This window comes from Eulemur rufifrons, chromosome 9, assembly GCF_041146395.1.
Source record: "Eulemur rufifrons isolate Redbay chromosome 9, OSU_ERuf_1, whole genome shotgun sequence".
Taxonomy (NCBI): domain Eukaryota; kingdom Metazoa; phylum Chordata; class Mammalia; order Primates; family Lemuridae; genus Eulemur; species Eulemur rufifrons.
Window position 1 is genome coordinate 55,876,398 of NC_090991.1, and position 69,140 is coordinate 55,945,537.

Here is a 69,140-nt window from a genome sequence, read left to right on the forward strand (position 1 = left end):
CTCCTGAGCTCAAGCGATCCTCCTGCCTCAGCCTCCTGAGTAGCTGGGATTACAGGCATGTGCCACCATGCCCGGCTAATTTTTTTTTTCTATATATATTTTTAGTTGCCCAGATAATTTCTTTCTATTTTTAGTAGAGATGGGGTCTTGCTCTTGCTCAGGCTGGTCTCGAACTCCTGACCTCGAGCGATCCACCAGCCTTGGCCTCCCAGAGTGCTGGGATTATAGGCGTGAGCCACCGCGCCCGGCCAGGGGAGGCTCCTTGTGCAGTCGCCACCCGCAGGCCTGTTCCCTGGGCCTCCCGGCCAGCCTCGGGGTGCTGACGGCCACCAGTCCTGCTGGGATGCCTTGAGCCTGCCCGTGTTCACCTCAACTGTGTCGATGGGGACAGAGGTAAAGGGAGGGCAGGTGACAGCCAACAGCCCACCGCCCCCCGCCCCCGAGCCTGGGGGGCTGAGGAAGGACAGGCCTGCGGGCAGCAGAGAAGAGAGGATGGCAGCAGGGACCCCGGGGCCTGGAGGGTGCCACCCAGGAGGTCAGGGGGTGGGTGGGGCAGGGGTACAGGGGGTATGAAGGAAGCAAGGCCCCCCCAGGACGAACCCAGGGCCTAGACGGGCTCCAAGGAGGGCAGAGGAAGCTCAGGATGGGGCGGGGGCAGGACACAGGGTGGGTGGATTAGAGCAAGGAGAAAAATAGCAGCCGAGACCCTGGAGCCTCAGGGCAGGGGCCGTCCTTCACAGCAGGTGGGGGCAGGGGAACCCAAACTCTCAGGCTACTCCCTGTCCAGCCTCCAGGCCCAAAGGCTGAGCCCCAAGGACAGGGCAGCATCCCCACCCACCAGCCCACCTGCCCAACCTGCTACCAAGCTGGCTGGTGTCTCTATGGGCTGTGCTGGGCCCTGTGCCCCTCCCTCTCCCCGTGCCCAGGCGAGGCTGCTGCCTGCTCCCTGCCCCTGGGCCCCAAGCTTGAGTGTGGGGTACAAGGGCTAGGGTAGGGCTCCACTCCCCCCAGGGGTAGGAAGGGGGTCCCAGGGCAACTTCTGGCCCCACAGGGAGGCCCCTGTCCCGTGAGGCCCACGCTGGTGTAACTGTGATTTCCACAGATGGTGCAGACACGTCTGGACAGCCACGTGCGAAAGAATGAAGTCAGGCTCCCGTCTCACACCACGAAAAAAAACAACTCTACACGCAATAGGCCAGTGTGGTGGCGCGAGCCTATAGGCCCAGCTGCTCGGGAGGCTGAGGCGGGAGGATGGCTTGAGCCCAGGAGTTCAAGTCCAGCCTGGACAACATAGCGAGACCCCATTTCTGAAAAACAAACAAAACTCCCCCCCTCCAAAAAAAAACCAACAGAAAATAACAAGTGTTGGTGAGGATGTGGAAAACCTGGAGCCCTCACACGTTGCTGGGGGGAACGGAGAACTGTGCAGCTGCTTTGGGAAGCAGTTTGGCGGTTCCTCAAAAGTTTAACAGAATTTCCAGATGACCCGGAAGTTCCACGCCTGGGCATGTACCTAAGAGAAACGAAAGCAGTTGTTCACACAAACACTTGTGCGTGAATGTTCATGGCAGGCGAAGGGTGGGAGCGATCAAGCGTCCACCAACAGATGAGTGGTGTCCACGGTGCCAGCCACGGGGAGGGAGAGGCTGATGCCCCCTGTGGCGAGGATGATGCTGGTGATGCTCTCCTCTTTGAAAGGGGCCAGGCACAAAGGCCCCGCGCCGCATGGTTCTGTCTGTTAAAATGTCCCGACTGGGCAGGGCCACAGAGACGGGGAGCAGAGGGTCGACGGGGGCGGGGCGGGGAGGGAGTGATTACTTCATTGGGGCAGGATGTTTTTATGGGGTGATGAAAATGTTTTGAAACGAGAGAGCCCGGGTTGCACAACACCGCGAGGGCCAGAGTCGCTCCCTCTATGGTAGTCGTGTGTCCTGTGACTCTCACTCCATGAAAAAGAGGCGTGAACAAGTAATCCGTGTCCCTGCAGGAAAAGCGTGAGATTTAGGAGCTTGTCAAGGAGAAATGTCCTGTAGCCTCATCTGGTCCGTGTGGGCCATGTCCTCCTGCTCCATCTGTGCACGTGTTTTCTGTGGACAAGAATGTGGTCCTACTGCACATCCGAGCCCGCACCCAGCTTCGCACCTGAGGCTCAGACACGACTGGCCGTGCAGAACATGGGCGACCACGGCATCCTTCTGCCCCAGGCTCCTCCCTGAGGCCTCGCGGAGCAGAGCTGCCGTGGCTGAGCCTCTGGCTCTGCGCCTCGTGCTGCCCCTCAGCTCCCAGGAGTGGACTGGGGGAGCTGGGCAGGGGGCCCCCGTGGCTGCGTCCCGCGTGCCGAGCAGGTGCGCAGGCTGCAGCTGGTGCCCGGGCGGGGCAGCCCCAGGTCGCTGGGCTTTGCTCACCCTCCAGCTCTGCCCAGAGGCTCCCGGGCTGGGAAGGAGTGGCAGCCGCCCCCTGGGACCCAGAGGTTACCGGTGTGGCCCTGATAGCAGCTCTGTCTGGTTCCACAGCTTCTACCCTTCCCTTCCCTCCCAGGGTCAAGGGTGGGGGCTGGGGCCTCCGGAGCCTCCAAACTTTGAATCTTCTCCCTTCAGAAGGTGGAGCCTCGATCTGCAGCTTTTGAGGACGGGCTGGACTTGGGGACTAACCAATTGGAAGGGGTGGACGCGATGGTCCCGACTTCTGGGCTTGGCTCTCTGGGGTCACTCGCGCCAGGAAGCCAGCGGCCGTGTCAGTGAGGACACTCGAGCAGCCGTCCCAGCAGCAGGTGTGGTGGGAACGAGGTGCGCAGCGGAGGCAGCTCCTGCAGCCCCAGCTGGACCTTCAGATGATGTCGCCTGGCCGGCACCTGACCGCAGCCCTCCAAGCCTAACTGCCCAGCTCAGCCACTCCTGACCTCAGACACTGTGCGATGATACAGCAATAAAGGCTTGTTTCAAGTTGGGATGGCTTCTCATGTAGCAGCAGAAAACGAATACAGTTTCCAAGTCTCTGTGGGCGAAGAAGCACCTGGACACCAGGCACCTGTCTCCCCAGGTGAGGTGGGGGCCTCTCAGCCCAGCTCCTCCCCCAGAGCCAAGCCTGGGGACACCACTGCTTTGACAGTTCTGTGCAGAAGGGACAGCCACGCGCAGTGCCTGCCTGGGACCCTCGTAGTGCACCTGGCCCCTGAGCTGCCAGTGCCCAGTCCCACCTGGTCATCCTCACTGGGGCAATAAAAGGTGCTGGAGCCACGGCAGCCTCACCAGCCCCCGCGGTGGCCCAGAGCTGACAGCTCAAGCCCTCTGTGCCCCCGGTGCCCAGGAAGAGGGCAGCACACATGCAAAGGCACGAGGCTGCAGGGAGGCCGACAGGACCTGGAGGCTGCGCGCTGGACGGCCCTGGGCTTTCTCCTCCCACAGCTGTGCAGGCCACACCAGCTGGGCTGGAGCCCCCTCCCTGCCCCCAGGGGAAGGCCACAGCCACGTGGGGTCTGCGGTTGAGTCCTGCCTCTCTCCCAGCCAAGTACTAACCGGGCCCGACCGGCGTAGCTCCCGAGGCGAGACGAGGCCGAGCGCGTTCAGGGTGCTGTGGCTGCACACGCTGCCCCCCGAGGCTCCGTCTCCTCCTTTCCCAACGGCAAATGAGAGCCCCACGCACAGTCCCAGGTTGTGAAGGGACCTGCGCCCAGGTGTCCAAGCCCTCCCAGGTGGAGAAGTGACCCTTGGGCAGAGGCTGTGACCCTAAGAAGTTCCCAGGGGCAGATGGGGGACTCACTTGCGGGCACCCACACATGCCTGTCCACACGGAGCTCAGCCGCGGGCACCAGGGCAGGTGTGGGAGAGGCCCGGCCAGGTGGCCAGGCCATCAGGGCCAGGACATGGCCCAACCCGACCCGAGGACAGAGCCAGGGTACGGGGCAGGAGGAGGCGCAGGGACGGGCTGAGGAACTCGGAATCCAACGTGGAGCCCCTGCCTGGGCCCAGCCGTCATCCCCCCGGGCAGGACGATGGGGCTGGAGGGATGGAAGACAATGGAGCTTCTTGATGGGGTGCGGCAGGGACTGTGAAGTTTCTCGGGGTGGCTGGGAGGGGAGGCCCCACCCACAGCTGAGGACCAGAGTTTTAAAATCTCCCAAGAGCCGTCAGGCGGGATTTGCCACACTGACTCCACAGAGCAGGAGACTGGGGTCCAGAGAGGTCCCCATGCTTCTTGCCCCAATTGCCAGACCTTGGAATGACGCTCGACCACCCTGCTGGCCTCGAGTTCCGAATGTCCTAGCAGCACCAGCCCTGTCTCAGTTCTGTCTCCTGGTGACAAGGCCCAGAGGCCACTGAGAAGAGGACCGGGCTGGCCCAGGAAAGCTGCTACCCTCAGACCACACATCAGAACACCTATCAGCCCCCACACACCCAAAGACCCCGCACACCCACGCCCCTGCACACCCAAAGACCCCACACACCCACTCCCCTGCACACCCACGCCCCCGCACACCCAAAGACCCCACACACCCACTCCCCCGCACACCCACGCCCCCACACACCCAAACACCCCTGCACACCCACGCCCCCACACACCCACGCCCCTGCACACCCAAACACCCCTGCACACCCACGTCCCTGCACACCCAAACACCCCTGCACACCCAAACACCCTTGCACACCCACACCCCTGCACACCCACACCCTTGCACACCCAAACACCCCCGCACAGCCAAACACCCCTGCACACCCACACCCTCGCACACCCAAACACCCCCGCACAGCCAAACACCCCTGCACACCCACACCCCCGCACACCCAAACACCCCTGCACACCCACACCCCCGCACACCCACACCCACACCCATGACCAACATGTGCCGTGGGCAGCAGTGCATGTTGGTCATGCTTGGCTGGGCCAAGGTCTGGCCTTTTCCAGCCCTTTTTTGCCTCTGCCCACTGACTGTGCTGCTGCTCACTTGGAAGGCTGGGCAGCTGCCACGTTAAAATGTTTATTTTTCTGGGAGCCTGGACAGATTCCTGGGGTCCTTGGCCCAGGCTCTGCTCCAGCAGGGGGCATCTGCCAGCCTCTGTTATAGCTGCGTCTCCCCTCCAGTCTGGGGGTCCTTCCACACATCCTTCGGGGCCTGGGGAGGGGGGAGGGTGTGGCCACAGGTGTGGAGTGATAGGCTGTGACAGTTGTGTCACCAGCTCCCCTAGACAGGGAGTCCTAAGGCAGCTGGTGATCCCAGGGCGGCAGGGCCATGGCTTGGCCGGAATGTACCTTCCCGTGACCTGGCCTGGCCTGGCCCGATCCTGCCCACGGGGTGGCAGCTGGTGCTGGGTGGTACAGCCAGGCTTGGGCAGAACAGGATGACCCAGCTGGGATCTGGAAAGTGGGGGGTTACTGAGGGCCCAGGATGTGGGGGATCCCTGGGGCCTGAAATCTAGCCCCGATGGAAGTGGAGGCCTGTCCTGCCACCCTCCCGGGGGCGGCGGCTGCAGCAGCCCTCAGAAAAGCCTCTCCACATTCCCAAGATCGGTTTTGGAGACAGAGGTAGAGCCCGGCCCCTCCTATCTGGAGTTGGGACACTCGGGGCAGGGGATGGGGCGGGCAGAGTACAGCCTCTTCTCCTGCCCAGCCCCCCACAGAAAACGCTCTTGGAAAAGGGGGAGGCACATCCTGAGGGGCTTCAGCCTAGGGGGAGGGGATGGGGAAGGACCCCGGCACATTCCAGGGCCTGGAGGGACCCGTAGCCGTAACCTGGAACAAAAGGAGAGTGGGCGGTGGGCAGAAGTGGCTGCACGCCAGGCACGGCCACACCTGCCCACGTCCCCCACATTGCCCTCAGCAAAGGGCCGCCTGCCCACTGTGGGGGGCCAGTCACTGGACCTGCCACCACCACCCTGAGTGAGCTGCAGCCTCGCCCGAGCCCTCTCCCACCCCACGGAATTGCCCCTGTCCTGCTCCACCAGCACCCTGCCTCTTACGCACCCAGGGGGCACTCAGGGAAGGGCGTGGAGCCCCCCTGAAAGCACCTTAACTGAAACCTGAAGCCCAGCACCCACATGCCCCAGGGGCCGTGTCAGATGCAGCCTGGGCGCCTGAGACCTGGGTCCCAGGGCAGGGCCTGGAGTTTCCACCAGTGCGGGCCCCAGGGGGCCTTTCTAAAAGCCAAGCCCTCGGAGGTGAGGGCCCCTCACGCTACAGGCTGCCAGAGCTCTCGGAGACGGCTCCCTGCCCCCACCAGAGCCTGATTGAGGATGAGGCCCTGGCATAAGCTGTCCCAGGCGGGCCTGCCCGCCAGCCCCTCCCTGGCCTTTTCTCTTATTAACAGGTTGTTTGCCCAGGCAGCGCCGACCCCCCAGCCACCACTCTGCCCCTGCTTTGGTCTTCCAGCCCCACCCTCAGGCAAAACCCACAGCCTGACCCCTCTGCTGGGCGGGTGGGTGCGGGGAAGCCTGAGCTGATGGGCCTATCCCCACCATGCCCCTAGGAGGGCAGGGAGAGACCCCACGCCAGCTCCGGGTGGACAGCCAGGGTGGTCGTTGGGCCCACACTCAGGGAGGACCATGCCTGAGGGGCATGCCGGGTCCGGGCCAAACCCCAGATGCTCTTGGTTCCTGTAAAGGGTGCGTGGGGTCCTCCTAGGTCTCAGAGCTGGGGAAGACCTGGCCCCGGCAGGGGCGCCCTGCTTGGCCTCCAGGAGAGCGTAGGGGCAGCGCGACCCTGGCCCCCGGCTCCACCTTCCTCGCCTCGATGGAGCTCTGAGCTCTCTGGTCAGGGATGGGCTGAGGGGGGGTCCCGCCTGCCAGGAACCTGCAGGCCCCAGGGAGGGCTGTGGGTCGGCTCCCAAGCCCCAGGCGACGTGCAGGACTTGCTGGTGGCTTCAGCTGCTAACCGCCCCCCAGCGGCGCTGCCAGGCCCAGTGGCTGAATAATCTGAGTTGAAGAGGGTGATGCCCCTGCCTCCCAGAGACAGGAGATACTTCGTGGGGCAGATTCCTTTCCGCAGCTCCTGAAGGTGTCACCCACCCTGTTACCCTCCCCATCGAGTGTAGCCCTAGCCTGTGGGGAAGACAAGGGCACCGCTTGAAGCTGGGCGGGGCTGCCAGGATCCCAGGAGACCCTACATCCCGGGGGTTCAGCCGCCTGTCCTGGGTGGGCACAGGCCAACTGAGTGGCGTCTTCACCCACCAGGTTGAAGGCCCCCACGACACTTGCTGGAGGCCAGGGGACCTTGCCCAAGTGCATGCTTCCATCTTGATTTCTTTAGCATTTGAGGGCGGGTGAGCACCAAGGTCCTTTTGGGGGGCGGGGGCTGGTGGGAGGGTGGGCTTACCACACCCAGCAGAAAGAGCAGAAGGTCTTGCTGAACTTGGCATCTTGGAAGGTTGTGGCTCCAGATGGTCCCTGGGGCCCAGGCCCGCACCACATGGTGCCTTTACCGAAGCCAAGGGCATGGGCACATCTCCCAGCCCTCTGGAGGGGCGTCCTCTGCTGATTTTCACTCTGCTCCCCCAATCCTGGGCATGTTGGGATCTCCGTGCTGAAGTCCAGAGTTACCAATACCTCGGCCTCTTTAGCCCCAGGAGACGTGGGTGTCACTTAGAAGCCAGCTAGTTGGAAAGTGCTCCCGCGGCCCTGTCTGGAGGGTGCTGACAAGTGCTGTGCTTGGTCCAGGCCGCAGGCGCCAGAGCCTCCTCACAACTTAGCGCCCAGAGTGCCCCGGATTTCCATGCTGTGGATGAGAAAAATGGGGCACCACGAAGCACCTTGCCAAGGACCAGAGGGCCTGCACTCTCCTCTGGCTCCGAGGCACCCTAACTCTCCCGGGGGGCTGGCGGTGCGGTGGGGGGCTGCCCCGGCTCTGGGCCACAAGAGAGGAGGGGCAGAGAGGAGGGGCGGCCGGGCAGGCTAAGGTCAGAGCGCAGAGACACCTGGGGAAACGGAAGTTCAGAGAGGACGAGGCCTTGGCGCAAATCGGGGCGCCAGGCTGCCGCTCCCCGACCCAGGAGAAGCCACCGGCACTGCGGAGGAAGGAAGCGGAGGTCTGGCTGGGGGGCCGGAGCTGAACCGGGCGGCGGGAACCCCACGGGTCCGCGGATGCGCGCCGGTGGGTGCGCGCGCCCCTCTGTCAAGGGCGCAGCCCAGGCGTTGTGGGGCGAGGGGTCACCGCCCCGGAGGACACGAGGACCAGCCGCGCTCCAACCGGAGCCTGGGAAGATGGGAGCGGAGACCCCAGCAGGGGAAACGGAGTGGCCGGGGGCGCGGCCGGCCCGGACTCTCAGCCCAGCGTCTGGGGGAGGCGAGGCCCCCCAGGACGCGGAGGGCCGGGACTGGCCGGTGGGGGAACGCGTCTCTTGGCCGGGGAGTCCCCGGGCCTGGCGGGGGTGCAGGCCGCGGGCCGCGCCGTCGGGGAGTAGGGGCCAGGCTGGCAGCCGCGCGCAGGGGCGGCGCCGGGCGGCAGTGACGTGCGCGAGGGACGTGCCGCGCGAGCGACCAGAGCACTTAAAGTCGCCCCCGGCGCGGCGCCCGGCAGCCGAGGCGGGCGCGGCGGCGGAGCGGAGGCAGGTAGGCGCGGCCCGGATGCGCAGAACGGGGCCAGCGTGGGGGCGGCCGCGGGGTCCTCGCTCTCGCTCCCCCTACCCCTTCCCTTCTTGGCCCATCAGGGCCGGGGGCGCCCCGGGCACGCACGAGCCTCTCGCCCCCTGCAGCTCCCACCGAAGGGCTGCAGGGAGCCAGCCGCGCCTCCGGCGCCCTCGAACCCTGGGAGCCCAGCCTCGCCTTCCCGGGCCGGCCTGGGCGCCCATCCGTCGGGCGGCCTTTAGGGGCTGGGCTTGGGCCCGGAGGTGGCCGCGCCAGGCGCCGGTCTTGGGTACGTCCTGGGTATAAATAGCTCAGTCCGCAGCGAGGGCGGCCCGGGCGCCCGGGCTATATTTGGTGGGGCTGCGGGCCCCCATCCCGCCCTGCGCCGTCCAGCTCACCTCCCCGAGGGAGTGGGGAGCACGTGCGTCCCGGCGTGGCGCTGGCGAGCGGGTGCCCTCCGGCAGTCCTCTGCCACCTCTTCTCCCTTCTCGCCGCCGCCCTGAACACTCACCAACCCACACCCTCCGGCGCCAGCCAACAGCCCAGATCCGGTGCACAGAGGTGGGGAAGCCCCTCCGGGACAGGCTGGACTCCCCGAGTACTCTCTAGCTGCCACCCCAGGCAGAAACTCAGATGGGCTCCCACTTCCGGACCCAGGCCTCAGTTTTCTTATCTGGAAAGTGGGTTGATGAGGCGCCTACCTGGATGCTCGGCCAAACCAGAGGGAAGGGAAGCCCTGGCTCAGGCGTGGCCACTGGGGGTGCCTGGAGTCTGGGCGTGGGACAGAGGGGCAGCTCAGGGGCCAGTGTCCTCCTCTGTGTCCCAGAGGCACTCAGCTGCCTCTTCAGGGCACCTGGCTCACAGGATCACTGTCCTAGTGATGACCCGTCAGCCTGCTGGGTGGGCGTGGACAGCAAGGGGCAGGAGGGCCTCCTCCACGCCTCCCGCCAAAGCTGAGAGTAGGGGTGGGTGTTGCGTGTGTTGGGAGTGTCCTGGGTCCCTAGCTTCACTGCACAGGCCCAAAGGTGCCTGGAGTCTGGCTGGTGCTGGGAGGACAGGGCAATCCCTAAGGCAGCAGGGAGGCTGGGCTCACGGTGGGCAAGGACTGAGGGGTGCTAGGAGGGCACCGGGGGTCTGACCCCAGAGGGGCTCTGAGGACACTGCCTGGCAGGGGTAAGTCTCAGAGCTCCGTGGTGTGGATAGAGACTAGGGTGGGCTGGAGGCCTGGTCCCAAGGCAGGCTGGGCAACAACCCCGTGTGACCTTGGGCAGGGCCTGCCACCCAGAGGGCTGTCTGGCCTCACTGACTGGAGCACGGACACCTCAGTTTGGAGGGGCAGCAACAAGCAGGCAGTGGTCAAGGAGTGTGTGTATGCGGAGGGGCCTGTGGGGTCCCACCCTCTGGCCTGCAGTGACCCTGGCTCCACAGTGGCTCTTGCAGTGACCTGGCCATGTGGGAGGGAGGGGCCAGTGCCACCCTCTTGGGGCAAGGAACCAAGTGTGAGCAACACCAGGGTCCAGGGGGCCCCTTCTGGGTGGTAGCTCGGATCCGTCAGAGGTGCCTCCGGCACCGGGCACTGGCCCTGGTGCAGGGGTGGGGCGGGAGCAGGCAGGGCTGGGGCGACCTCACAGCCTCCCCTCAGGTGCCCGCTGGAGCGCAGACCTTCCAGCCTCAGTCCCATCTGTGAAATGAGCTGCCCGGGGGCCCCAGAGCACGGACCCCCCTGGCCTTCCGGGTTCCCAAGCCCTGAACTGCGCCCACAGGCCCCACCTCTGCGGCCAATGAAGCGGGCCCTGCCCTGGGGAGCCCCAGGCCAGGATGAGGGGTCCCGTGCCACCATGTGTGGGGCGGCTGCGGAGCCCAGCTCACCAGGCGGCCTCTTGCTCACTGGCAAATACGGTAACGGGTGGCGCCTATTGTAGGCAATACGGCGGCGGCTCCTCCCTTGGTGTGGTCACGTCCCCCACGTCCCACAGCCGGCCAGGAGGGGCATCCTCTTCTCCCCAAGCCCACAGCCCGTCCCACCACCACCCTCCCCACACCCCCGTCCCAGGGCTGGGAAGCAGGAACCAGTGGGAACCAGTGCCCATCCCCCCTCCCTGCCCAGGGGTCCCCCCTCCCTGCCCTGGGGTCCCCCCCTTCCCTGGCGCAGCTTTTCTGCCCTCTCCCTCTCCACCCTCCCACCTACCCCAGTGAGCCTGAGTGGCGGTGGCAGAGGGAGGGGTGTTGTGTGACCCCAGAGCCTGCCGCAGCCCAGGGGGGCTGTGTGGGAGTCGAGTGGGCTGAGGTGTCCTCCACTGCCTCTTGGCCCCAGGGCACTGACTGCACCCTTGCAGAGAAGGGGTACCAACAGCAGACCCCAAAACATCCCCAGGGCCACCTGTGGGGTGGCAGCTAAGGGTTGAAGCCTGCCTGGGACACAGACAGCCTTCCTCTTGTTACAGACCCTGCCATCCTTGGGGGGGGGGCATGCCTGGGAGTCCCAGCCATGGCTGTGGCTCTGGGTGGGAGGCTGGCTCTGGGCCCAAGTGTCATTTGGTCCCTGTGGGTGACCTGAGCTCACAGGGTCGCTGCAGCGAGTGCTGGGGCTGCCAGGCAGTGAAGAGGGTCCAAGCATAGCCAGCCAGCATCAGGCCTGGGGCAGACCCCTGCCCAGGGTCCCCCTCCGCCAGTCTGCAACCCCTCCCGGAACCCCCCCCCCCCCCGCACTGCCCCGCCCTCTGCATGCAGGTGGGTGGGGCTGAGGTGAGCTGGCCTCTGGCAGGCTGGGCGACTGTTTGCACAACAGGGGCGGAGGGGAGGGGAAGGGGTGAGCGGAACTCAGAGGGAGGCCTCTCCCAGCATGCGGCACTCTGGGCCGCTGCCACTGTTGCTGGTCGGGCAGTAGCCAGCACAGGGCCGTTGCCGTGGTCCCGATGTGCTGAGTCCTGCCCTGCCTCCTGCCTGGGCCACAAAGGCTGGGCCAAGGCCTGTCCCTCCAAGGACAGGAAGTCAGTTAGGTAACAGGCCATGGGCTGGAGGGCTCAGGCCCCTGCATAGAACCCAGGCACAAGGCCCGTCTTCCAAGGCGCACAGCCCAGCAGGGAGGCCTCAGGTGGTGCTCCTGCCCAGACCACGGAGCAGCAGGCTGTCCAGAGCGCAGGCAGAGGGAGACAAGTGGTGCCGGAGAGTGCAGGGACCTGACCGGGTGGGAGCCCAGGCCTGGGGGCCGGGACCTCAGCAGGCCCCTGTGCCCCAGACCCTGAGGGAGCTGCTTGGCAGGAGCCCTGGTTTGGGACGGACACTGGGCCCTCAGGTGCGAGGCCTCCCGGAAGGGCCATTCCAAGGACTCGGTGCACCCCGCCGTGGACCTCCCTGCTCAGCTGCCGGCAGCCTGGGGTCCTGGGGGCCCTTAAGGACTTTGGGGGACCAGCTCTCCCAAGCACCCCGACCTGGGATATCAGCTATCTGTGGGCCAAGAGTCCAGGTTATTTTGGGGCTGGTTCACATGCCAACCCCCCAAGCCCACACATGGAGGACCACGGTGGGAGCCTCTTCCGTGCTGGGTCTGAACAGGGCAGCCACAGGGCTTTCCTTGGAACACCGGCCACTCTGCAGCTTGGCCTGTCTGGATGCCAGGGTTGCACCGGGAGGTGGGAACGGTGGCCTGACATTTCACACACCTTACCTGCCCGCCACAGCCCTAAGCCATCGGGCAGACGGCTGGCTGAGGTCAGCCCCTGGTCTACAGGCTGGGGGCTGGGGGGGTGCGCCATTGAAGTGTGGTTCGCACGCCAGGCCAGGTGGGGACACGTGGCCATGCTGGGCCTTAGTCTGGGGGTTTCTTGTCCAAATGCTACTCACCTCCTTGACACAGAAGACTACCCTCCCACAAGAGTCCTATGTGGCAGCACCAAGGCCACCCAGGACCCAGAACAGGCCACACCCTCCCGGCCCGAGTCCTGGCACCACCCTAACCCTCTGCCGTCCTCTCAGGCCTGGATTCAGGGGGCACGGCGTCTCCTGCCTCCCCAGATACCCTCGCCTGCCCGCAGGGTGGGCACAGCCTGGGTGGGCAGAGCAGAGGGATGAGGACTTAGGAAAGTTGGGGTGCCTGCTCCCCGCCACCCCTGCCAACAAGCACCAGGCACTGCCGGTGCAGCCAGGAGAGCCTCAGAGGTCTTCTCTTCCCACTTCGAGAGAAACCAAGTGGTTTCCTTGGCCTCACACGGCCCACTTGATTTATTTTAAAAAGTGCAATGAACATCTGTAAACCCAGCACCTAAAACCAGCCGGGAGCCCTGGACGACCCCCTGCTTCCTCGGCGTGGCTGCATCATGGCGCATTCCTGAAGCGCACACGCTTTTCAGTGTTTGTTACCCACTGCACAGTCTCGGGGACTCTGAACTCTGATGTGGACGAGACCTGAGCAGATGCTCCGTGCCCGCCTGGCGCGTCGGCTGCGGGAGGACGGTCCTTCCACCCCATCCCGGGCTCCACTAGGGTGGCGGAGGGGGTGGGCTCTGGGCAGGCTAAGCAAGGGCTTCTCCGGGTCTCTTAGAAGTGGCCTCCCAGGCCTGGCCCAGGCTCTGAAGATGGGCCTCTGCCTGCGGGGGCCTGGAGGGAGGGCTGTTCTGCTCCAGTGGGCTGTGTCTGTCCTGTCATCACCCTGACAGCAAAGGTCGGTCCCTGGGGGTCTGGTCATCAAGCAGCACTAGCAGCAGCTGCTTGGAACACCCAGGAAGCCCCCGGAAAACAGCCCCCAGACCACTGTGTCCATCAGGGCTCCCGGAGGGGCAGCACCTGTGGTGGGTGGGGGTGGACGGGCAGGGGCTGAGGCGGCGTTGTCAGGAGCCTCCCACACTGAACTGTGCTCAGACTCTCCTGGCAGGGCCCTGTCCTCGGGGTTACGCTACACCTTGGACGCAGACAGCCACCCACAGGGCTCTGCTAGGTCGGGGTCTCTGCTCACGTTTGCAGGAGGGATCCCGGGAAAGGGGGCAGGGGTGGAGCCAAGACAGGTTATGAAACCGAGGGCCAGCGCTCCTGGCTGCAAGCCGGAGGCGGCCGGGTGGGGAGGGAGTGCTGGGAGTTCTCAGGCATTGGCTGTAGCGTGGTGTTCACGCCACAGAATCCACGGACGTTACACACCAGAGCTTTTCTCTCCCCGAAGAGCTGGTTCACAGCCCACCACCGGTGGGGAGGCTGCACAGGCTGCACTGAGCCACCCCAGGTCTTGGGACGCTGGCCCGGCACTGTCCTTGGTGAGGCAGCACACAAGGCTACAGACTGACCTCTGGCGGGGGGCGGGGGGGGGGGGTCCCAGGTGGGGGCGGGGAAGATGGGAGTCTGGCCCCAGCGTTCCAGCCTATGCTGGCTCAGGTGAGCAGAGCGCCTGGATGAAGCGCCCGGTGCAAGAAACGGACTTGCACCCTGGGCTGACGTGGGGCTTGGGGAGCCCCCTCCTCGCACCCCGGGAGCTGGAACAGTTTGCTCTAGGGGACCAGGTGGGACCCTCCCCATGGCCTGTGGGTGATTCGGGGTGGAGGTGGGGCTGCAAGGCTCTACCAGGAAGAGTCAGTGAGGGAGCAGGCAGGTGAGGGGGCCCCCGAGGGCCAGAGGGGACAAGTGGCCGACCCTTGGCCCCACCCTCCCCACTCATGGACACCTCAGCCTCTGTCCTCCAACGGCCCCACCTCATCTCATGAGCTTTCCTTCCTGGGCTTCAGGTTCTTGGCTGGGGAGCCCGGGTCCCCTTGGGGGCAGGAGGGCAAGGCTTGGTGGGCTCCACCTGGGTTGAGACGGGAAGCGTCTGCAGACACCAGCCCAGGTGCTGGGGGGACGGGAGTGCGGGCTGCTGCCAGAATCATAGGACGGGTCATGGCGGCAAGTGCATCCAGACGACGTCCCTGCCGGGGGCTGCCTTCCTCGGAGGTAACCTGAATCCAGGCTGAGCCCAAAAAAGCCACTGCCCTTTAGAGCCAGCTGTGTGGGCACAGGATGCAGGGCGGGGGCTGGACAGGGTCCCAGTTGCCGCCCCCCAACCCTCCGGCCCTGCATGGAGCACGAGGGAAAGGGGCCAGAGGTGGAGGCTCCAAGCCAACCCCCAGGTGTGGGCTGCGGCCAAGGTGAGCAGCTGGACAGCTGAGTCAGCTCCTTCCTCTCTCTCAGGTGAGGTGAGCCAGCCCTCCTGGCCATGGGAGGAGCCGTGGTCGATGAGGGTCCCACGGGCGTCAAGGCCCCCGACGGGGGCTGGGGCTGGGCCGTGCTCTTCGGCTGTTTCGTCATCACCGGCTTCTCCTACGCCTTCCCCAAGGCCGTCAGTGTCTTCTTCAAGGAGCTTATGCACGAGTTTGGGATCGGCTACAGTGACACGGCCTGGATCTCCTCCATCCTGCTTGCCATGCTCTACGGGACAGGTGAGGGCTGGCCCCTTCCTGGCATGCTCAGCGCAAGGCCAGCCAGGCCACGGGAGCCCCGGCATGGTTGGGCCTGTCGCCCAGGTCCACGGGGATCCCAGAGGGAGGCCCTCAAGAGAGGGCCTGCCGTGAAGCCTGGATGTCCTGTGAGACGGGAACAGGCAGAGCCAGCAGGCCGGTCCTATTTATAGACAGTCCAGGGGGCGAGGCCGCACGCGCTGGTCCACAAGGACAGCCAACTCTCCAGGGCCTGCTCAGCCAGCCAGGGTCTCCTGTGGGGGTTTCGCTCCGCTCGGGACATGTCTGCGCAGTCTGCACACTGGGGGCTCTGGAGCACCTGGCCCAGCCTGGGGCAGGAGGCGACCAGCTCCAGGCCTGGGGCCCAGGGGCGTGGAGGGGGCAGAGCCTGGCTGTGGGCCTGGGCTGGCCCTGACCCTCAGGCACCCCCCCCTCCCCGCCAGGCCCGCTGTGCAGCGTGTGTGTGAACCGCTTTGGCTGCCGCCCTGTCATGCTGGTGGGTGGCCTCTTTGCATCCCTGGGCATGGTGGCCGCGTCCTTCTGCACGAGCATCATCCAGGTCTACCTCACCACAGGGGTCATCACTGGTGAGTGGAGTCCGGCGGGGCCCCGGGTGCTGGGAGGGGCGTCCCCCGAGTGCCTCAGCAGCAGGTGCTCTGCACCCTGGTCCCGGGCCTGGCACAAGCTGGGGACACACACGGTGGCCTCGAGCAGGGTGGGGTCTCACCTGCGGCCCCCTCTCCTCCAGGCTTGGGTTTGGCGCTCAACTTCCAGCCCTCGCTGATCATGCTCAACCGTTACTTTAACAAGCGGCGCCCCATAGCCAACGGGCTGGCGGCAGCGGGCAGCCCTGTGTTCCTGTGTGCCCTGTCCCCGCTGGGGCAGCTGCTGCAGGACCACTACGGCTGGCGGGGCGGCTTCCTCATCCTGGGCGGCCTGCTGCTCAACTGCTGCGTGTGCGCCGCGCTCATGAGGCCACTGGTGGCGTCTCAGCCGGGCGGGGGGCCGGGACCCCAGCGGCCCTCGCGGCGCCTGCTGGACCTGAGCGTCTTCCGGGACCGCGGCTTCGTGATCTACGCAGCGGCCACCTCCATCATGGTGCTGGGGCTCTTTGTGCCACCTGTGTTTGTGGTGAGCTACGCCAAAGACATGAAAGTCCCCGACACGCAGGCCGCCTTCCTGCTCACCATCCTGGGCTTCATCGACATCTTCGCGCGGCCCGCAGCCGGCTTCCTCACGGGGCTCAAGAAGGTGCGGCCCTACTCCGTCTACCTCTTCAGCTTCGCCATGTTCTTCAACGGCTTCACCGACCTCACGGGCTCCACAGCCAGCGACTACGGCGGCCTGGTGGTCTTCTGCATCTTCTTCGGCATCTCCTACGGCATGGTGGGGGCCCTGCAGTTTGAGGTGCTCATGGCCATCGTGGGCACCTCCAAGTTCTCCAGCGCCATTGGCCTCGTGCTGCTGCTGGAGGCGGTGGCTGTGCTCATTGGGCCGCCGTCAGGAGGTGAGTGCAGACCGGGGCCCTTCGCGCCACCCTCCTGCTTGGAGGTGGGGACACAGCCATCTCCCAACAGGGCCTTGGAGCCGGAGGGGCGCTGGGGCCCGCAGGTGTCACCGGGTGGGGTGCTTGGTCCGGCGCCACCCACGGGCAGGTGCACACCAGGCAGCCCCAACAGCCAGATTTTTACTTGGGGCTTTTCCTTTTCTTTTTGAAGGCTGACAAAATACTTGAGTGGAATTTAAAATGATTTTGACTGAAGAGCGCAGGTCTGGGATTTGGCGACTGTGCCGCCCTCAAAAGTGGCCTCACATCCTGGTCTGGGTCTCCCCAGGTGACCCTGCAGCCTCTGGGGGTCCCAGGGTATGGGAGGGAGCCCCAGGCCACACTTGATGCTCCCTGTCCCAGGGTCCTTGCTGTGCACACAGGGCTGCGCTGACTCCACCAGCCACCAAAGCCCCCAACCCTCCTCTAAGCCACTTCTATTTTTAGACTTTAAGTCTCTGCTCCCTTGGGGATGAGGAGGGGGGAGGAGTAGCTGGTGAGGACCCCCTCCCCGGGCTGGGACGCATGTGGCGTAGGCAAAACCACTTTGTCCTCATTGGTTTGGAGGCAGACCCGCGGGCAGGCTTCTCCCATGTCAAGAGACCAATGGGACACAGCCCAGGCGGGGCTGGCAGCCGCACCTGCCCACGCAGCAGGTAACTGGGACCTCTTACAGGCAAGCTCCTGGACGCCACGCACGTCTACAAGTACGTGTTCATCCTGGCGGGGGCCGAGGTGCTCACCTCCTCCCTGGTGCTGCTGCTGGGCAACTGCTTCTGCATCAGGAAGAGGCCCGGGGAGCCCCGGCCAGAGGCAGCGACCGCAGAGGAAGAGAAGCTCCACAGGCCCCCGGCGGACACGGGGGTGGACTCTCGGGAGGTGGAGCACTTCCTGAAAGCAGAGCCTGAGAGGAACGGGGAGGTCGTGCACACTCCGGAAACCAGCGTGTGAGGGCGGGGCAGGCTGGCAGGGCACAGGGAACAGGTACAGAGACTGGCAACGCTTGTATTTATTTCACAAACAGGACTAGCTTAGGCGGGGCCCTCGCTCGGCTCCGGGGGCCTGGTCGGCGGGTCGTCACCTGAGCAGTGTTTTGCGGGGGAGGTGGTGGAGTGGGAACCGTGTCATTCCAAAGCCGATCTGTGGTGAAGCCAAGCCTGGAGGTTATGAGCCGTCCGCGCCAGGGGCCCAGCCTGCTGACCCCCAGCCCTGAGCCCGCTGTGCTCAAGGACCTAGAAACCCACGCTTCGGAGACAACACGACTTTAATCAGAGGGCGGGGCAGGGACAGCCTGGCAGGCGGGCGCTGCCACGGGGCCCCGTCCTGTACCCTCGGGCTCTGCAGTGCTGCCCCGTGCCCACCTTCCCAGTGCCCACCCGAGGAAGGTGGGAAGTAAACCCGTGCGGGAGGAGGCCCAGGAGGAGCCTTTCCTAGAAGTGTGTGGAGCTGTGTTCTCTGTGGTCTGTTTGCCCCGAATCTCACTTCTGTTAAGAAATGACCTGGTGACGGTCACAGAGTGGCTCTGGTCCTCGTCACCTTCTCGGTGCTGTTTGCTCCAGGACACTCCCTGCCGACCCGGGGGAGCTCAGCAGCCACAGAGCACTCATGCGGCAGGGAAGGAGCATGTGCTGGCCAGGGGTGCGCGGGCGGCGCCTGGGCTGGTCTCTGAAACCTGCAGGGGAGCCCCGGCTGTGTGTGCCTCGAGCTGGGACAGAGCAGGTAACTTCTGCTCACTGTGCACGTGTTTAAAAAAGAGGATGTTCCTGCCTTCTGTTTATTCTCCCCTCTGGTTGGTGGGCAGTGCGCTACACGGCGGGCTGACTCCCCACGTTCTTCCATCAAGCCCCTGCCCAGCATGGCTTGCCCTGGGCACCTCACACCCACCTGCCCTGGTGGCTGGCGGCAGCCTGCGTGGCTGGGAGCCCGGTCAGAGGCTGCTGGGGCTCTCAGTAGGTGGTGCGTCGTGGGCGCTGGGGACGGCAGCGGGCGCCCTGGCGGGCTGTGTGCAACCGGAGAGACGCCATGTCCCTGCTCCTCTGCAATGAAAAGTGAGAGCACATGTCTCAGGTCCTGTCCCTGCCCAGCCCTGCAGCGGAGCCAGGCTTGGGCACTGCTGGTGGCCTCTGCCGTGGGGAGCCCCTGGGGAGGCACTTGGTTGGGTAGGCGGTGTTGGCAGCTAAGCAGCCACAGGCCGCATGTCCCGGGAGAGCCTGGCCTGCATGTGACCTCACTCCGTGAGAGGAGGGCAGGGACCCCAGGCCTTCAGGGTGGGCTGAGCCCCCGGTGCAGCTAACAGGCCTGTGGTCCTCGGCAGCTGCCTCCATGACCCAGACGGATGGGCGAGGCAGTGTGGGCCTCGGTGGATACACACGCTGCCCACGCACCACCCCAGCTGCCCTCAACCCCTTAGGGGACTGCACAGGCCGGGATTCCTTCTCTCCTGGCCCACAGGACCCTGTATAAGCTGGTCCTGGAAGCCCCGGCAGTTATTCTGGGCTTCCGGAAGGGCCGTGGGGTGTTGGCTGCACCCTCATCCTGACCAGCCTGGCCCCGGGCCCTTCTCACTCAAGACCCCACTGGGGCAGGCACACCACAAAGCAGCCAGGAACGTGGTGACCCCTGAAGTCATGCCTTGGGGACACTGAAGGGACTGAGAGGGTCACGATTAAGACTACGCCCTGGTAGGACAGCAGGCTCTGGGAGGACAGCGCTGTGCGGCGGGGGCGGGAGCTGGGGTCCACACGCTCTGCCACCCTCCTCCCTGGGCAGGGCCTTCACGGAGATGCCATGTGGCAACATCCCGGCGTGGTTACAGCGTCTGCACTGCCCACCACTCGGGGAGGGGAGGGGCGCACAGATGTCTCCTCTGCCTACTTTCCTGGCTCCAGACGGCCACAAAGGACCAATTCCTGTCCTCGAGAAACTGCCTGCCCTTGCGAGAGGTGGCACGGCCTGTGAGCAGAACTGCCGCCCACCCCTGCAACAAGTTCTGGTGCCAAAGAAGGCTCCTTCCAACGCCCCGTGTAGACACACGCCCACCTCTGCATGGGTCTGGGGGGCGGAGGGCAGTGGGAGCACAGGCGCAGGGGACGCCTGTGTGGAGGAGGTCCGTGAGCCAGCACCCGGACTGCCGCTGCACCCTGACCACGTGTCGCCTGTCAGGCCTGGGGGGCGCATCTCTGACCCCTGCCCTGCATCTCAGAGGGATGTGTCCGCCCTGGGCTTTCGCAGAAAAACCTGGGCACAGACGTGAGCAGCCGCACTGGGAAGCCAGGGGCAGAGGCAGGGGCCCAGCAAGGGCTGCGAGGAAGCTCCTGACCCTCATGACCAGGCCACGTCCTCAGGACAGGGGTCCGGCCAGACCCGGACCCAGCTCCCTTCACCCCCCAGCCCCCCACACGTCCTGACAGGAGGCCAGGAGGGAGCTAGAACTTAGGCTTAGCTTGGGGCCCGTGTGGCAGCCAGTGGCGCCTCATCCCACAGCCACAGAGAGGTTCCATGTGTCGCCTTCTCCGTCCCAGGCAGTGAAGAGTGAGCAGGGATGGGGAACTCCTCGCCAGCCCTCTCCCAGAACCTACAGAGTTGTCAGGATGGCTGTGGAACTGCCCTCCAGCACACGCCCAAGTGTGGCCACGTGCAAACCCACCCTGTGCCTAGACAGCTCCGGCAGCCCCCATGTGGGGCCCAGAGAGGACCGCTTGTGCTGTGACTGCTACAGAGAGCACGTCCTCCACTGGGCGGGGGGCAGTGGGGCCCTGCCGCAGGGCTGTGGCCGGGGGACCCTGGCACAGGGGAGGGCAGGCTGCCTGGCCCAGCTCTCAGCTCATCAGCACAGATCGGTCCGTGAGACAGGACAGGCCCAGGCAACAGGCCCCTCCCCGCTCCAACAGCTGACACCCTCCCCCAGTCCCTGGGGGGTCTGCAGAGGAACTGACACGAGGCCACTCCTGTGCTCCAACAACTCACACAGCAGAGGGAGCCCAAGGCCACGAGCCAGACCAAGGGCCACAGAGGGCCATGCCCAGGGGCGGAGGGACCTCTCCCGGGACGGCGGGGGGCCGCCACACAGGGAACCACAAGCAGCCATTCGCCAGCAGCACCACACTGTTGGTGGCCAGAGCGCGTAGAGGTCGGGGGCCTATTCCCTAAAGGTGGCGAGGCTGAGGGACGCACCGCACCCACCCAACCCCGCCGGGCACGGCCCTCCCGCCGGCTCCGCCGGCCCAGACACCACTCGGCTGAGGACAGACGGGAACGCCCATCCTCAAAAAAGCAGCTTTCATGCAGTGGATCGAAACACACCAAAACCTCCCAAACCGACGAAATAAAGACCACATGGAAGGGGCAGGAAAGAAAGGTAGAAGTCATTATGAATTTATTATGTACACAGTTCTTACGTACACAAATACAGTGGTGACACAAACGCACAGCGCAGACTGTTGCCACTACACAGGTCGACACAGACATTCTAACTAGTTTCCTGCGAGGAGGGTGGGGGTAAACACTGGGTGAGAACTGCCACAGCCACACACCCTCGAGGACTCGAGCGAGTCCACTTTGACGCAACCCAGCAACTGCGGGTTGGAGCCTGGATGCAGAGGCAGAGGCTGCCCTGCACGGCCTTGCTGGCACTACATCGGGACCACGGGTATTTACAAACAAGCTCGTGCCACACAGGCGGTCACTGCTAACACCGCGTGGATCGGGGAGTGTGAGGGACGAAGGCGCTCGGCAACAGAGCACATCTCAAACTTGCCCCGACCTGTCCCAGCCTCCCCTGCACCCTGACACGCAGCCCCACCCGCTCAAGGCTCGGCACCCCAAAATGCTGACAGAGTAACCAGCTCAGGATTCAGAAAGCAGCACCCAGGGGCTCAGACAGATGTCTGGCCAGGACAGCAAAGGGCCACACCCTGGGAGGCCCACCAGGACGGCACCCCAGGGCCAGGGCTGACCCAAGGTGGACACCTTCAGGTCCCCGGCTCCCAATGCACGCCCCGTTTCCAAACACAACACCCGCACAGGTGACAGGAAGAAAGGCAGAAGCAGCTATGAGCAGACACCGCACCTCACTCCCGAGACAGGAGACCTCACCTCCACGGGCTGTCGCCACTGTGCGGCCTGACAGCTGCAAAATTAAAGGCAAGAAAGCACATCAGCAGCCGCGAGCCCTGTGGGGGGGCACCAGCCCGTGGGGCCGCCTTCCTGCTGGTGAGACTCAGCCCACCTGCTTCACTTCCGACTGGCTCACGTCCATCCCACCAAGGGTCACAAGGTGTGTGCTCCCACCCATCCTGGACCTGAAGCTTCTGGCCAGGCTGTGAGAGGCACCCGCTTCTCGGCACTTCAGGGTGGATGCCCTTCAGCGCGCCAGCTTTTCTGGGCAACACCCTTGGCATCCGCGGGGACGACCCGCTCCACGGTGTTGAGCACACAGGCGTTAGCACAGATTAACAGCCAATCCGCACGGCAGTATTTACAGGCTGTTCAGAAAGTTCCCAAGTTCAGAGGCGGTGAGGCAACAAGCACCACTGGGGTAACCACACACGACCCCAACGAGTCTCGAGTCACGGTCCTCTCCCAGCGAACCACAACTGCACGCAGCGTTCACTCTCGGAGCATCCCACCGTCTCCCGGGGCTTAGCCTCGGCTTCCAAGCTCCTCAGAGTCCTCCGCCCCCTCCCCAGGGAGGACAGCACGCAGGGCCTGGAGCAGCACCCTCCACCCGCGCCGAGGGCCGGCCAGGTTCCCCGGGGCAGGCATTTCAGTCTGCAGCGGGCAAGAGTGAGGAAGATGCCAAAACCAGGCTGCCGAGGTCCCACGACACACACACTCACGTCATAGAACTGATGAGAAACTTCCTCTCTAAAGTGGACAAAACACAACAAACGAAACAACACAACACACACCCTCGAGATCCAATGTGCACCCCCTCTCCCTGCCTGACTCCACTTCACACAGAAACTCCAAACCAGTGTCTTTGTTTCAGGATTCTTTAAAGTCAACATCTATTTATAAGACCGCAAAAACAGACAAGAAAGAAACAATAAAAAGACAGATTTCTTTACACAGATTTAAGCCAATAATTTTTAGCAAAATGATACAAAACTGTCTTAACCAAGTAGAAGACTGGTAGTTACAGTGGAATTGTCGGGGAGCACAGGTTACCACCACTGGCGGGGCTGACAGCTCTTGCGAGGGAGTCTGAGTCTCTCTCACTGCCTTCTTCCCAGCCCCGTCACAACTCAGTTCCCGTGGGGGGGCCTCGGTGGCAGCCCCGGTGATGGCAGCTCTTGGAGTCTGTCCGCTTAGTTTGTGTTTTGTTTCCCCCATGAGCGTCGCTGGGTGAGTGGCCTGCAGAGCTCCCGGTTAACACTTCGGTTCTAGACCGGGGGGCGCGTCACTAGTAAAGCCATTGGTAACAGAGTAGATCAGCCATGCATTGTCTGCCCTTCACAGCAAGAAGGAGAGTTCTCATCGGTGCACGGCAGACTGAAGACCACTGGAAGCCACCCGACCGGGAATCTGTCGGAGCCAAAGCACAGGAGAAGGTCAGCGTGAGGCCAGAGGGACAGGCCAGTCGGGCGCTCAGGCACAGACACCACAGTGATGGAGCCTGGCAGGGAGGGGACAACCTCTGCCGCTGTGCCCCCGTCTGGAGGCCTGCACCCCTGGCCATGAGACGGGACCTCTGTGGCCAGGCCGCATGCTCTGAACGAGTGCTGGGAAGGGGATGAGGCATGCAGGCAAGGTGACCCCGGAGCCACCTCGGCAGCCATCGGCGAGGATCCGAGCGGGAGGGACACTTGCTCCCAGCCTCCCTTCCTGGAAAGTAACTGGGCGTATTGGAAACGGCATCCCTTTGGGGGAAGACGTGAAAAGCAGTTCCTGTCAACATGTTTCCGAGAGCGCGCACAGCATTAGAGCCACAGCAGGTCTCCCAGCGGCACCAGACCCGACGGAAGCTCAAGCCCCTGCTGGAAGGAGCCACCAAGGGCCGCATCACTGACAAGAAGGGAGCACAGCGTGGACGCCCAGCCATGCACCAACGCGGGGGAGCGGGTGACTGTGGCCGGAGGGTCATTACAGACGACAGCTGCGTGGACGAGATGGCTGGGCAGAGACCAGGTTTGAAAAGAAACACAAAATGAGAACAGAGATAAACGAGAGATAGGAAGAGAAACGACTAAAAAAGCCAGGACAGGCGGAGACCAAGAAGTCTGAATGCAGCAAGAGCTCAGAGCCCCCAACACCAAGCGAGGCGCCACTCAGCTGAGCACGACACACACTCCTCTCCGGCTCCACCGACCCCAGACCGGGCAGCTCAAGTGCTCTGGGGCAACCTGTAGCCAGCCCCGAGGGCAGCACCGCGGCACTCCTGCTCTGCACGCGGCACCCAGGGACAGAAGGGGCGCGCCGACACGGTGAATGCGGCCACGGGGGGGCCAAGGGCACAGCAGGACGGTCACTCTGCTCAGAGACTATGCACGGCATTCCCCCTAGACTGGGCAGCTGATGGCAGCGGCTCTGGACCCACAAGGAGAAGAACGAAGCGGAAGAAGCCTCACTCTACCTCGCCGGCACCTGGCATGCAGCCCAGCCCCACCTGAGCACGCCCGCAGGCGGGGTTGGGGTGGGGGGTGGTGCTCCCAGCCCACCCGGCGCCTGCCACCTGCCGAGCCCACCATGAGCACACTCACCCAGTGCCGCCTTCCGACGGGAGACGAGCAGCTACTTGCCGTGGTGTTCGAAAGGAATGCTATTCTGAGGTGGGGAAAAGACAGCTGTTGGTAAGCGTCCCACCAGCCGGCCGGCACGCAAGGCCCCGGCCCCCTGACTGCCTACGTCTCCCGTGTCCAGACGGGCTTCCTCACCTCAGCCAGGCCCACCTGGGGCACCCAGGGAACGGCCACAATCTCACTGGCCTCTCACAACTGGCCCTCCAGTGGGAGTGGCGGCTGCTCCTCTTCTAGACGGGGCACAGGACAGACCCTCCTGGCTCTTCTCACACCGAGAACCTGACGCCCAGCAGGCTGTGGGGCGTTGAGGGCCCTACACGTGGGGGCGACAGCACTGCCCCAGGACACACAGGCAGGACACACTTCCTACTGTGAAGACTGGGGCCGCAGACCTTATTTTGGGGCAGGGTGTGGATTAAAGCGAGGCCTCAAAAGGCACAACTGGCATCTTTGTGGACAATTCTGGACTGATGAGGCGTTTCCTCTCACAAAGTAAAAAAAAAACAGATTCACCATGCCACTTGGCCAGAGAGGCCTGGCCTGGCACAAACTGCCCTTGAAAGGGGGGCGCAGGGCGCAGCCCCTGCAGTCTGGGAGGGAGAGGCCCTGTAGCAGGCAGAGGCTGCCCTGGCGACCTGCACGCGGGGTGTCACCACATGCCGGATGCTGGTCACCCATCCAGACCTCCCCAGGGCCAGCAGGCACCAGGAAGCCCTTCTGCCAACTTGTCACCTCTCCACCAGGAGCACCAACTCCTGGGAGGGGCACAAAGAACTGGGAAATGGCAGCCTGTGTGGAAGATGCGCCAGGGGGATGTGTCACGAGTCCCTGCGCGTGGGCTGCCTGCTTCCCTCGAGCCACCCGGAGGAGCAAGTGCGCTGCCACTTCTGCCCAGTCCCCAGCTTTCTTTTTAGGGAGGGGTGTGTGTGAGTAACAGCTGAACTGTGAAAGCCGGAGCAAGCCCACTCCAACCCCCAGGGCAGACATTCATCTGCAGGTCTCAGAGGGGCCTCGTGTGTCCCCTGGATGCAAGACCGGGGCCTGCCGGTTGCAGAGCACTGAGCATGCTGGTGCAGACGGAGCCTGGAGGGAAGCGATGTGCTGTCCCTTCTCCTTCCCTCCTGAGGGTGACCAAGGAGGGAGCCTGTTCTGGACGCAGTGTGGGTGCCCTGCCCTCATCACAGGCGTCTTAATAAAACCCTGGTGACCAGGAACAAAAGCTAAGATGCTTCCTCTGGAGGGAAAGCACCCCAAATAAACCCTCTGGGGGCTCATCCCTGCTCTTAGAGCCCATGTTGCATTTCTTCACATGGAAAACAAACAGCCCACGAGAGCACTGGTGTGCGAGTACAAGCCACAAGCCCACCGTGGGAAGGAAGCGCACTCTTCTCCACCACCCTGGAGTGCCGGGCAGCCCTGAATTCAGCACCCTTGGAGGCTGGTGCGCTGAGACAGCCACACCCTGGGTGCCGGCCAGGGCCACACAGCCAGAAGGAGCTGCCTGAGACTACCCAGCGCCCTAGGGAACTCCTGACTCTTTCATTTTCCTCAAAGATCCCAAACCACCAGATGCCTTATTTTCTTAAAAAGACAAAAAAGAAAAGCTAGGCCTGCCCCTTCCTTGGTCTTCGCCAGAGCCCACCACACGCAGGCCGCGCTCATTCCTCCTCACGGGTTGGGAGCCTACAGAGGGGCTGCATGAGAGGAGGGACACGACCTGCTCACAGTTGTTGACGGGGGACTCCAGGGATCACGGAGAAGCCCGCTGAGACCCTGTGTGCTGCAGTGCCGCGAGGCCGGAGGCCACCGGGGTGTACACGGCGTTGGCCAGGCCCCTCCAGCCCCACAATTCAAATAATCACTCACTCAAATTCCCTGCATCTTAGTCTCTTTGGGAGAAAGCTAATCACACAGAAAGCCCACTTCTAGTAAAATGATGAGTGAGTTAGAAGGGTCCAGTGAAAGGATTCGTTTTCTGATAAGACGACAGGTGGCCAAGGGCACCTGCACTACTCGGCCCAGCCCCTCCAGTCAGGGGACAGGACGTGCCCCCAGCACACCTCTGAAACGAGTTCCTGCTCACCTACGAAAACACGAGGGCGAGCCAAGCACCTCGCAGGATGCCAGCCCCGCCAGGGCTCACCCCTGACCCCTCACCCCTGCCCCCGCAGAGGACCCTGAAAACTGTCTCAAGAGAAAGAATCAGTATATATGTAAAAAGTTGTTCTGGTCTATTGAAAGAAGCAAGTTAGCGAATGCAAAAAAACAACAACAACAAAAGCCAGAGAGAGAGGGAGGATGCTGGGAGAGGAAGACGGGCATGAGGAAGCGCCCTCGTGGCCAGGCCGCGCCACCCTGCCTTTGCAGCACGTTTCTCTGAGCACACTTTCCTGAGACAGCAGCACGGTCGACAAGGTCATCAGAAGATGAGAAGCCTCATCATGTGGCAATGCCACCGGGGTGGGCCACCACCAAGGCTCCTACAGCCCCGACCCTCGGCCAGAGGTGGGGGCAGCTCCCGCACAGGGACCCTCTCCAGCCAGCGGGAACGAGGAAGTTCCCAGAGACAGGGCGGGTGCGCCCACAACACCCACTCCTTGCGCAGTGTGAGCAGGCGCGTGTCTGCGTGGGGAAGACAGCTGGGGGCACCCAAGCAACAGCAGAGGAAAAGCCCCCAACGCGGCCTGCTGCCCGCGGGCCTGTGACCGGCCACACTGCAGCTGGGGAACGAGCCCTTGAGCCGCACAGCTTGTCTCTTAACCAAGAAGCCAAATCAGCAACTAGGAACGCAACTTCCCCAACAGGTTAAAAACAAAAATGGGGAACATTAAAAAAAAAAAAAGAAGGAAGAAAACATACCCTTCAAAAAACTCATCTTACTCTCGACTTTGAGCTTTTAAGGCAGGGTAAGCCAGAGGCCCGTCGCTGACACACAACCCCACGCCGGGGCCCGGCACGTCCCGGCCTCAGTGAGCTCAGAGCGCGTACCTGTGAGGTGGACATGCGAGAGGTATCTTGTCGGCCCGTGAGATCGGACGAGGAGATGTTGACTGGGGCCCCACGGTGCAGCCGCATACTCACTTTCCGCTCTCTTTCCATGCCGGACACGGGCCGAGGAGAGGTGTTAGCTGAGAGGAGGGAGAAGTGGAGTGAGCACCCTGCAGGCTGCCTGGCCTCCTGGGCAAGGGGCCTCCCCTGGGGAAGCTGTGGCCAGCGAGGACCCTTGGTGGCTTGAACATCTAACTGGACTGCAGGGACAGCAGGGCCGACAGCCACAGCCACCCCCGACTCAGAGCAGCCCAGCAGGCGCCCAGCCCAGCCCTACACGCCTGCCAGCCAGTCAGGAATACCCGCTGGCGGGAGAGCCCTCTGAGACGCCCACAACATGTGGGGACATAGGAGCATCAAAGGGCTCGTGCAGGAAAAATGTGTGCCGTGAGAAGACATATGCATGTATATAAGCGATTACAAACATCGGTAACAGCTTTCAGGAACTCAGTCAGACCAACTCAAGAGACCAAGTCTGTGAACCGTGTCTGCAGGCACCATGGCCGGCTGGCTGTCCCCAGACCACCTACTCCTACACCTCTCGGGAGCAAGAATCAGCAGAAACTGGCACATCCAGGATCAGCCCCCACATGGCCTGGGCCCAGGCTCCCCCCATCCGCAGGCCACAGAGGCCTCTGAGCAGCTCCCCACGCCGGCTCCAAGGGCGCTGTGAGGGGCGCACTCACCCGTGTGTGAGGTAGGGGTGAGGGGTGTGGGGGGAGCCACTTCCTGGGTGCCCCGCAGGCGTCCCGAGGCTGTGGAAGGGAGCCCCCGGGTGGCTGGGTTGCGGGAGTGTCTCAGCCGCTCCTCTCGGTCCCGCCGCTCCCGCTCGGCGTCGTCAGCAGCACGGCTGGCGCCCTGAGGAGGGAGGAGGTGAGATGATCAGGACGGCATCCAGCTGTCCTCTAGAAACGTGAGACAACACCAAGGCGCCTTTGGGACAAGACTGCCCCGAGAAGCTGTCCACGACGACGCAGTGAGCCAGAAAATGACCTTTCCCCCGCCGGGCGGCCGCACGACCCCTGGGGGTACTCAGCCCCCATGTCCTTCCCCAGCACACCAGAGAAAACCCCTCCCACGCTGGGGCACCTGGCGGCTCAGAACCACCTTAAACGTCCAAATAGAAAGCAGTCGGATGGCCTGCGCCTCTATGCACATTCGCACACTGACACCAGAGGAGAAGAGTCCAAAATGCCCACAGTGGGGGAGGGGAGGGGACGTAGCATTTGGCCGGAGTCCAGCCCCAGTAGGAACGCCATGCCTCGGTGACAGCAGGCACACGCAGGCGGAGCAACAGGGCTGGCGATCAGGTCTGCGCAGGACGTTCCAGACTCAGGGGTGCCGGGTTTTAAGCAGTTACTGAGGAGCCAGCTACTGAGGACCACGTGCTCATGACCAATGCCGTAAGGCAGGGCCTGCGTGCGGTGCCACACCCAGACGCTACCTGTCCCTGCCGTTCACTGCACACAGCCACGCGCACCCATTCACACACTGCCTGTACCTGTGACACACGCAGCCAGCAAAGCTGTAACGACTTACTATTTGGCCCTTTATAAAGTCTGTCCCACGCCTGAGGGAGGGATACCGAGAACACACTGCAGGGAGACCACTCCCGTGTCCAGCCCTGGAGGGACTGGGCTCCCACTGGCCCCGGGCCTTTCTCCTGGCCCACGCCCACCCCGCAGAGCACAGCCAGGCCAGCCAACAGGCACCCCTGCCCCGCCTGGCCCCCACAGCCCGCTCACGGGGCTGTGCATCTTGCGCTCCCCAAAGAGCTCCCCAAATCTGCCCATCCACCAGATTTTGTCACCTGGAAAGACTCCAACGTCTTCAAACTGACAAGAGAATAAATTCTTAATGAAAGAGAACACGAAAGTTCAACGAAAGCGCCAATCCTGGCAGTGGTGTCCAAATGTCAATTAGTGAAACTCACACAACTGTCCCAGGGACAGGCTGCCTGTGGAGAGGCTCAAGGTTCTCCCGCGCCACAGGCAGGACGTTCTCACACGTGAAGGCCCAAAGAACAGACAGTGGGTAAGCAAGGACACGCCACGCAAAACTAGCTCGCTACAGGGTCAGGCAGGCGGAGCGCACCCACCAGGCCCCCACCCCAGGCTTGGCTGGGCAAGAGGCAGGAGGGGGCAGGGAGCACCAGGGTGGAGCCCTCCAGCCGCAGAGGACCTCAGAGGACCAGGCTGCACCCCAGGCGGACGAACTCAAGGTGCTCTCAGGATCGGCAACCACCACCACAGAGACCCCCTCCAACGAGAGCAGACTGAGTCGCCTAGGCAGAGCCTGTTCTGGGCAGACCTGCGTGGTGGGCAAGGCCATAGGTCCCGACTCTCCCTGGCGGGCACCTGGCTTCCCAGCATCCTCACCCTCAGCCAGACCTTGTCCTCTCAAGCCAAAGTCTGCCAGGGACGCTTGCCTCTCACGGTTCGGCAGACACACCTGTCCCACCCGAACCACGCACAGCACAGTGCCCACATGAGACCCAAGCCCGGACGAGGTGGCCGCCAGCCTCCCGGGCCGCACTGGCAGGGGTAGAGGAGTTGGCAGTGGCGCTTACAAACTTGAGCATGTTCCAGTCAAACACGTAGTCGTAGGAGAAGCCCTGGCGGTGGAACAGATTCCTGAAGAGCTGCCTCAGGTATGAGTAGTCAGGTTTATCATCAAAACGCAAGGAACGGCAAAAATTCAGGTATGTGGCAAATTCAGCTGTAAAACAAGAGACTCAAAGCTAACGAGCGAACTCCTGACCGAGACCCAGAGTGGTGTCTGTTAGCACCACTGTTTACCTCCTTTTCTACACATACTCAAGGTATGAAAGATGCAATCTGAAACATTAATCACACTTTTAAGAACTGGGCCTTAGGAAAGAGTTTCTAAACATTCAACATCGCAGAGCAGTTTGGTTTCATCTAGGGCATGTATTCCAGGGGCAGTCCCACAAAAACAAAGGGACACTTACTGAGTTACAGCTCCAGAAGCAGGAGGTGGCAGGGAGGGCAAGCTGTGGCCACTGTGAAGGCCAGGTCTGACCACCCCACCCAAACCTGCCCAGCCACTCAGGTCTCCTTAAGACCCAGCCCTGCCTCCAGGCATCGGGCTCGAGCACAGGCCTGCCTCGCTTGCCATCTCTCCGGGGCCTCAGGGTGCCGCACAGACAGCACTCGGTAGGCACGTCGGAACACAATGGCCACCTACTACCTCCATATACAGGCACCCCTCTTTCCTGCCGCCCTTTCTGTAGAAGGCGAGTGAGTCTTCTGATGCGAGCCAGACACCTGCACAGACCCTCTGATGCAGCTCTACTGAAAAGACAGGCTGCAGGACACTTACAAGGGTAGCCTTTGCATAACACTTCAATGGGAGTGGACATTTTCTTCTCACTAATCCTTTCATATTTCTGCCTCTTGGTGGCAGCCTTCAGCCCCTGCCAGGGGAGAGAGCCCAGGTTGAAGTACATGAGCACATAACCCAGAGACTCCAAGTCATCTCTTCGAGATTGCTCTGAAAAGAAAAGGAAAACGTGTAAAGGACAGCACGTGTGCTTGTGTAAGAGCAAAATACCCAGCAAACATGCACAACAGAAAAAAACCTTAGAGATAACAGAAAAATATACTTGGATTACTTTTTGACCAAAAGCTGCCCCTCATGTGCTCCTGAGCAAATTCCTGAACTCCCCTGATGAACAGCATCAATGGCACAGAGAAATGCTTAGAAAATCCAGTATTTACCTGCCCTCCCTGCCTGACAGTCACTGAAACCAGCCTGCCTGATACAAAGGTCTGACGATGGCTCTAGACCCCCCAGTGGTGATCGCCAACCACGCTCACGAGCCTAAGGTCACCCGAGAGGCCAGCCTCCCCAGCTGAGGGACAGACATGACCAGAGGCGCCCTAGGTCAGTAACCCCACACCCAGGGGCTCACCAATGCCGAGGTGGGTGTTGATGGAGGCGTACCGCGCCGTCCCTGTGAGGTTTTTGTTCTCCCGGTAGGGGATGTGCTGGTGGGTCCTTGCGTCCCGGTACTTCTTGGCCAGCCCGAAGTCGATGACGTAGACCAGGTTACCCTTCTTCCCCAGCCCCATGAGAAAATTGTCTGGCTTCACGTCTCGGTGGATGAAGTTCTTTGAGTGAATGTACTCGATACGACTAATCTACAAGCAGAGAGCAACGTGAGATGGCCCCAGAGCAGCACGTCTGGGAGAGGAGCCTGCTTAGCAGAGTGAGGGCCGCGCCAGGAGCTGCACATTCTCGACCCTCCGGCCAAAGAACAGCAACATAACAATGAGGACTGGTGGACAGTGAACTGACCAAAGTCACCTCCCCAGGTACCTTCAGCCCCCATGCACACTCCCTGGGCCTGGGCACCATCTTCTTGGCTGTCGGGGAGAGGACAGGTGCTACTAGATAATAGTCTCTACTGGCTGTATTCTAGCACAGGCCACGCACAAGCATTTGCTCAGAAACTACACAAGTAGTCAGGAATCAAATGTGTGTTCCTGAGAGAATCGGGGAGACTACTCGATGGGAACATGCTATGTGACACTGAGAGGGTGGGTCCCCAAACCAATCAACTGCATCACTATCTTGAGACTAAAGTCAAACCCATTTCCATTTTCTCTCTGTGAATTAATAGGCATAAAAATGGACAGAACAGCAACGGGCCAACTAATTCTATCAGACCAACTGGTGTGTAGCAAGCGCTCGCACTGTTTGGGCACATCAGAAAACTGGGTCCTTACCATCTGGTCGGCAAGCAGCAGGACTGTCTTGAGACTGAACTTCCTGGAGCAGAAGTTGAAGAGGTCCTCCAGGCTGGGCCCCAGCAGCTCCATCACCATGACATTGTAGTCACCCTCGGCTCCACACCACCTGATGGTGGGGATGCCCACTAGGAGAGACAGACAGAGGCCTTCAGCCCCGCCACCCCACCGGTGGCCTCATCCTCGCATGTGTGGGGGGGTCAAGGGGCTCAGGAGGCCCCAACAATGCCCGTCCTCAGGACCTGCAGTGGAGATGAGGCCACATCCGTTCACAGACGGCACGAAGCCAACTGCAGGGTCAAATCGGCAGAAGACGATCAAAGCTAGGGCAGGAGAGTGGGAAATGCAGGGAGAAGGCGCAGCTTAGGCAGAGAGAACCAGCAGAGCCAGTTGGAAACCAGTTCACCAGAGAGGAGGGGAGGCTTACAAGAAGAGAAAGGTAGCTACCAGGGGTTGGATGAGAGAGAAAAAAATTTTAATTACTCTGATGTTCGTAGAAATATTAGGTTGGTGCAAAAGCAATTGCAGTTTTAGCATTGTTGAAATTCGCCGTGTGATACTGGAATACATTCTTAAATGTGGTTATGCTATACATCATTTCAATGTGTATTTCTCACTTTATGTTTTTTGCTAATGACTTATTACTTGCTATTTATTTTGTATTTATTTTAGACTGTGTTTGAAATGATGTTAGACATAAAGCAAATTCAAGCTATTTTCTTTTCGAGTTCAAAATGAGTTGTAAAGTAGTGGAGCGACTGGAAACATCAACAACGCATTTGGCCCAGGAACTGCTAAGGCATGTACAGGGCAGTGGTGGGTCAAGACGTTTTGCAAAGGAGACAAGAGGCTTGAAGATGAGGGGCACAGTGGCCAGCCATCAGAAGTTGACAACGAGCAACTGAGAGCCATCATCGAAGCTGATCCTCTTACAACTATGCCAGAAGTTGCTGAAGAACTCAACATCGACCATTCTATGGTCATTCAGCATTTGAAGCAAATTGGAAAGGTCAAGCTCAATAAGTGGGTGCCTGCCTTAAGAGCTGACTGAAAATCAAAAAAAATCATCATTTTGAAGTGTCGCCTTCTCTTCTCGTACGCAACGACGATGAACCATTTATTTATTGATCGGATTGTGACGTGTGATGAAAAGTGGATTTTATACGACAACTGGCGACGATCAGCTCAGTGGCTGGACCGAGAGGCAGCTCCAAAGCACGTCCCAAAGCCAAATTTGCACCAGAGAAAGGTCACGGTCATCATTTGGTGTTCTGCTGCCAGTCTGGTCCACTACAGCTTTCTGAATCCCACAGAAAGTAGGACTTCTGAAAAGTCTGCTCAGCAAATCAAAGAGATGCACCAAAAACTGCAATGCCTGCAGCTGGCATTGGTCCCCAACAATGCCCGACGGCACATCGCACGACCAACACTACAGAAGTTGAACGAATGGGGCTACGAAGTTTTGCCGCATCTGCCACATTCACCTGCCCTCTGGCCAACGAAATACCACTTCTTCAAGCACCTCGACAACTTTTTACAGGGAAAACGCTTCCACACCCAGCTGGATGCAGAAAACGCTTTCCAAGAGTTCATCGAATCCTGAAGCTCAGGTTTGTACGCTACAGGAATAAACAAACTTATTTGTCGTTGGCAAAAATGTGTTGATTGGAATCGTTCCTATTTTGATTAATAAAGATGTGTCTGAGCCTAGTTATGATTTAAAATTGTCTGAAACCACAATTACATTTGCACCAACCTAAATATTTGAGTGGATGAAAGAAAAGCAAAAGCACTGAAAACTTTCTGGATATTTACCCAGTAACCCAGACTTAAGTACATAAATCAGTGTAAGCGAGAATAAAGACAGACAGACATATCCAACAGAAAGAATCAAGTGATCCTGAACCGCAAACAAGAGAAAGAATTTAAAGATGGTTTCAAGATGTTAGCTCTGAAGATACAAATCAACACTAAAAAGACAAACAATCCACTTTTGAAAAATGGTGAATGACTCGGACGCTTCAGAGAGTTTGCACGGACAGTTGATGGCCGTGGGTGAGGAGAGGCCCATGCACTTGTCCAAGAATGTGCCCAGCAGCCTTACTGCAGAGCCAAAATTCAAATCTGTAGAAATAGATGAATTTCTCAAAATACTGTCCCCAGAATATGCTCTTTGGTCCTTTTCCCCCTATACCCACAAGAGCACATGGGGTTTCTGGTATGCTGTTCTCACAGCACTGGATCCTAACTGTACTCGTGGTTCTGCATTCAGCTTTCTGAATTAGCTGGATCAACCTTTTATGTCCTTCCATGGCAAGGACGTAAAGATATACAGATTTTTAGTTTAGCCTTATAGCAAGTTTTGATACCAATCAAGAAATTCCCTTCATTTTAAAACTTATTTCATTATTTTAAAATAGATAATATTAACATTTTACTTGGGAACAAATTTAACAAGTATTGACCTTACAAAGCATAATGTAACTGAGACCTGGAACATTCCCAAGAGCAGCACTCAGCCCCCCACCTTCTGATCTCATCCCCGGTTCCCCAGATAACCACTCCCCACAACTTTCTTGCTTGAATAAGTAACGTGCTGCATAACATTCCATTCAGAGAACACACCACAATCTACCTACTCTCCTGTCATGGGAATGGTGCAGGTCTGCTTTTCCAATGATAAAAGACGCTGTTAAGTACATTCTTACACAAGCCCACTGTGAAAATTCTTACACATGAAATCCTTTTTCACATCTTTTCTTCTTCTTCTGGTACATACCTAGAAACAAAGTTGCTGAGCCGTAGGGTATAAATTGTCCGATTACATAAGGCACACAAAACAATACCAAACTGCTTTCCAAAATGGATAAACCAATTTAGACTGCTGCTGGCAAGAGGGACTTCCTGTGGGTGCACATTCTCTCCAGACTCTTGTTACCCAGTAGGTACAAAATGCTATCACATCAAATGCTCCATCTGCATCTTCCTATGTATTTACCTCTTTTCTGAAATGCTTGTGCCTATATTTTTGCCAATTCCTATAACTGAATTCCATGTCAAGAAAGTCAAACAAAGGCATGGGAGATAGGGAAAGACCCAGGAAAACAACCTTGTCTGAGATGAAAACTACAGTGGGCGGGGTTAACAACAGAGCCAACACTGCAGGAGACTCACGAACTGGACGGCAGAGCAATGGAAACCACGGAACAGCAAACAGAGAAGAGCACACGTGGGCGCTGGCGAGCTGGGGGACAGCATCAAGCCACCATGCCCGGCTAATTTTTTTTTCTATTTTAGTAGAGTCAGGGTCTTACTATGTTGCCCAGGCTGGTCTTAAACTCCTGGCCTCAAGCGATCCTCCCACCTTGCCCTCCCAAAGTGCTGGATTACAGGCACGAGCCACCCCACCTGGCCTATGAATTCCTTTCTATTAATATTTTACATATATATGCAGCATTATGGATTAATGAATTCTTTTCTCTTTATATTCTCTCTCTATACATGTAGCATTATAGATTCATGAATCTCTTTCCCCACACAAATGTGTTATGATTTATTCTTGTCACTACTCATTTCAAATTTGGCCAATAGACATCCATCCCTCAAGCTCACTCTTGCACCCTCCTGACACGTGTGTTGGTTTGGGGCACACCTTCCTTGTGTTCCAGATTCACCTTCTTTCTTCTGCCCCAGTCCTAGAATCAGCCACTTTTCCAAGCAGTCTGAGTTCCTCTTTTATTTTACTTATTTTTTTAAGACAGAGTCTCGCTCTGTCTCAGGTAGAGTGCAGTGTTACCATCACAGCTCACTGCAATGTCAAACTCCTGGGCACAAGTGATCCTCCTGCCTCAGTCTCCCAAGTACCTGGACTAGGTGTGCGCCACCATGCCCAGCTAATTTTTCTATTTTTTATAGAGACGGAGTCTCGCTCTTGCTCAGGCTGGCCTCCAACTCCTGAGCTCAAGCGATACTCCTGCCTCGGACTCCCAGAGTGCTAGGATTACAGGCATGAGCCAATGCGCCCAGCCCTGAGCTCCTCTTAATGGGGAAATGATACTTAGGAACCATCTAAGGGTCAGGTGTGCTCAGTGCTTTTTGGGCTGTCACAACTTCTAGGCCCTTTCTGTGGCCAGAGCTACATGCTTAACTACAACAACTTTATAGCAAGTTTTGGCATTTGTACCCTCTTTTTCAGGAGTGTTTTAACTAATCTTGGCCCTTCACTCATCTATGAATTCTAGTCACCTTGTTATATAAGAAAAAAACTGCTGAATTTTGACTAGATTTTCATTTGACTACTAAGAGTAACTTTGAGTTTTCCTTTCTAAGAATATGTAATGTCCTCCACTCAGGTTTTAAAATTTTCTGCATACAGATCTTGCCTGCCTGAAGATTTATTCCTACATACTGGACAGGTTTCTTTTTGGCTACTATAAACAGTAGTTACATTTTGTTAACTAATTGTTGATTTAACATAATGAATAATGAATAATGATTTTTACATTTTGATCTTAAGCTGACTAGCTAAACTGCCTAATTTGTTCCGTTTCTCACGTAGGAAATCATCTCATCTGCCAATAACAACAGTTTTATTTCTGCCTTTTTCATCCTTATTCTTTAGGACCTCTTCCCGACTTCGGTATTGGCTGGGGTATGCAATGCCACACTGAAAAGAAATGGTCACCGTGAGGCTGAAGGTGACGTGGACTAAATAAGAACACTGACAATACAGGCAAGAACATAAATCCATACACCCACCTTGGAAAAATGTATGTCCATCTGTACAGAATTCAGCGTTATCTTGCTGAACTGGATGACTGCATACACCCTTGGGTACAGATGCTGGCACGCGTGCCCCCTAACACATGGCCCAAGGTGTTCACAGAAGCACTGTCCGTAAGAGCAAAATGCCAGGAACAATCCATAGCTCCTCAACCACAGAGTGAGTAGCCGAACTGTTAAGAAGCCATGACAGACTATTAAACAGCAATGAAAATCAATGAACTACAGCTGCCATCGACATAGAATTTCAGGAATATGCGGGGTCCAAAAAGGTTACACAATACATACAGTATTATTACATGCTATTCACAAATTTCATAAATGTGTAAGACACACATGGCAGAGACTCAAGATCCATTTGTAACTGATGGCATGTCTCATGGCGGCCTCTTTCTCTTTAGTGAGAAATAAAATACATGAAAAACAAAGCGCTCCCGCTCTCACAGCGAGGGTCGAAAGCTTCCTTTGTAGCACGCCTTATTCTAAGCAGAGTGCCAGCAAGCCAGCCGCTGGTGGGGCCCAGGGAGGGATCCCTACAAGTCACTCCAGAGAGTGCCCGCTGGCAAGGGTGAGGAGCGGTCCTTTACGGCTCTGACAGATTGTGACTCTGGAAAATCAGATGTCTTGTCCAGTAAAATCAGGAATCCAAGGAAAGTGAGGCCAACGGCTAAGAAAACAGAGACCTGTGTGCTGTCTCTGCCCACCTGTCCGAGGCATGCCAGGGACTGTCACGGTGGGATAAGTCACCCTACCGCTATTTGTAGTTCTGAACATTTGAAACTTTTCCCCTCATGAGGCCCAAAGATACCCAAACATATGCTTGGGGATAAAAAATTGGGAGATGGGGACTGGGCCAGATACCAGCAAATGCTTTCCATTTTGATTTGTGGAAAGTTTCAATATAAATGTGGAGACTGAGCATTAATGCAAATAAAAATTTTCATGAACTTTTCAGCAATTCAACCTTAAATGACTAGAAATAAAATTGTCAAGTGTTTCTAGATAATGTCATTATTTAGATGTTGAATAATATAAATTTCTTGCGGAATGACAGAGAAACAAAAACTTAAAAATAGGCAAGCAAGGGCCTGCTAGAGACACTGCTGACACCTTACAACTTATCTAAATTCTCTGCTCGTAATAAAAGGTTATGGCAGCCAGTCACCCGCCCGCAGCTGCAGAGCCTTCACCCCCCGGCCTGGATTCCACGCAAAGACCTCATTCTCCCCTGCCCCAAACCACACCAGCCACAGGAGGCCGACCACAAGCAGCTCTGTGCTGAGGGAGTATTCTCTGCTGAGGGTCACCAGGAGGGGTGGCCTGGAGCTACTTTCGAGGGGACCGGGAGGAGAGTTAAAACAGTCCCTAGGTCTTGCCTGGTAGTCCACTCAGTTTTGATAAAAACTTGTCTATACTAAGTTCTTCACCAACACAGCTAATTTTAGTTTATTTCTGCGATTTTTGGTTTTCAACCTATTGTCTCAACCAGATTGTGGAAAGCTGGAAACATGTGGGGCAGGTTCCTGACGCTGAAAGCCACGGAGGCGGCCTTGCTTCTTTTTCTGGGTGCAGACAGATGCTGTGCAGCACTGCCCAGGGGCTAGAAGGCTCAAGTTCAAGTTTGTGTTATTTAAGTTACTTAGCCTTCTCTGCCTCAGTCTCCCCATTTGTAACACAAGGCTGAAGACCCCAGCACCCACTACACGGGACTGCTGTAGGCAGGGACTAACGTGTGTTTTTTCAATGCCGACTCCTCCCCTACGCAGCTGTGCTGCCACCATCATCCAGAAATTTCCGGATTAATCCTGTACTGCAACAAGCTACAGAGAATGGATCACAGCCGCTCAGCTTTGCGCTTTCCCACAAGGCAGCCTGTATCAGTCAAACGCAAGCAGGATTAGAACGCAGCACCACTACTTGGTTCTCACATGAAAGGAAGAAAAACCACAACCAGAGGTGCTTGCTCTCCTTTTCAGAGACAGCGGAACAACCCGCATCCACCCACAGGAGACACTCGCAGCGCTGGACAACGGCAAAGCCCGGTGATCTCTGGCAAAGCGGATCCTGTAACCTGCGAGTCCCAGTCTGTCACAGAAGGAATTCGGGAAACACCAGAAGCAGTATTTGCCCTGCACTCCCGGACACCTTTACATCTTCCCAGGGTCCGCCTAGTTGCATCTGAAACAGGAGTGGAACCAACCACATGGCCAGAGACGTGGCTTTGCAGGCAAAGCCCAGAGAGGAGAAAGTCCATTTCTAAAAGTCGGTTTGGTTTCCAAGATCCTACAGAAGGGGAATGGACAAGAACGGAGAGCAGGGATGCTTCACACTCTAGACTAGGGTCCACCACGGGAGGACTGCCACAACCAGTGTGCCCAGGGGTGCCACCAACACCTAGGATGGCGCTCAACGTCCTAGGGTGAGGGAGGAGCCCCATAGCAGATGCCAATGGTGCTGAGGCTGAGAAACCCTGCTCTAAACAAACTCTTTTTTATTCACCGTAGCTTGCTTAGCCAGCACCCACCCTGGGCTCCTAAAGGGCTTTCTTCCCTCTGCCCTCAGGCCCCCTCTGCCCGCAGAGCCCCGTGCTTAAAGCCTACAGTGTTCCTGATGCTCGCAGGTTTCACTTAAGCCCCAGCAAACGCCAAATCCCACACCACCTTATTCTCTAGTTGTCAAAACCTTAAAAGCCACGTAAGACAGTCCCTAATGCCCTTGAGAAGCCTGTCCTCTACAGAGGGCCACCAGAGTGCAGGCCCTCAAGGCAGGGTCTCTGCTGACCTTTCCTTGGGTCAGTGGAGTGATTTTCATCCCTGTGGCCTCCTCTGGTCACCTCTCTCATAAAGGGTCCCTCAGGACCATTTGTGTTGCTGTGGGATGCATCTGCTGACAGACACGGTGTGTTACATAAACCTAGAAATGTCAGTTTCTAGTAGTAGACGTATTAAATTGGTTTTGTTGAAGGAAGATGTCAAAATGTCAAATCAACAGTCCTCCCTTTCTGCTGACAAAACTAACAAAGGCACTGAGGATGTGCCTTCCTCTGGGGGGGTGCCGGGTGAGCTTGCTCCACCCTCCCACTACAGGAGCACCAGCAGGGCCAGAAGGGTCCCACAGAGGAAGAGGCCCTGCCACTCCTCAGACACAAAGCCCTGTTCCCAGTGGGGGCTCCACACGCAGGCAGAGGCTCTGGTGGGAGACGTATCCTTCACGGTGCTGAAATCCCCACATAAAATTCCTTCGTGTTCCATCAAACTACTTGAAAGTTCAGAGCGTCCTAAAACTTAGACTCGGAGATCAGGAAGGGAGTGCTCTGGTTCCTCACTGGGCCTGCCACCTGACATTGGGTACCCAAAGCCTGTGCTGAGGTTTCACGGAAATGGGACAGGGGCGGAGCTGGAAGAGGTCAGAGGAGTCACCAAATTCAAAACCCTTGTTTTACTCAGGAGTAAACTTGAGCCCCGGCCGGGCGTGGTGGCTCACGCCTGTAATCCTAGCACTCTGGGAGGCCGAGGTGGGCGGATCGTTTGAGCTCAGGAGTTCGAGACCAGCCTGAGCAAGAGCGAGACCCCACCTCTACTAAAAATAGAAAGAAATTATATGGACAGCTAAAAATATATATTGAAAAAATTAGCCGGGCATGGTGGCGCATGCCTGTAGTCCCAGCTACTCGGGAGGCTGAGACAGGAGGATCGCTTGAGCTCAGGAGTTTGAGGTTGCTGTGAGCTAGGCTGACGCCACGGCACTCACTCTAGCCTGGGCAACAGAGTGAGACTCTGTCTCAAAAAAAAAAAAAAAAAAAAAACTTGAGCCCTGAGAGTTTGAAGGACTCCCCAAAAGCTGTAAGAAAAGCATGTGACTGAGCAGAGGCCACACACAGGGGCCAACACCAGGAAGGCCCCGGTGTGACTTGCATACCACAGGACAGTCACGGCTGGCCACTGAGGGGAACATGCTGGCATCAGGAGCCTGCGTTTATTCTAAAATTCACACAAACTTTTGGCTTTAAAGATGCACTTACCTAATGTGAAGCTAAGGAAGGCAGCTTTTAAGCAAAAGCACCAGATTGTTTCTTTTTGTTGAGTGAGGCCCTCTGTTAACTAAGCATCTGATGAAGCCATACCACTTGGTCAAGGGTGTGGACAAATATCTTCCTCCCTTTTCCCCCAAATAAACCAGAGACTTTAATTCATAACATACTTTTCCTTATCAAACAATATCTTGGTTTTCTTTTTTAACAGGTAAAAGACATACCTCCTCCCTGCATCATTTTGTAGATTTTGCTCTCAATGTGGAGCTGAGGATGTTTGGTTTTGACACATTCAAGCTTGATGGCAACTTCTTCTCCTGCAGCAATGTCCGTACCTTGGCAAAGAAAGAAAGCCACAAACATGAATTATCTGTGTCCACCACCTAACCCAAGCCAGGCAAACAGCAAGCACTCTGTGAATTTTCCAACGAAGACTAAATGACAGATATTGTCTACTTCTATCGTAACAGAGTTATCATCGGCAGACAAATCTCTGTGGGAAATGACCCTCATTTGCACTCACAACAGGAAGCATTTGGAAGGTACAGGAAGTCTACCTGGGATTCCATCACCCTGACTGCCATCAGTCCTCAGGCTCCCTCTGGCAGGCTGCCTTTCTGGTCTGCTCACTCCGGCCAGTCCTGCCCGCGGCCCCTGCACTCACCCGCCCAGGCAGAACATGGCAGAGTTCCTGGGTGACTGTGTCCCTACTTCTCTGCACTATCTCCATGGGCCTACGGAGGTGTGTCTGAGCCTCCCTCTGGAAGAGGGCTGGATTTTTAGCAAATAGCCACAGCCTCAGTCCATCCAGACCTGGAATCAAGCCACACACATCTCCTATCAGTCTCCACACAGCTGCAGGAGTCACCTCTGGACGACCCACCGCAGGCCTGCCAAGGACCCTCCACCAGGCCGAGGAATGCCCCTTTCCCTTCCTGGGGACATGAGACAGAAGAACGACCTCTGTCGTCAAAGCCCTAACTGCACTACCCATGCAACACACTCCGGGCACATACCTTCTGTCAGTCTGGGGCTAAAGCTGAGGACACATCTGCTGACACCATGAGGGTCGGCCTACGAGCTTGGAAGCAAAATTACACTTATCTAGAAATGTTCTATTTCTGCTTCACTCCAATAAAGAACTACAAACCTGAGAACCGCCACCCCTCCAGGATCCACACACACTCCCAAGTTTGAACCTGGCCCAAAGCTGGGTCCAGGACCGGCTGGAGGCCACACAGCACACACCTAGCTCTCCTCCCCTCACAGGTTCCTTCTACACATAAACATTTCAATCCTTTTCAGTAGTGGGGCTATTTGCAAAGGAATTAACACTGGCTCCAGCAGCCCAGACTGAGCCCTGAGAGACTGTGCTGGGCAAAGCAACCTTTCTAGTCCGTGGTGACTCAGTTTCTCTCATCGACTGAGATCAGTGGGGAGGCCTACCATCTGTTTTGCCAGGGACTTGCAGAGGTGAGCGGGTTAGTGGTTACACCACACTCTGAGATTCCCAGATGGCAGGCAGAGGAAGATCAGTGAGCACTAGAACAATCAGGCTGATACCCACACATGCCCAGGGAGCACCCGAGAACCAGAGAAGCAGCCACCTTTTAGCCTGCTCACTGGCTGCATGAGATTCGCTGCCTCCCGCAAGCCTGGATCCAAAACCAACAGCCAATGCTGCACTTGCACAGAACAACCAGCACCTGATCACTGCCAGTGACCCTTCTAGATTTAAAAACCTCATTTACCATTCAACAAAGACTCTCTGGGGCACTCAAAAGAAAGACAGGTGGTCAGTGCGCTGGCTCATGCCAGTAATACTAGCACTCTGGGAGGCCGAGGCAGGAGGATTGCTTGAGGCAAGGAGTTTGAGACCCAGCCTGAGCAAGGGCAAGAGCAAGAATCCGTCCCTACAAAAAAAAAAAAAAAAAAAAAAAAATTAATTAGCTGGGCGGGGTGGCGAGCACCAGTAGTCCCAGCTACTTAGGAGGCTGAGGCAGGTGGATCACTTGAGGCCAGGAGTTTGAGGTTGCTGGGAGCTACAATGACTCCACTGCACTCCAGCCTGGGCAACAGAGCAAGACTCTGTCTCAAAAAAAAAAAAAAAAAAAAGAGACAGGTAATATATTTTGTTCTTCCTGCCAATAGTTGGAACAATCTATCCAATTACAAGAGAAATGACTTCATCATAAAACGTACTGTGCAAATGAAAAATGAACTGAGTTCCTTTAAGGACCTGGACTCTGAATTGAATGCGCCAGCCAGGACAGAGGTGACTCATATCACTAGTTACGTCATCAACTCCCTGCGCCCCAAAGTAGGGGCATCACAGCCCCCTGCACCCCAAAGCAGGAGCAGCACAGCCTCTGGTGACAGCACCGCCACTCTCACCAGCTGGCAGGTCCAGCGACAGGACAGCACAGAGCCACACAGCCTACTGGACTGGCATCTTCAAGAAGGCAGAGAACAACTCTAACTCTACTTTTCTGTGGCTGATAAAGCAGCAGTCTTGGAGCAAATGACCACTGGCAACTCTGGAACACAGGGTGGATTACATCCTATCATGGAGCCAAGACCCTGTGCTGTGCCAGCAACATTTTTATCTAATATTACAAAAGTTTTGGTATGTAATAGATTGGAAATTACAAAACCTGGTTCTTCACCACAGATAAGTCTGAAAAGCACTCCTAGAAAAAAAACAAGCACTTACAAATACCACTGAGTTCTGAGTTCCAGATTCATAACAAGTCAAAACCCAGTGGCATGCAGATGTTGACCCAGGTGTCTGTTTATACTAAGGACATTCTATCTCCTGAGCCACCTCTACTCTCCTGTGTAGCTCGATAACCCTGGTCTGCTGTCAGACAGTGATTTCCTCTCTAGTCACAGATGTTAGTCTGTGTTTAGACACAGGTTAATGTTGCTCCCAGGAAAACAAAATCATGCCCCTCAAGTTGAGCAGACAAAGGCAGATGGTAAATTAAGTGAATCTAACCCAGAGTGTGACCCTGTCCTGGGACAGGAGGGTAATTCCTACTAAGGACTGTCTTATCAACAGAAAAATAGGAAGACACCTTGAACAGCAGGGCAAAAGTCATCTCCCAGGACAACAGTTAGCAAGGCAGCATGGAGCAGTATCATGACTTCTCATCACAAACCCTTGAGTCAAACACGAATTCCAAGGTAAATAGAAGCCACAGCTCTGAACACTGCAGGGAAACGACTCTGGAAGCTGCAGCAAGAATAGGGGACTTTCTCTCACAGCCAGCCAGCATTCTGGGGCCCTACTGTGTGCCAGACACCCTGCAGAATGTCTCTCAAGAGAAATCTAAATCAGTAAGGGGGGAAAAAGTTGAAAATCAGCAATGAAGCAGTTACTGAAGTTTAGCTCCCAAAAGACACTTGTGTACATTATGAAGTCAGACTGCACAGTCCACTCGGGCAGCAGGCAGGCACATGGAGGCCCTCTCGGGGTGGTGGGGTGCCGGGGTGAAGTAAAATGCCAACAGCTACAAGAAAACCTCCACTCTGCCAATCGGAGCCTCATATCCTGCCTTGTGCCTCTAGCAGACAGATGGATGGGAACAGAGGCCACTCCGGCTTGTCACCCACTCTACAGCCCTCCTTCCCTCAGACACCCTCATCGCCCTGGGGTGGCAACACATGGTCCACAGTAAGGAGATGGGCTGTTTTCAAATGTTATGAAGGTTAAAGTGGTACACTGCCAGCAAAAGTGAAAAGACTTCCTACTTCTATGACCTCAGAAAACACACAGCCTCCAGAGCGATGGCCACTCCACAAGGGCAGCTCGGGACCTGCCACGCTGCCCTTATCCTGCCCGCAGCACCACGACCCTCAACAGGCTGTGTGAGCAGGGCCACCTCCTTGCTTGCCCTCCTAAGAGCCTTCCAGATCTGGAAGCTCAGACAAGGATCAAGAGTGGCCTTTCTGAGTCCCCCAGTTGCCCAAGTCTGGTACAGACACTTCCTGAAGCCCAGGCATTTGAGAAACAGTCCCAAGATTCTTCCATACAATTGAAAGGGCAACTGTGGGAAGGATGGCAATGAGAACCTGGCTGGGCACAGCACGGCAGGCTGCCAGGGAAGGAAGGCCCACATTGGGTCTTCTCAGTCCACCAAGGATAGCAAACCGAAGGCCCGCCTTCCTCCTACTCCCAGTTTCAAACATCTTAAAGTACAGAAAGTCCCAGGTGGAAATCCAAAACCCCAAATGCTAGGCTCAAAACAAGGTGAACCCTACCTGGAAGACAGGAGAGTAATGCCAGTCATGACAACAGGGACGGCTTTTATGACATTCACATGAGAACATATATGACATACAAGTGTCAGGATGAGGATTAAATCCCTCAACTTCTAACCGGTTGCCCAAATGGAAGAAACTATGGCAGGGATGATTCTGGCACTGTAGTCTGCAGGTCAGCCACCTTTGCCTCCAACTGTGACCCTCCTCAGAACCCACCTTCCGAGCCTGTCTTAGTGGAGCACTCGCATGTCACGTCACCAGTGGGGCGGCCTGAAAGGACTGCAGTGTGGACCAAGAACCAGTGCTCGCAGGGAAAACCTCAGCAGTGCCCAGCCCCACGCAAATAACTAGAAACGTGCCCCAGTGGACGGGCCGCCTGGGTGCTCCAGCCCCAGGCACCAGATCCACAGCCCATCCACCCGAGGACATCCCCATCCCCCATCCCCATCCCCCATCGTATCAAGTGCCTACTGTGTGCCCAGCACATGGCAAAGCCCACAGGATGCCGGTGAGCAAGCAGGCTGCACCCCGTCTTCCATCTTGTGGACAACCAGGTGACAACTACACAACGTGGTTGTCTGAATCTATCTTCAGAAAGCACAAAGCTGTCTGGCAAGGTCTCGGATGACACAGTAATAAGTTTCAAAATGTCTACCTTTTGATGCCTGTGTAAGGGTGGGTAATGGGCTGACTTTTCAGTGTAGCTCCTAGATCTTGGGGTTAAAGCTCTTGCCAAAATCTATCATTCTACAAATAAACCAAACAACTTCCATTTACCCAACACTTTGACTCCAGAACACATCTGCTGACTACTCAGATACAAATGTTTAAATAGAGAAACTCAAATGTCTCTAAAGTGTATTTTACTCAGGCAGGCCATTAAGGCAGAAGTACAGGTTCAAAGGCAACAACACGGTATGGGATGGGGTTACCCTGAAGGTTAACCAGGAACCAGAAGTACCTATGATTCATCCCAGATTCATCCTAACATTGCCAGCCCACAGGGCGGAATCCTCTCTCAGGTGAAAAGAGGGAAGGGTATGGGGGGCACATTCACACTCGGGATGATGTGACTGACACAGTGTGACTCCCGACCCCCACCCTGGCACACCAGCCAACCACAAACACCAAAGCTAGGGCTGCTCACACAGAACACACTTAGCCCATGGTACACCACCCTCCAGGCTACGACTTCTCAAGTTCAGGGTGTCTGGAAACCTTACGAACAACACAATTCCACTGAGACGCAGAAAATTTAAGTTGTTTTAAAACTCCCAGCTTGAACATTTAAGCCAACCTTTGTGACACTGTGTGTGCATGTCCATGTTCTTTCACTGTAAGTCCAACATAACTCAGAACATTCTAACCTCAAATGCTTTCTCAAGTCTACCTTAAAATTTCATAGTCAAAAGGACAGCTCAAGAGTAGAACTCTTCTACTTCATTTGCCGCTAATTTTGCCCACATCAACATCATAACACCACCTTCACTTATGTCCAGGTACCAGCTAAAGAACTTCGATGCTCCACATGTACTCAGTGACCCCTCCAAGGCTGAGGGGCTCTGAGCAGACCCAGAGCCATTCGCGTCCCGGATCAAAGAGAACGTTTTCGGTTTTTGTTCAGGACTGAGGTCGCAGGGCCTGATGACCCGGGTAAGTTAGCTGGAGATGCCAAGAGCAGCAGCAGAAACCCAGAGGAGCACTCAGCATTTCCCCATTTCTGACTGGGACACTCCCCACCTCCACCTTGCATTGGGGTTGTTTTGACATTTTCCCCCACGTGTGCAAGACGCAGGACAGCCTGCGAGGGGGGAGCCACCGCCAGCACCCGACCGGCCGCAGACGAGAGAGCCTGGCCTTTGTTTGTGCTGGTGACCTTAGACGCGGGGAGGAAGCCGCCTCCCGTCCCGCCGCCCGGGCCCTGCCCCCTCCGGCCCTCACTGGGCCCCGCTCGCCCCCGCCCCGGCCTCTCCCCTCCTCCAGGCCCTCCCCAGGCACCGCTGTCCCCGCCCCGCCCGCGGCCCCTTCCCCGGGCTCTGGCCCCAGCCCCCGGCTCCGACCGCCGCTCGCTCCAGACCCAGGCCATCCCCAGGGCCCTGCACCCCACCCTTCGATGCTGCCCCTCCCCCGGGCCCTGCCCCCCCCACACCCTGTCCACCGGCCCGGTCCCTCCCCCAGACCCAGTCTCCGACTGGCGCTGCCCCTCTCCGGGCCCGCAGCCCCCCGGCCGCGCTCGCCGACTGGCCGTTGGCTTGTGGCCACGATCCAGCCTGCCAGAGCCGCGGGCCCGTCCCCGCCCAGCCCTGGCCTCCGGCGCGCAGACCCTGAGGGGGCCGCCACTTCCTTCCGCGGGCGCTCGCGCTCGGCTCGGCGGCCGGGGCCGGGGTCCTCGAACGGCCGGGCGGGGCCGGGCCGGCGGCCGGGGGGCCGGGATGGGGAGGCCGCGAGCGGCCGAGGGGCCTCACCGAGATAGATGTCTCCGAAGGAGCCGCTGCCGATCTTCCGGCCCAGCCGGTACCTGTTCCCGACTCTCAGCTCCATGGCGGCGCGGCCCGGCTCGCTCCTGCCCTCCCGGCCGCTTCCTGGGTCTGAGCTCCGGGAGGCGGCGCCGCTGCTGCCGCTACTGCGGGTCCGGCTGCCGGCTCCGCCCCCCTCACGGCCCCAATTTCACCATCGCTTTCCGACCACCCCGCCGCTCCCAGCGCCTCAATACGGGGCGGATGGGACAGTCCGAGCGCCGCCGCCCCTGCTCCGGCCCCTGCCGGCCCCGCTCGCCGTCTCCCCGCCGCGGATGGACTCGGATCTTCCGGGCCTAAATCCCCCTTCAGCTGCCTGAAGGAGCCGCCGCCATCGCGCTGTGACGTCACTTCCCCTAGCAACCCGGAGGGGCGGGGCCGGCTCTGGGGGCGGGGCGGTGCCCTCCAGGTCGGGTACCGACGCCTGCTGGCTCGGGGCGCGGGTGCCCTCGCTCGCGGGAACTGCCGGTTCCAGCCTCGGGGCGCCCCGGGACGTCTGCGCCTGCAGCCTCCGCTGCCCGCCAGCCTCTCTTACGGGCCCGGGGCCCGGCGGCCGGGGGGAGCCGCCGCCTGAGCCGCCGAGCCCGCAGAGGCCAGGCCCAGCCCGGAGACCGGGCAGCGTTTGTGTCGAGTCTGTTGGAACGGAACGTCCGTCCCTGCGGAGAAGGTGGAGGCTGATGGCCTCCGCGGTCTGTCCTCCGTCCACGCGCGGGGAGGAGGCCTCGGAGATGCACCCGCGGCGCGCCCCGTCCCTCGCCAATGCCTCCCCGACCCCGGCCCGCCCGCTGAAACGGAGGGCGAAGCAGCTGAACGGCATTTTGGGACCTCGCCTGCAGGGCGCTCTCCCGGTGCAGAGGCACAGGACGTCGGGGTCACCGCCTGGGGCTGCGGAAGGGAAGAGCAGCTGCGCAGCCTGGCGAGGCCCAGGGCTGGTCTCTCCACTCCCAGGCCTTTCCTGCCCACCTCTCAGCCTCAGTGGTGCAGCCCCTGCCCCCAGATAGCCGGAGGTCGGGCCAGGGAGCCAGGCATCGGTTCCGAGGTCACACAGCAGTACCTGGGGCTGGGAGGTGCCACAACCAGCTGCCATCTCTGGCTGAGCCATGGGCAGTTGGTAGCCATCCAGTTCCTCAGTTTTATGGGGGTCAGAGGGGGATTTTGCCAAACTAGTAAAAATAACCTTGTTGGCAGAATTGCTCCTGGCCTTTTTGTTGGGGAACAAAGCCCAGCTTTCCTGCCGGAGAAAACTACGTGTGTGAGCTGGCAACAGAAGGCGCCTGGCGCCCACTGCCCAGACGGCGGACCGGCCTCTCCCCTAGCAGCCCCAGCCTGAGGCCGGTGGCCCCTCTCAGGCCTCAGTGCCCTCTCTTGGAAAGGAAGCTGCAGCGTGTGGGGCGCTCCCAGGCCCCAGGGTTCTGCCTGTTTACTCTTCTAGTTGGTCCAAATGATCAGCAGGCACAAGGACCAAAGTTCTTGTGTCACTGGGTGGCCACAGTGGCTGTAATGAGGCAACGCCCTGGAGCCCCAGGCAGGAGCCTTGCTAAGGGCCACTCATGGGGCCCTGTTATCCCAGCACCACGCTGCAGGTGGCGTGCCTCTGTGTGCCTCAGTTTCCTATCTGTGAAGGCTTATAGAGGCTGTGCTCAGGACAGCTGCTCCCCACTTCTGGCCTCTGTGGTGAGGGATCCTCTCTGTGCTCACATGCTGCCCTCTGAGTCTGCTCTGCCAGCCACCTGTGTGACCTTGAGAAGGTACCGAACACCAGTGCCCCATACAGCAACAACCCCAGCGCAAGGCCACGCAGGGTGTGTTCTTGTTGGCAATGGCTTGTTAGCCACCCAGCTATGGGACTCCAAGTGATGCCCACATCTGCTCCGGCACACAGTAGGCGCCTGATAAACGCTGGCTCCATAAATGGCTCATGTGAGTGGGTGCCCAGCTCCAGGTGGGGCCTAAGGCCAGGCCAGCCCCCAACAAAACGGTGGGGTGCAGACCCTGCCTTCAGAGCCTGGGCTGCTAGGCCCCACACTTCCTGGCAAGGGTGCTGGCCTGGGCCTTCTCCCTCAAAACTCACTCATGCCCAGGACTGCCCAGGTGTATTCTGGGCTGGGCTCTGTTCATTGTTTACTTACTTATTATTTACTTATCCCTAATCCTCAGAACCTGTGAAAGATTTTTTTTTTTTTCGTTTTGTTTTGTTTTTTGAGACAAATTCTATGTCACCTGGGCTGGAGTGCAGTGGCGTCATCACAGCTCACTGAAGCCTCACACTCCTGGGCTCAAGTGATCCTCCTGCCTCAGCCTCCCAAGTACTGGGACTACAAGTGCCATCACACCCGGCTAATTTTCTATTTTTTGTAGAGCTCGAGTCTCGTTCTTGCCCAGGCTCGTCTTGAACTCCTGGGCTAAAGTGACCCTCCTGCCTTGGCCTCCCAAAGTGGTAGATTACAGGAGTGAGCCACTGCGCCCGGCCCTAAAAGGTTTTTTTTTTTTTTTTAACAACCTGCTCTCCTGGGAACTAGCAGGAAGAACTCCCTCATCACCAGGACAGCACTGGCCATTCCTGAGGCATCCCCCCATGACCCAAATGCCTCCTGCTAGGCCTCCCCTCCAACACTGGGGATCAAATTTCAACCTGAGGTTTGGAGGGGACAAACATCCAAACTGTAGCAACAGGTAAAGAGGAAGTTTTACAAATTCTCATTCAGAAAGAAGCTGCTATGGTAACAAAGGACAGGCATCAGACTGGCCCTGGCTCTGCTGTGGTCTGTGTCCCCCAGAAAGCCCATGTGGGACACTCCATCCCCCGTGCAGCAGTGTGGGGAGCGGGGGCCTTTTGGCAGAGGCCTGTGAGTGGGTTAATGCTGACTGTCACAGCTCTTTCCGCCACTCCCCCTCCTGCCCCTTCTGCCATGTGAGGACACGGCGTTCATTCCTCCCCTCCAGAGGCCGGCATAGCAAGGTTCCCACTTGGAAGGAGAGACCCCTCACCAGACAGTGAACAGCTTGGACTTCCCAGCCTCCAGAACGGTGAGAAATAAATTTCTGTTTCTTATAGATTATCCAGTCTCAGGTTCTTCGCTGTGCAGCACGGAAGGACTAAGACAGGCTCCTGTGGAAGCTGCGCAGAAACATCTTCAGACAGCTGGGCAGGCGCCCAGGACTCAGTCGCCCGGTGGGGCCTTGGTACACGATCTCAGACAGGGAGACACAGGGGACAGGGCACGTGGTGAGCCCTCTGCTGGCGCTGTGCGTGTGCCTGCACTTGTGCACAGCTGCACGTGTGTGTGTACTGTGTATGTGCTATGTGTTAGAATGTACACATGCCCATATCTGCATATACATGCACAGGTGCATGTTTTGTACGTGCATGTGTGTGCATTTATGTGTAATGCGTTATATAGGTGCACTCGCACAGGCATGCATGTGTGTATGTGTGCATGTATGTGTGCGTGTGTATACATACAAGCACCGGTGTGCATGTGTCCGTGTGTGCACAGTGTGCATGCACTTGGTGTGTGTGTACTTGCATACATGGGAGCTACAGGGGAGAATAGCCGACCATCACCTCTCTGGAACAGGGAAAGTGAGTGTCTCGTAGGGATGCCTGGCGTGGAAAGTGCTGCTGCAGGGAGTCCTGCCTGCGGGAAGCTGGGGGCAGGGCGTAGGGGGGGTGACATCTTCCCAAAGCTCCCATCAGAAGTGGGGAAGTGCGAGGAAAGGGGAAACCAGTGTCTGCTACAGATTTCATGTCACCTGCCAGGGGTGGAGGGTACCGCTCTGTGCTTTTCAAAGAGATCACGCACTTCAAGCCTCTAAGGCCGGAACTCACCTGCCCTGGGGTGCGACCACACCCTGAGCAGCTGCCCTCTGGGGACAGCAAGTCATCCTGAGCCCAGCACATGGGCAGGACAAGTACAGGCTCTGGGAGCGGCTCCCAGGCCAGAGTCAAGGGCAGGGTGGCCTGCTGGGACAGACCTCACACCCACCGGGGCCGAGACTCTACACTCTGCCTGAAGTCCTAACTCGGCCTGGCCCTCTGCTCGCCATTGAGCACTGTGACTGTCCCATCCAGAGCCCTCATGAGCATCCCTAGGTTGGGGGTTGGGGGCCTGCCCAGGGCTGCTGCTGTTTCCTCTGGGACCCCTGGGACCCTGTGCTGAGCCCAGGGAGCTCCTGGTGGCAGCTGGGAGACTCTGGGCGGGAAGGCGTGGGTAGCTGGGGCGGGTGCTGTGGGCAGCCTGGGGGTCTCAGAAGCCTGTCTCCATCGGCTGCAGGGGACGGGTACCCCCTGGCACATGCCCTTGCATGGTGGGTGGAAGAGGCAGCCAGTCCCGGAAACTTCTGGAGCTCTCTGGAGGGTAGGACCAAAGTGGTTCCCCTGGGGCTGAGATCTGGGAGGTCCAGGTCCTTCCCCAAGGCCCTTTCTCCCTCCTCTCTCCTCCCCAGCCCCCAGGGAGTCTCAGAACCGCCGGGAGACCTTTCTGGTGAGGCCCATTTGCTGGCAGGCTTTAGGCTGGATCCCAGGGCCGGCATAATCCACCTGGGTCCCTGTCCTGGGGGGCGGTGACAAGGATGTCCAAGCCAACCCTGTACAAGTAAACAGGAATTACCAACTGGGCAAGGGCTGCGGACGACCCAGAAGGGCGCCAGGGGGCACAGGGCGTGCTTGGGGCTGCAGTTTGCAGCTTCCAGCAGCTTCCAGGGAGAGGTGATCTTCCTCTAGCCCAGGTCTGAAGAGGGGACCCCAGCCTGGGGGAGAAGAGCCAGCGTGCAGGGTCCCAGGTGGACGTCCAGGAGTGAGAAGTGTGTGTGTGAGCTCGTGTGCTGTGTGCACATGTGTGGGCAAAGCCACACCCAGCTGCTGGCCGAGGGGAACCCCAGGAAGTGTGGGGGCTCCTCAGGCCCAGGTGGAAGCCCAGGAATGCTGGCCTCCGTCCCCCGTGTCCCTGGCCAGTCCTGGCGACTAACCTGGTGGAGGGTGTGACCTCCGACCCCACCAGGAGGGGGCAGAAGTGAGTCCATGCCCAGCCTCCCACCGCTCAGCCCAGGCCCGGAGAAGCCAGGTGGAGCCGGGATTGTAGTGTGCCTGCTCTGGAGACGTGCTGTCCAGAAACAGCAGCCACCAACCACAAGTGGCTGTTTACATTAATTAAAATCAGATGCAGTAAAACAGTAGTTTCTCAGTCTCGGGAGCCCCATTTCCAGTGCTCAGTGATACTCGGTTTGGACAGGCTCTGGAGACCGGTGGTGACTTTGCTCCCCAGGGGCATGTGCTGCCACCGCAGGGGGCGATCTTCCCCGGTGGCAGCAGACCAAGGCATGACCCTTGCCCCAGACCCAGCCTGGACTAGTGTGCAGGCCCCCCCCCCCCCCCCCGTGAACGTGGCCTCTGTGAACGTGGCCCCTGCCATGGCGGGTTTACCTGGGACAGGTGAGGCTGTGAGCCCTGGAGACGGAGGTGGGTGGAGGGGCTCCCCGTGCTGGCCCTGGCAGGGCGGAGGGGACCCACACGTCTGTGCACACTGCACGGCAGGGCCGCCCTCCCTGAGCAGAGCTGGCTGAGACCAGCGGGGAGGCACGGAGGGGGGGGGGGGGGGGCTGCGCACCTCCCTACCCTGAGCCTAGGACTTTCCCCTGCCAGCCGGAAAGCTGACGGCTGCCTGGGCTGGGTGAGGCTCTGGTCTTTGTGTCTAGAGGTTTCCCATGGTTACTGGGCCCAGCCCTAGTGCCCCGTTCCTCCTTAGCCCGGTGGCCTCGGACAAACCACGGAGCTCCTAGTTGGCTTCTTCTCCAGGGAAGCTGGTGGAACCAAGTTCCTCGGACGTCGCCCCACTCTCTCTGCCCGGGGCTGGGCACACGGGACGTGGTCCGTACACTTTCTTCTCTGGATGAGAAGCCAGCGCTCCGTGGTGAAGATGACGTGTCCTCGCTGTGTCCTCATCTCCACAGGGCAGCATCCTTTCCTCCAGAGCCAGGAGGAGGAGCGAGGTTGGGAGCTCTCTGGGCCTGGCCTGTGTCTCGCTTCGTGCTCAGGGAGGTGCCCGGCTCACCCAGAGCACAGCGACATGTCCCCTGGCTGCCTCTGCCCTGGGGAGGCACAGGGGCTGCACGAGGCAGGTTTGTCGGGGCAGCATCTGCCCCCTGCTCACAGGGCTTTGGGAGTGGGCGGAGGGCAGGCTGGGCAGGACCAGGGTCCGGGTTCGGTGCTCCAGGAGCCCTGAGGTGCACGCGGGCATCTGGCCAAGTGCCTGGCCCACACAGAGGCTGCAGCCCGATGCCCGTCCTCACTGCTGTCTGGGAGCCCTGGCCACGTCCTCACACGGTGGGCAGAGCCCACTGCCTTCACCCGCTGGGCAGTCCCAGCCTCCTTCCTCTGCCCCAGACCTTGGGGTCGGGCACCTCCACCTGCGTCAGGTCCCCAGGTGCCTCCATTCCCTCGGTGCCCTGTCTCCTGCTGCGGCTCCAAGGCCCGAGGATTCGGGCACCTGCCCAGGAAGCCCTGTTCCATCCCAAGGGCCCAGGGGGAGCGTGGCCCTGCCGCTGCCGCCCAGCCGGCCGCCCACCTTGGCTGGGCCTGATCTCCCGTCACAGCATGCTCAGTGGTGTTGGGGGCCAGAGGGGGGCACAGCTCAGAGGCCTGTGAGAGCCGGGGGCCAAGCTGGCCCTTCCAGCCTTGACCCCTGACCTGTGACAGCTCCTGGCGCAGCATCAGGGCAGTCTGTCCTCCTGTACCTGCACTGACCCTGTCGAGCCCCTCTCGCGGGGGGCCTTTGTCCTGGCCCCACCACCTCTGCGCACATAGACAACTGGCCCGGCCAGCCTCCCTTCACCGTCCCCTCCTAACTCCCGCTCATGGCTGTGGGGAGGGGCTGTGCTCGGCCCATGGGCAAGCAGTGGGGCGATGCTCACATGACTGGGGCGACTGTGCCCAGCCCAGCCCGAGACAAGTCAGAGTGGTCCCTGCCTGGGTCCCCCTGCCACCCACGGGCCATGGCTACTGGTCAGGGCAAAGCTGGGAGGGTCTTGCCTGTCCCCCCTCCCTCCCCCTGGGTCTCCTTCTTCTCTCGAGGCCAGCACAGAGCCAGCCCACATGCCCTGCCATGCCCTGCCACCAACCAGGCCAAAGGATGAGCTCAGTCTGGCACCTGGGCATCTGTGCTCAGCCCTTGTCACCCCTCTTGTCTCTGCATCTGGCAGCTGCACAGCGATGCCTGGACAGTGAGTCACCAGTGAGCTGCTCCCGGCCCCAGTGCCTGTCCGAGGCCTCCCACCTGCCCCAGGTGGGCATAGCCTCTGGAGGTGCTGCCCAGCGAGCTGGCAGCCACGGGACCTTCCCTGGTGCCTTGTCCCCAAGCCGTCACAGGTCTGCCCACCTCAGGCCACCTCTTCCTTTCTCTGCTGCTGCCTCATCCAGGCAGGACATCCCAGCCAACCTGGCCAGCAGAGCCCTAGAGGTCAGGTCAAGTGACCACATGACACACGTCCCCTGGGGAGGGGGTGCCCCGGGGGCTGAAGCAGGCACTGAGAGTTCTGGGTCAAACTGCGGCAAGACTCGGCAAGACTCGGGACCTCGAAAATGCCTGGGAGCTCAGTGGGGCAGCGGGGTCAGGGCTCAGCCCAGCGCGGACGCATGGGTGCGCGGGGAAGGACGGCTGTCTGACGGCTGGAAACGATCGTGGTGACGTCAGGACGGGTGAGGTGGTGAAGGCGGCTGACTCAAGACCAGCTCTGCTCCGGGAAGCAGCAACTCAGGAAACAGCTCAAGTCAGAGCAGACCCAAAGAAACAAAGAGGAAAAAAGAAGGAATTAAAAAGGGCAGAAATCAATGGGGCAGGAGGAGAGAGAGGGAGAACCAAGGAACCCCAGAGCCGGCACGGACGGGACCACGACGGGACCACGCGAGGGCGCCCTGGGCAAGGATGACGCGGCACAAACACACAGAACACACGGGAAAGGAACTCACTGGGAACAGCACAGGATTGTGCAATAACAGCATTGGAAACACATGAAAACCGAAATGAACTAGGTAAGTGCCTGGATAACCACAAAATGACAAACACAAGAGCCCAAAGCGGAGGGAACAGGGCAGACCCCAGGTTGCTCGGAGCCTCCCCTTCCCCGCACAGCGGCTGCGGCTGACGACTCCCACCCGCCTCCAGGGGCCAGTCAAGTCCTGTCTGGGATAAAATGTTCCGGAAAGTGAAAAAGAGCGGACGCGTCCGGCTTGTTAGGAGGTCAGGGCAACGGGGACCAGACAAGGACACACAAAAGGAGAACACGAGAGGCCCGTTTCACTCAGGAATTTACTGCAAAACATCTGAAATAAAATATTAGGTAACTGGACCCAATTATATATAAGAAATAGACCTCGTGGTCCAGTTTCTCTTGTTTGATATCAGACAATATCGATGCAATTCATCCCATTAACAGGCTAAAAAAGAAAAATCCTCTGAGTCACTCAGGCACAGACACGCATTTGACGCACTATGATAGAATCCATCTATTTTGTTTTTGTCTGAAAAGCTCTTAGCACAGCGGAAACGGAAGTGCGTTTCCTGCCCATGGCAGAGGTCACACCCCCGTATCTGCAGCAGCCACGCATGTAACGGGGAAAGTCCGGTGGCTGTGACCACGACCAGGACAAGGTGCCAGCGACGTGGCTCGCACAGCCCTGCAGCCCCGCTCCGTGGCATTTGCTCCGCTGAACTGAAAACTTAGACGCACACAAACACCTGCATGTGAGTGTTTACGCATCTCCATTCTCAACCGTCCCAGACTGGGAGGGACCGAGACACGTGTCAGCGGGTGAAGGGACGAGGTCCCCGGCACAACCGTCTGAGGACGCTAAGGAGGGTGGGCCGTCAGGCCACACAGAGGCACAGAGGATCCCAGATGTTTGCTGTGGGAAAGAAGCCGGTCTAAAAAGCTACACGAGTGTGATCACCTTGACATGATGTTCTGGAAAAAACAAACTGGAGACAGCGCAAGGATCAGTGGTTTCCAGGAGTCTGGGGGGAGGAAGGGGGGAACAGACAGGTGCAGCCTAGGGAATGTTTACGGCAGTGAAACGACTCTGTGTGACTGTACAATGGTGGACATATGAAACTACACGTTTGTCCAAACCCGGAGACCGCGCAGGAGAGAGAGTGAGCCTCGGCGTGTACAAACTTAGCCATTTCTGAGAGGAGGGGCCTCAGGGACCTCCCTGCGGGGGTGGGGGAGGTGCTGCCCCGAGAACTGGAAATGCTGGGAACCGCTGGCCCAGAGCCAGAAGGGGCTGCTCACACACCGTCCTCCATGGATGGAGTCGCTGCTCGCGGGGCCCGCGGTTAACAATGCTGAACCCGCTTGTACGTGCGCGCTGGAGGGAATGGAGGTTAGGGGCCCACGGTTTACAGATAAACACAGGAAAGGCTACAGCAATCCATGTGGAGAGATTAGGATGAGAGCTACACTTTGCTCTCTCGCTCGGCGTAGATACGGAAACCGGTATCAGACTGAGCTGGGGGGCTGCTCGCCCTGCGGTGCAGCAAGGCCAGGCCCTGGAGCTGAGAGCCGCAGGGGCAGAAAAAGCATTTTATTTGCAGGAGTCTGGTCAGGAGGAGCAGCAGTGACCGTCACCGCTCCCTGCCTGCTCACAGGCTAGGGTCTTTAAGGGCAGGTTCGTTTCAGGCAGGCCTGGCCCCAAAGGCAGGATGTCCCCAGGGGGAGGGAGGAGATAGGACAGGTGGATTCAGCAGTTCTGGGATTCTCAGAAAGGAAGGTTAGGGTGGGTGTGAGGAGCCCCTCAGGGGCCGTAGCACAGAGGGCGGTGGTCCGAGTCCATTCCTCGGCCCCTCTCGTCTGCATTTCCCATCTGTGGGGGTTGGAAAATGACTCAAGGATGCCTGCTAAGATGCATCTTTCAGTTTCCACGGGGAACCGAGAGCCCTGGAGTCTGGCTTGGTGGAGGCCCTTGTTCCTTCCCATGGGGCTGCCCGTGCGCTCTTCCAGGCTAGTGAGGTGCCCGGGACGTCCCAGAAGGGACTCACATTTCCTTTATTTCCGTGCTGGGGGCCCTGCCGCCCCTCTGTCTCCATAACTGCACGCGGACGTATGCAGGTCGGTACTCCCACGTCCGTCCCTTCGCCGGCCCCGGTGCCTCCTGCTGCGAGGCTGTGTCCGCGGCACCTGGCGTGGAGGCTGTGGGTGTGGGAGGGCATGTCCTGTGGGCAGATGCTCTGGGCCGTGGCCAGTGCCGCAGGCCCCTCTCCAGGTGAGGGAGCACGGACACCCCCCAGGGAGGTCGGACTTAGCAAGTAAAACCACAGGACGCCCAGATAAACCTGTACTTCATATAAACAGTAAATAACTTCTTGGTGTCATATGTCCCGTGCCACGGAGGTAGATCTAGAGGGATGAGAGCAGATCTGTGGGGCTGTGGGGAGAGGACAGGGAGTGACTGCTGATGGCACAGGGCCTCCTGCTGGGGCAGTGACAGTTGTAACATACGATAGTGGAGAGGGCTGTACAACTCTGGACACACAACACTGAGCTGCACGTTTTCTTGGTCTTTTTTTGGTACAGACAAGGTCTCGCTCTGTCACTCAGGCTGGTCTTGAACTCCTGGCCTCAAGCCGTCCTCCCGCCTCCTCCTCGCAAAGTGCTGGGATTACAGGCGTGAGCCGCCGGCGCCCGACCTTGTACACCTTCAATAAGTGAGTTTTATAGTTACATGCGTTGAGTCCCAGCAGATGCAGGGGGCGTTCCCAACTCTGCCCCCAGTGACTGACATCGCAGGAAACGGAGGAATGAGGGAGGGAGGACAGGACCCTGCGAGGCTGGCGGCCCCTGTCCTGTGCTGTGACCTCTTTGGAGATGCGCTAAGGGGCCGAGAAACCATCTCAAGGGCTGCTGTTTGCTCCGAGCACAGCTGAGAGTCCAGAATCTTCCATCTGCTGCCCGTAACGGCAAGGAGAAACCCGACGGGGAGATGAGGCGTGGGGATGAGGCGACAGAGCAGCAGCGGTGGGGACAGGGAGGACTTCAGAGGACAGAGTTCACACAACTCGTCCCGGACCCACGATCAGCGGGGGGACAGTTTGCGTCCCACCCAGGGCATCCCTTGGCAGAAGGGCGTCCTCGTGCTTCGCTGTGGTCGGTGCCGGGACCACCCCACGTGACTGGAAGACCCCCCCCCCCCCAGCATTCTCTCTCCCAAAGTGGCCACAAAAGCAAAGAGGTTTTGTTTGTTTAAATTCTTGTTTTTCTTTCTGAGACAGATTTCACCTGTCGCCCTGGCCGGAGTGCAGTGGTTCCATCACGGCTCACTGCAGCCTCCAACTCCCCGGCTCGAGCAACCCTCGTGCCTCAGCCTCCCCGAGCGCTGAGCCACCGCGCCCAGCCCTTGTATGTTTAAGTTCTTATTAACATTTCTAATACAGGTTTTATTCTCCTCCTAGCTTTACTCTTGTAAATAATTTACACGTGGATTTAGACTATAAAGAACAATCAGGAACTAATCTCCATTTCCTGGTGCGCTGAGGTGAGGATTGCCGTGTGCACTGGAACAGCCCGGCCTCCGGCAGGCCAGACACACCCGCACCCTGACGCCGGGGCGGGGCGGGGCGGGGGAGGTGCTAGGCGGAAACAGCTGGTGGGGAGAGTCCTGCAGGGCTGGGGGCAGTAGGGAGGGTGTGGGGTCAGCAGGCTTGCCTGGGCCTGAGCCCCTTCCAGGAACCTTGTGTTTGCTGGGACGTGATTCCGGCCAGCGGAGGGTTTTTTGTGTGTGTGTTCAAACGCTGTGCTGCATCATCACCTCGTGACAAGCAGGTTTCCATTAAGCACCCCTGATTCACAATGCACCTCCCTGCACCGCACCTCCCTGCACCGGCCCCAGACGGCATCTACCTGTCTACAGCCTGAGGGCTGAGAGCAAAGGAAACACCCCACGGCCAGGAAACCAGAACGTGAGCCTCAAAGCCCAGCAGGGTTGAATCTGTACCAACCCCAGAGCCGCCACCTTTCCCAGGAGCTCCCGTGACAAAGTCCAGCCCTCTCCCTGGCCCCGCAGGGTGGCCCTGGAGCTGGTGGTCACCCAGCCCCTTCTCGGCAACGCTTCATTGGGGGTCCTGATGGTGGCAGAGGTGTCTGGGGTCAGCTCTGGGCTGGCAGAGGTGACGTGAGCTCCCTGCTGCTGTGGCCAGGGGAGCGGCCTGAGCAGGGCACGGAGGGGACAGAGTGGCGTGAGTGAGTGGCCGGGACCGCTGAGGTACCCCAGGCTTCAGTGGCAGCCCAGGGAGCTCGGGAAGGGGCACAGCGCACCTTTCCCGGCTACTGGCCAGGGGCACCGCCACCACCAGTCACTCGTCAGAGCCCCACTGTTTTCCTAGTGGGTTGCCATTTTCTGTTATTCCTTTTTTTTTTTTTTTCCTTCGCGACAAGGTCTTGCTCTGTTGCCTGGGCTGGAGGGCAGTGGTGTCATCGTAGCTTCACAGCAGTCTCCAACTCCTGAGCTCAAGTGATCCTCCTGCCTCAGCCTCCCAGTAGCTGGGATGACAGGCGTGAGCCCCCGAGCTGGGCTGGTGCCATTTTCTGACCGCGCTGTGAGCACTCTTCATCTATTCTGAACAAAACCTCTCGTGGGAGAGTGTTTGCTCGTGCCGTCTCCAGCACTGTGTTACAGACTTCCGAAACTTGCCAATCTGCGGGTGGAAACTGCATTTGGCAGAGGCATCCTGCATTTCCTTAAACATGAGTGCGCTTGGCACGCACATTTCTGAGCCTTTGCTGTCCTGCGGGAGCCCTGCCCAGCTCTCGCTATGAAGGGGACTGGCTACTTGTCACATCCCCTCTCACTCTGTACAGGGGACTCCGGGCTGTGGGCCCCACTCTGGGTCTCCCAACCCTGTCCCTCTCCTGCCACCAGAGGGCTGGACCCTTCTCAGCCACGGCCAGCCCTGGCATCGCCCACACGGGATGGTTACAGCCCCACAAGTCCACAGGGGCTGGGGACCCTGCCCAGCCACCATGCTAGGAGGCCACCCAGGACTTTGGCACCCCTAGGCAATGAAGGTCCTCAGAGGCAGGGCCACCGGGGGCAGGGCAGGCCCAGGGCTGGCTGGAGGATCTCAGCCGACAGGGAGGGGCTCTGGCCTATGCGGGGAGGGCAGCCTGGCCTGCAGCTGCGTGAGTGGAGCTGCCCCTCTGGGCCTCTCCCTTGGCACCCCCCAGGCCCCAGGGACGTGGACAAGCGTCAGGCCCCACAAACCCGGCTGTGCCAGCAGGGAGGTCCTGAGGCAGAGACTGGGATGGGCCAGGATACTATATCGTCACAACCATGCACACAGTCAGCGTGCTCCTGCACCGTCCCTCGCCGCTGCTCAAAGGCGGAGCTACCCGCCCTTACCGGGCCTGACGACTCGGTAACTGGCGAAGAACGAACGTTTGCCCATCACGGCTCACCCGCCCACACAGCTGTAAAAACAGCAGAAACCTCTCACTGCTCAAGGCCCTTCTGTCAAACATGCCAACCGAGTCACCCAGTTCACGCAAGCAGCTCAGTTACCCACAGCAGTGGCTGTGTCCACCGCGAGACGCCTGGTCCTGGCAGTGCTGTGGGGGCTAGAAAACAGCAGACGAACAGGCCGGTGGGCAGCGCCTCCTTTCCCAGCCACTCAAGCCGTCCCCACGCTCCTCCCCTCAAATGCCCCCCACCCACGGTAGCGTTCACAAGGGACCTTGTTCGTGTCCTCCTCCTCCGCAGCCCCCACACCCCCTTGGCGCCCACCCGCCGACAGCCGAGCTCCCTGGACAACGGCCTTGGAAATCCGCAGATGCCCACCTTCCTCAACCCCTTAATTGAAAAAGACCTCAACATCACAGCCTAGAGACGGGGTTGTACTTAAAAATCTCTGAGGACAAACTGGCCCCTTCAACCTTCATAAAAAAGGGCCTTTTCAAACAGTGTCTCAACTCCCACTGCTGCTGAGCTGCTGTGAAGTCCGTCCCGGGTTCACCTCTCCCAACTCAAACCTCCTGATCCTCCGGAGAAACCTACCTGCGCCGGCCCCTCGCCCATTCCAGGCTTCGGCCCACGCGACAGCACCCCCCAAACCGCGAGCTGCGATGGTATGCTGTGGAAGGTGTGGCTTCCCGTCCCTGTCCTGCTCCTCACGCTTCTCTCCTCATTCTGTGACTGTCACCACAACCTGGCTTACGTGCCAGGTCCCCCTTTTGCCTGTACTGGGAACCCCAATAACATCCGCCACCACAGACCCTCTACAACATCCCTGTTTGCCTGCGTCCAAGAGGCCCTCCAGCCTCTCACACCGTGAACCCTTCGCGCCACGTGTGGCCGTGGTTTTCTTTGTTAACGCCTCTCTGAGGGCCTCTCCCGGCTCTGCTTCTAGCACTCGTTTTCGGCTGTTTAATAACATTCTTACAAAACCAAATTGGAGCCCTTGTGGTTTCCCTCCAGCATGATTTCTGTCCTGCCTCTATTCTACCTGTTAAGACCATCTCATTCCACCCACTTCCCCTCAGTGACCCCCAACTGGACTCTCAGGCAGGGACAACTGTGTGACCCTAAGTCAACAGGAAACAGTTACAGAAAAACAGACCATTGTCCAAACACCCCAGTCTCGAGTCCATTGATAAGAATATCAATTCTGCCCAGGAACGGTGGCTCACGCCTGTAATCCCAGCACTCTGGGAGGCCGAGGCAGGAGGATGGCTTGAGCTCAGGAGTTGGAGACCAGCCTGAGCAAGAGTGAGACCCCATCTGTACGAAAAATAGAAAAATTAGCCGGGTGTGGTGGCACACACCTGTAGTCCCAGCTACTCAGGAGGCTGAGGCAGGAGGATCGCTTGAGCCCACGAATTTCAGGTTGCTGTGAGCTACGATGACGCCACTGCACTCTACCCAGGGTGACAAAGAGGGAGACTCTGTCTCCAAAAAAAAAAAAAAAGAAAAAAAGATTATCAATTCTAACCAAAGAGAGGGAGAAATGAAAGGACGGCCTTGCTAATAAACTAACTGAGAAAAATTAACAGAAAGAGAAAAAAGAGAGAGATAACAGCACAATTGCCCCTTTGTTTGATTAACCACCTGTGGCTTCACTTATTGTTTTAAGATTAACCCTCCTGACTTGACTTGTTGTTTCTAAGAGTTTGTTCTCACAGCACTTAACAGAACCAAGCAGACAGACGGAGCCTGATGGCGCCAGTTCCTGCCAGCCCATGTTCCGGGGGACTGACAGGCCAGACTCACAGAGAAGAGGGAAAAAAGGATAAACAGAGGCAGCCACTTCACAGCTGCCTTCTGCTACCAACTTGCAACAGTAACTTGTTTTTTCCCCTTTACCCCCAATAAAAACCCAAACCCCTTAAAAGTCCTCCTTCCTTCCTTTCTTTCTTTCCCCTTCCCTCCCTTTGCGAAGTAAAAGAAACCTTTTTTCTTTAAAACTGTTCTAGTCTTTATTCTGAGAGTTCTTTCTTAGCCCGAGCTAGGAGTTCCTGCCCTACCAGAGCCCTGGGCCCTGGGGTTGGGGCTCTCTGCGTGGGGGTGGCACCCTCACTGCCTTGCTAACCTTGCCCAGACGTGGGGATTTAACCCGCCCTCTGGCCCCAGGACCCCGGAACCCAAGGCCCAGGCCAGAGAGGGCAGGGCCCTGGCTGTGCCCCGTGCCCCATGAGATGCCCCGCGGGCCCGGGTCTGAGCCCTCCTTCTCCTCTCAGGTGAGCTGAGCCTTGGCGCTGGCCCCAAGCCCTGCCCTGTCCCTCAGCTTCTCACCTGCCCACCCTGGCACGTCCGCTGCTGTCATGCTCACCACATCCTCAACCTGCCTCTGCTCCATGGGCTGCCATCCTGGACAGGGACAGGGACCCCGTGAGACCCTTGGCTGGGTCACGCAGCTCCCAGCCCACAGCTTGTTCCCACCTCCCCCAGAGTGAATGTGAGGACCAGTTTCCCACCTGACTCACCTGACCGACCTGTCCCACCTGAACTACCTGATCCTCCTGTCCCACCTGTCGTCCAGGAAGGGCTCCCCAGCACCCCCCCCCCAGGGGCCAGATCAAAGCCCCTCCCACTTTGGGGTGGGAGCAAAGGAACCCCAGCTCTGGGTGACCTTGGCGTGTCAGAACTCAGTGTGGTGGGGCGGGAGGGCTGTAAGGGGCCGGCAGAGGGTCCTGAGCAGTTTTGTAGGAAAGGCATGGGGGGAGTGGGTTTTTAGGGCTTGCAGGGCCAGCACACAGGGACCTGGAGTGGGGAAGCCACTGGCCACTGGGGGGGCCCAGGAAAGTTCTCGCCGGTCGCTTCTGTCTTCTGGATGAATTAAATGAGTGGCTGGGGTGGGGGAAGCTGGCAGAGGGACAGTGGGTGGAGAGGTGGCTGGAGCAGGGACCCCGGAGGCCAGGGGTCATGAGTGTGTCCTGGGGCAGCTGAGGACGCACGTAGGGCAGTGAGCACCCCTGGGAAGGAGGAAGGAGAGTGGGGAGAGGACAGTGAGACGGGGAGGTGGGGGTCCCAGCAGTGAGGACACGAGAGACCAGGCCTGGACTGCAGATGTCAGAACGTTGTGGTTGTTGGGCTTCTTATCTGCACAGTAGCTCAGCTGCCTTTTAGAAGCTGTGGGAAACACAGTTTGGCAGAATGTCCCCAGTTATCCAGCCCCAAACATGGCCTTAGCTGAGACTGGTCCTGGGTCCTCTCACTCTGCGGTCCTGCCTCCAGGGCAGCTGCTCCACCCCTCAAGGTGCGTGATTCCTGATCGACTCTTCCTGTTTGCTTCAATTCTCCAGGTGTGTGTAGAGCAGCAACCACGCTGGGCTGGCACCTGAGACCCAGCCCTGCTCCGAGGAGCCCCGAGGTGGAGCCATCAGCAGGCACACACGCGTGCACACGCTTGGACACGCAATGCCCGCACCCACGAGTGCACACCCTCACTCGCCCGTGCACACTCATGTGCTCTTTCACCCACAGGCGCACACCCACCGTGGGCCTCCAGGGCGGGGCAGGCTGTGGGGCTGGACCAGGGAGGGAGGGCGCCTGCTGGGGTGGCTCAGACCTGACCCCTGGCCCAGCCTCAGCCCACCTGCCGGGCTCTCTGCCTGGACTCTGGACGTGAGGGACGCCCAACATCCCAACTTCACGGATCAGAAAACAGGCACGGAGCAGACTGCACAGCCGGGAGTCTCGGTTAGTTTTAAAGGACTGGCCTTGATTCTTGCTTCTTCCTGGGAGCTAGTCCAGGGACTGGGCCAACGACGGGCTCCTTTGTAGGCTGGGCTGATTTGGGGGTACAAAAGCGTGAGCATCCCCGAATCCCGATGTCACACCAGGGGGTGGTATTGGCCAGCGGTAAATTGGCACCTGTGTCCCCAGCCTAGAAAAGGACGCTGCGGCCCTCTGGGCTGCTTGGCCCCGTCCCTGAGACCCCAGGGATGCCAGGTGCCTGCCCCAGCTGGGGTGGCTACTGCGCAGCTGGAAGCCCCCAGTTTCCTTAATCTTTTCATTACGAGAAGATTTATGGGTTGGTTCAGTCTTGTCTTTCTATGGCTTGTTTTCTCCAGCTGTGGATGTTTACATAAAGCGTACAGCAAGCGCGTCAGGGATGTGGGCGGGGGGAGTGGTCCTTACACCCATGCGCCTGGGTGAGGGGCCGCACGGGTGCCGGGGTGGGCACATCCTGCCTGGCGTCACTGGCAGTGAGGGGCACGTCTAGCAGCAGGAACTTCTGGGATTGATGTGAGACCCGCCACCCTGTGCGTGCGTTGGCCACTGTCTCTCCAGTGCAGGGTGGCGGCAGCCTGTGGTGGGGACCTGCTCGGGGAGTGGAGGAGTGAAGGGGCTTCTGCTGGCCCTGAGCTTCCCAGCCTCCCAGCTCACACTCTCAGCACAACTTCGGTTTTGCTCTGACTTCAAAGGAACAGGTTAAACTGAAATAAATATTTAAAGCTGTTTTTAACCAAAAATGTGTTATTCATTGTGTGCAGCGGCAGAGGGTGAGGCCGGTGCGACGTGGCTTTGATTTGCCCAGAATGTTTAATTCTTGGCATTTTTTTTTTTTTTTAACCTAAGCTTCATTTTAGGCTGGTCCAGTGAAGCAGTAGGATTGGAGAAGGAACAGAGGAATCTGTAGCTCGTTGTGATCAATTAGTTGTAAACACCACTGCACCCGGACCAGCCTATTTTATGCCCTTTAGGGAGATGCCATTCTGTGGATGAGAGCAAAAAGCAAAATCAGCCACCAGGGTCCCCGGTTAATGTCTTTTACATGCGATTTATTTGAGGCAAAGGGCCTGTGGCCGACCGGCCTGTACAGCCACTGAGCCCAGCCCTCCAGTTACGGGGGTGGCCCAGAGGAGGTGGCTTCCTCTGTATCAGTGCGATTCAAACCTTCAGAATTGCGGACTCTCTCAAATTCCTCCAGCCCTTAAGCATGAACCCTAAATCAGCAACAGCGCCCTGCGAGGAGGGAGGCAAGGGCAGGAGGGTGGCCACAGTCTCATCCCCATCCTGCATCTGCTGAAGCCCGCGGAGCCCCACCCGGGTCATGGGCCACCCCTGCTGCTGCAGCCTGTGGACGGGACACACAGGGGCCTGGGAGCTGCTGCCGACCGACAGGCTTGGATTTGCAGCTGCCCCACTGCCCTGACCCCTGTGTGATGTGGGGAAGGCGAGAAGGGAGAGTCTGAGGGAATGTGTGCCCCCTGGGGGTGTCCCCAGGTCAGGAGCCTGGGCCATTGGGGGATGTTCCCGTTGCCTCAAACCCGACAGCACCGAGAATTCCGGTGTCTCAGGAAAACGGCAGCCATGGAGGGAAGGAGGTGGATCTTCACAGGCCTTTCTAAGCTGGATCCGGCCAAGGAGGTCGGCAGGGCTCGGGCTGTCCAGGGGCTGTGTTGCCAAAGGTCTGGGCTTGGGGCAGGGCCTCCTGACCACCTTCCCTCTCTGGCCTTCCTCTGGCTTCTCAACCTGGGAGACACGAGCCCCCCCGCCGCCACATGGGGCCGCTCAAGAGCCACGCCAAAGACCCTGCTCCAGCTGGGGTCTCTGCTGGCCTCACAGGGCAGCCCTCACCCTTGCTGTTGTTGAAGAGAATCCCTGCCTGGGTGTTGGGGGCTCTGCTCCTTGGGGTCTTGCATGGGCTCCCCCACCCCTCCTTTGATCCCTACCTGCCTAGAAACCACCCCTAAGTGGAACGAGGTTATCTGCAGATGTGTGTGCAGAACGTCGAGGATGTGCACACGGTTTCCAGAGCCCAGGCTTGGTGGCACCATCACCCCTGCCCTCTCCAGGGAAGGCTCCATGACCCCCAGCACTCGTTCGCTCCCGTGCGGCTCAGAGGCCGTAACCTGCACGGCTCCTCGGGCCTCTGGACTCAACAGGGAGCTCTGGGTCCTAACCGGGCTCTGGACCAGCCCTGGGGAGATAACACCCACCCTATGGAGAATCAGCCCCAAGAGGGCTCAGGACAGAGCTGGCCACAGCTGGATGTCACAGGCCCTCCCCTTCCTGTCTCTCCTGCAACATTCTCCCCACTTCAGAGTGATACAGGGAGACCACACGTTTCGCACCCTCTGAGGGGTGTGTAACTGGTGATGCTAACTTTCCTCTTATTTGCTTATCTGTTTTCCACATTTTGACAATGAATTTGCATTATTTTGAAATAAACAATACTGGAAGTTATTTTTAAAAGGACAGTCTCTAAGTGCATGATTACAACGTGACTACCACGATGGTGACCCAGAGCACAAGCAGCGTGACGAGGGGGTTCCAGTTGTCCCATAGCACTGGCAAGAGACCTGACCAGGGCACAGGGACATGCTTCCACACTGGGACTTTCTCATCCCTTGGAAGGACAGAGGCCACCAACAAGTCAGGGAGCTCAGCATGTGGGCAAAGCGAATGGGAGGAGGAAGGGGGTGGGAGTGAGTGACGGTGGCGGTGGCTGCGGTCCCTGGATGGTGTCAGTTTCAGAAGCCCCACCTCCCTGGCATATCTGATCTCCTACCCTCACAGCTTTCTCCACCCTCCGTCAATTTATCACGCCTCCCTCCTACAACAGAAGCTCCACCCCACAGAGCTCTCCACCTGTTATCTCCAGGGCCTGGGCCAGTGCACAGTGCTAAGTAGGTTGGTCAATAAATGTTCAGTGATGGACAGTTCCCAACACCAATCACTGACATCTCTGCACTCGGACGTGAAATGTCCACTTTACAATTTACTGACATTCTATACACCCAGAGAGCTGTGTGGCACTTGGTGTTACATCAGGACACTGGTGTATGTTGTTGGGTTCCAAGTGCCAAAAACCAGGCTGGGAGGTCAGCTGGATTTTCACTCAGTTTTCAGGGCATGAGGGGTCGGGAGGGAGAAACGTCGCCCACTGCTTTCCCTCTTCCAGAGACTGAAACAGGAAAGGGCCAGCCCTGGTCACTAACCTGGAAGCTTGAATTTCGTCGTCATCCTGGCCCTCCGTGACTGGTGAGGCTGGCGCTGCCTGGATTGATCCGTCCCAGGGAAGAAGAGCACAAGGCCAATGAACCAGGGTTTTCTGACAAAGAGCTCTGAACAAGGGCTTGGTGAAAAACTATGACTTTATTTAATTAAAAACAACATATAAACAAACCAGAACTAAACAAACTGCAAAAATGGCCAACATTTGAAAACAGATCTCTTCCCCTGCAGACTATAATCTCCAGTACCACTGACAGGGCCATGTGGTGCCCCAGAGAGGGTCTAGGCAAAGGTGAGCACACATCTGTGCCACTCCAGAGTCTGGAATCTTCCAGGAAGCAAGTGTCACATGAGTGACTTGCCGCTACGTGGCCAGGGCAGGGCTGGTGCATGGTCCTGTGCCCCGTTCCCCTCTTCAATGCAGCACAGGAACCGACCACACCAGCGTGTCCAGGTCACCGTCATGGCCCAAACGATGTGACAGTCAACTAAGAACTCATCCCACAGTAATGGGCATTTGTGTCACCTCCCTCTGAGGCCATGGAGGCCCATTTCCCAGTCACCAGGGTGCTCAGTATTTCCTACATAGGCAACGGGCCCCATCCTTTGCCAATTACTCCCCTGGCTGCTGTGGCACAGTAGTTGCCAGTCTTTACTAGACATCAGTGTCCTGGGGCAGCCAGGACAAGGGTGGTTACCTGGGTCTCGGTCCCTCAGTTCTGGGGCTCTGGGCTGAAGGGCTGGAAGCAGGACAGCTCCCCCATAGCTGAGGTTCCCACAACAGCCGGGCTTTCTCCAGGCCCCCTGGGCTCACTGTCCTGGGTCTTGGTGGTGCTGGGATCCTGTCCTTGGGTGGAGGACTGAGACTCAGAGGCTGAGTCCCCCTCGTCCGTCTCCCTTTTGTTCCAGGGTGAATAAGAGACAATGGTGAATCCCCTCGCGAGCAGGGCTGTGTCTGCGGGAACCAGCTCCATACTGTGCCCAGAGGTTCTCAGAATGCTCAGCTTCCACCGGTGCAGGTCCTGCTCCT

General features: G+C 58.8%; 2 protein-coding genes across 5 annotated transcripts; one reads left to right on the forward strand and one right to left on the reverse strand.

Moving 5' to 3' along the window:
* The first annotated feature begins 14,633 nt into the window (after positions 1 to 14,633).
* Positions 14,634 to 17,474, forward strand: SLC16A3 (solute carrier family 16 member 3). The gene is made up of 4 exons (XM_069483041.1): positions 14,634 to 14,950; positions 15,412 to 15,555; positions 15,717 to 16,475; positions 17,191 to 17,474. The coding sequence occupies exons 1-4, from the start codon at positions 14,728 to 14,730 to the stop codon at positions 17,463 to 17,465; spliced, it is 1,401 nt and encodes a 466-aa protein (XP_069339142.1). The 5' UTR covers positions 14,634 to 14,727; the 3' UTR covers positions 17,466 to 17,474.
* Positions 17,475 to 17,507: 33 nt separating this feature from the next.
* Positions 17,508 to 48,010, reverse strand: CSNK1D (casein kinase 1 delta). 4 transcript variants are annotated; one of them, XR_011234914.1, is made up of 10 exons: positions 47,617 to 48,010; positions 41,110 to 41,220; positions 32,053 to 32,201; positions 31,236 to 31,464; positions 30,644 to 30,814; positions 29,871 to 30,019; positions 27,988 to 28,159; positions 27,242 to 27,381; positions 18,399 to 18,550; positions 17,508 to 17,654 (listed from the first exon to the last, which is right to left on the reverse strand). XR_011234914.1 is itself a non-coding variant. In XM_069483045.1 (10 exons), the coding sequence occupies exons 1-9, from the start codon at positions 47,690 to 47,692 to the stop codon at positions 24,246 to 24,248; spliced, it is 1,230 nt and encodes a 409-aa protein (XP_069339146.1). In that variant the 5' UTR covers positions 47,693 to 48,010; the 3' UTR covers positions 22,973 to 23,039; positions 24,215 to 24,245. The 4 variants fall into 4 exon arrangements, 3 of the variants coding, with proteins under 3 accessions (XP_069339143.1, XP_069339145.1, XP_069339146.1); XM_069483045.1 differs by lacking the exons at positions 17,508 to 17,654; positions 18,399 to 18,550 and adding exons at positions 22,973 to 23,039; positions 24,215 to 24,278; XM_069483042.1 differs by lacking the exon at positions 17,508 to 17,654 and having other exon boundaries at positions 18,387 to 18,550.
* Positions 48,011 to 69,140: the final 21,130 nt, after the last annotated feature.

Bases quoted from the DNA above. Each gene is read 5' to 3' on its own strand.
- CSNK1D (XM_069483042.1), bottom strand. From the start codon at position 47,692: ATGGAGCTGAGAGTCGGGAACAGGTACCGGCTGGGCCGGAAGATCGGC. The intron at 32,202-41,109 runs GTATGTCTTTTA...TGTCTCTCCTAG, and splicing joins CAAAATGATGCAGGGAGGAG to TGGGCATCCCCACCATCAGG. The intron at 18,551-27,241 runs GTACGCGCTCTG...TTTTCATTGCAG, and splicing joins CTCGCATGTCCACCTCACAG to AGGAGCAGGGACATGGCGTC.
- SLC16A3 (XM_069483041.1), top strand. From the start codon at position 14,728: ATGGGAGGAGCCGTGGTCGATGAGGGTCCCACGGGCGTCAAGGCCCCC. The intron at 15,556-15,716 runs GTGAGTGGAGTC...CCTCTCCTCCAG, and splicing joins CACCACAGGGGTCATCACTG to GCTTGGGTTTGGCGCTCAAC. The intron at 16,476-17,190 runs GTGAGTGCAGAC...GACCTCTTACAG, and splicing joins CATTGGGCCGCCGTCAGGAG to GCAAGCTCCTGGACGCCACG.